The 60,948-nt window shown below is 48.2% G+C and overlaps 1 protein-coding gene and 1 long non-coding RNA gene across 6 annotated transcripts; one reads left to right on the forward strand and one right to left on the reverse strand.

The window, feature by feature from the left end:
* Positions 1-22,950: 22,950 nt before the first annotated feature.
* Positions 22,951-46,380, forward strand: CRYBG2 (crystallin beta-gamma domain containing 2). Of its 5 annotated transcripts, none has more exons than XM_051988144.1 (20): positions 22,951-24,582; positions 24,736-25,548; positions 26,619-26,666; positions 27,060-27,175; positions 27,407-27,536; positions 29,612-29,751; positions 29,929-30,055; positions 30,404-30,439; positions 31,081-31,217; positions 31,506-31,632; positions 31,827-31,966; positions 32,988-33,114; positions 33,642-33,674; positions 39,054-39,166; positions 39,598-39,727; positions 43,524-43,663; positions 44,102-44,225; positions 44,507-44,665; positions 45,939-46,098; positions 46,184-46,380. In XM_051988144.1, the coding sequence occupies exons 1-20, from the start codon at positions 22,999-23,001 to the stop codon at positions 46,270-46,272; spliced, it is 4,473 nt and encodes a 1,490-aa protein (XP_051844104.1). In that variant the 5' UTR covers positions 22,951-22,998; the 3' UTR covers positions 46,273-46,380. The 5 variants fall into 5 exon arrangements, with proteins under 5 accessions (XP_051844104.1, XP_051844103.1, XP_051844100.1 ...); XM_051988143.1 differs by having other exon boundaries at positions 22,952-24,582; positions 24,685-25,548; XM_051988140.1 differs by having other exon boundaries at positions 22,953-25,548.
* Positions 46,381-47,937: 1,557 nt separating this feature from the next.
* On the reverse strand, positions 47,938-59,135 carry LOC127555653 (uncharacterized). The gene is made up of 2 exons (XR_007952252.1): positions 57,679-59,135; positions 47,938-48,300 (listed from the first exon to the last, which is right to left on the reverse strand). It is a non-coding gene; the product is annotated as an uncharacterized LOC127555653 (long non-coding RNA).
* Positions 59,136-60,948: the final 1,813 nt, after the last annotated feature.

Genomic DNA, 60,948 nt, shown 5'->3' on the forward strand with positions numbered 1-60,948 from the left:
AATCAGGCGCCAGCATTTGTGGAGGGAGCAAATTTCCAACACAGAAATCCCTTCCTTTTTTCCTCCTGCCTGCTGAGTGTCCATAGGTTTCTCCCCACTCTTCCCCAGGAGGGCGGACCTTCTCTAGACCTCTGCCTTAGAGAACCAGGGTAGGTCTGTTTATGTGTGTTGATGACTTTGTGAAGGAAAACTAGATAGGACAGGGGATAGAGCCCCCAGCCTGCGGTCAGGAAGTTGAGTCCAAATGTGTCCTTAGAGACTTATTAACTGTGTAACCCTGGGCAGGTCACTTCACCTGTTTGCCTCAGTTTCCTCATCTGTAAAATGAACTGGAGAGGGAATGGCAAACTACTCTAGAATCTCTGCCAAGAAAACCTCAAATGAAGTCACGAAAAAGAATGACATTACTGAAATGACTCAAAACCAACAAACAACAATGTGCCTTTGTGAACATGTTTGGGCACAATTACATGCATGTTGGTATCTCTATGCAAATGTGTATACTGTGGGTTTTCTGGATTTCTGAAATTTGGGTTTGGGTACCCCAGACTCTGCTTCCCCTTGATGCCCTAAGTTGCTTCAAAAATAACTTTTTTGGAATCAATTAACTAATGAATCAAAACGTATTTATTAAGTGCCTGCTGTTTGCCAAGTACTACATTAGGCACTGACGTCTTTAAAACAAGAATAATAACATTCACTACCTACTTCATAGGGTTATTAGGAGGAATAGACTTTGTAAAACTTAAAAGCTAGAGAAACCATAAGAATAAAAGCATTATGATATTTGTGCAGTAGTTTATGGCTTGTGCACATTATTTCATTTGATCTATGGAGGGGGGACTTACTATTCATCATCTCCCGACACTCTAAACCCCTACCCCACCACATCTTTCACTGTAAGTGGGTGGGCTATTCTGCTTAAGGCCACCAGGAATCACCTGGAGAGGAGTCATGGGCCAGAGCTAAGAACATAGGTCTGAGGAGGAGGAAGAGGAGGGCTAGATTGGAGAGCAAGAATGAAGGGTTCAAGGGCAGTAAAGTACCTCAAGTAATATTTATTTTTTCCCTGTAGAATGTAAGTTCTGGTTATATTTTCCCCATCTCTGCCTCCACATAGGAGACTTTGGGAATATTCTATGATTATTTTCCATTGTATATTGTGTATCAAAAAGACTGCTTATTTGGGAATTAGGTATGCATACCAAAGATACCAACTCTTTTTTCTTGGAAATGATTTAGACAATAAATAATGTAAACCTCTAAAGCCAGTGGCTCTCCTCACCCATAGTCACATGTATCTGTGAATAATAATAATAATAATAAACAAACATTAGCCAGCATTTATGGATTTCTTTAAGATTTCCAAAGTGATTTACAAACATCATCTCATTTCATCCACACAATAACCTTTAGAGGTAGCCATCACTATTTCCAGTGATGAGAAACAGGAGCTTCTTTCTGTTCTTTACCTCTGAGTTTGTTTTACCCTGCTTCCAGGTGAAGGAGCAGTAGAGACAGCTGGGAGCCTGGAAGCCTTAAAAGGTCAGAAATCCTTCTCTTAGAAGCAGAGGTTGGGGAAATCCCAGCAACCTGAAGAGTTGGGAGAAGGATCCCTGAGTTTATAATGGCTATATTTGGGTTTCATCTGCTAATTTGAAAAGTATATGCCAGAGCAGGCTCTCCACAGAACCTCATATAGATCATTTGATCTCCCATCTTTGGTCCTTTCTATGCCTGGAAATCCCTCCCTGACTCTACCTTTGGATTCCCAGGTTTCTTTCAAGATTCAGCTAAGGTTTTTACATGAGGCTTTTCTTGGATCCCCCCAGGCCCATTACATTCCCCCAGTTACTTTATATCTGCCTTGTATGTGTTTTCTATTACCAATATATGTGCAAAAAAAAGTAGCAGTCCTTTTTGTAGTGGCAAGGAACTGGAACTGAGTGGATGCTCATCAGTTGGTGAATGACTGAATAAGTTCTAATATGTGAAGGTAATGGAATATTATTGTTCTGTAAGAAATGACAAGCTGACTGATTTCAGAAAAACCTGGAAAGACTTATGTGAATTGTTGCTAAGTGAAATGAGTAGAACCAAGAGAACATTGTGAGCAGTAACAATATTATGTGATGATCAACTGTGATTGACTTTTCAGCAATGAGATGATTCAAGACAATTCCGATAGACTTGTGATAGAAAGAGCCATTCATATCCAGAGAGAACTATGGAGACTGAATGTGGATCAAAGCATAGTATCTTTACCTTGTAGTTGGTTTTTTTCCCTTTTGATCTGATTTTTTTTCACAGCATGATGAAGACAGATTATGTTTAGAAGAACTGCACATATTTAATGTGCAATGTTTGCTGTCTAGGGAAGGAGGAGTAATGGAGAAAATTTAGAACACAAGGTTTTACAAAGGTGAATGCTGAAAAGTATATTTGCATGTATTTGGAAAAATAAAAAGCTATTACTAAAAATAAAACAAAATAATATACATGTAAGTTGTCCCACCCCCCATGTATGTTCCTTGAGAGCAGAAATGATTTTCTATTTTGTCTTCTTATTTCCTGTCCAGAGTACAATGTGAATAATAAGTATTTAATAAAGACTTGATGATGAAGGAATACCTGTTTAAATGAATCCCTACTTTCCAGAAGAGGAAACAGATTCAGATATTAAGTAACTTTCTTAAGACTGGTTACATCTTCTGTAGGAGGTGATTTGAGGAATCATAGTACAATTACCCTATAACCTCCTCTAGGGCTGGGAATATCTTTTGCCTTTCTTTGTGCCTGATGAGTACATCCCTAATAAATGCTCCTCGACTATGAAAAGAATGGGAGATTGATCAGTTATCAACAAGCATTTATTAAGCACTTACTATGTGCCAGACACTGTGCTAAGCTCAGAGGATACAAAAAAAGAACAAAAACTGCGCCTGCCCTCAAGGAGCTTATAGTCTAAGGGAGATATGAAAATGAGGTATATACAAGATATATGTTGAGTAGATGGGAGCTAATTCCTGCCGCTGGAGTAATCGGAAAAATTCCAAGGTAAAATACGAGCTGCCCAACTGGCAGGGAAGACCCGGAAAGCTTCCCAGGAGATGGGGGAGGGGAGAAAGGGGGCAGAGGAATCTCCCCCTCACCCCGCCCTCCCCTCAGCCAGAAGCACAGAAACCAAAGTATCTACAGCCGTGTGGCCTTTGAGCTAGTTTCGCTACAAACTCTCTTAAGTTTCCGTTTCCTTATCTTTAAATGGAACGGTTGGATAAGGGTTCGAAAGTCCCTTCCAACCCTGGATCGATGATTTCCAAGGCGCGAGTTGTTTTATTTATGTGTTTCCAGATGCTAGCGCCACCCCGGGAGCGAGGCCCACTTTGGGGGATTGAACTGAAGGTCAGCTTCAAAGACAAGTTTGAAGGGAATAGAAGGCCAGGCGTGGGAGAGGTCCAGACCCCTTCCAGTTCTAAGATTGAGATTCTCACCTCTGCCCTCTGACCTGTCTCACTGCTGCAGCTCACTAACCTACCTCCAACCTCTCCCCTATCTCCACCTCCGACCCTTGTCCCCTGTTCTGGCTCTTGATCCTTCCCTTCCCCCGGAGGCCCAAAGCAGAATCTCCCACCGACCTCCGCGCAATGGGTGGGGGACTAAGGGGACTGAGAAACGGAAAGAACAGCTCCAAAGCCCGGGGAGCCCAGGGCCTGAGGAGCGCTCGGGGAGAGGCGTAGCGGTCCCTTGCACTGCCCTCAGAGCCTCAATAAGCGGCTGACAGAGTGATTCCGCCACTACGTCCCCCCCGCCCCCCACCTTCGGCCTTCGGTTCTTCCACGCCAGGCTCCTGTTTGCTCAGTGGGCGGGGGAAAGTGGATGAGAGGTGTTTTCTCAGTAAACACGGCGGGAATCCGGGTAGCACACGCATCCTCACCCGCGGCTCACTGTCTTGGAAGCTCAGCTTGAGAAGAAAGGAAGGCGCGTCCAAGGAAAACTCGTCCTCGACGGCCCTTGCCCGGCCATGACCGATCGGCCCCGGCCGCGGCCGCGGCTCCGGAATCTGGGGTCCCGGCTGGCCCGCTTCCTGAGGGGTCTGGGGGACCGGAAGGACAGGAGGGGCAAAGAGCCATCTCTGCCGGGAGAGCCTAGAGTCCGGGACAGGTGAGGGGGTGGAGACTTGGCACTGGGAAGTCACACGCCTCGTGCGTGACAGTTGGTCTCTGGAAGAAGGGGTCTCATAGTCTGGGATGGCTCAGCGCTGGGGTTCAAGGGTGGTGGCTTCTGGTGGCTGCACACAGAGTATTAGCGTCAGAGGAAACAATATCAGATATAGATCCAGATCATTAATTAGGTTTTGGAGTTTTAGAGCTGCCGTGGACCTTAAAATAGTAGGATACAGAATCCTAAAGCTGAAAGGAAACAGACTAATTCCTGGACTTTTGTAGTATTTAGGGCAGGAGAGGACTTTAAAGGTCAGAGAAATACAGCCACGAGAGGCCATGTGAGATAGGAGATAATGGTCCTGGAATCGTGATCATCTAGGCTTATGTCATACCTCACACACACTAGTTACGGGATGTAGCATTGAAGTGAGAGCACCCAGCTGGATTCCAACCCCTCCTGCATGGGATGCTTATTAGCATTTGGGCAAATCACATTTCCCAACCTCTGTTTCCTTATCTGCAAAAACTGTCAGATGAAGTAACTTCTTGGGTACCCTCTGTCTCTAGATTTATGATCCTCTCTCTGACCCAAGAGAAGCCATCAATCTCTCAGAGACCCCAAACATTTCTCAAAGATTCAGGGATTCTCAAAGTGGGATCTGGGGACCTGGAAGTTGAAACTAATAAATAATAATACTTAATAATAAAACATTTAAATTTCTACTATTGTAAACCTCAATAGACATAACTCACAAAAAGAAAAGCTCTTTGAGGAATTCTGAATAATTTTTAAGCGAGTAAAATCAAAAGGTTTAAGAATTGTTGCACTAAGAATAAAAATTGGAGACCAGTCACTGCTCTGCATGGGCCAAGGAATTTTTTTAAATAGATCTTTCCTACGTAGATAAAAATCCCAACTCTAGGCCAAAAAGGGAAAAGAAATCCAATTTCTTCATTTTATATATGGGAAAACTGAGGTTCAAAGAGGGAAAAGAGAAATGCTAAAGAATACAAGGAAAGTTAGTTGCATAATTGATATTAAAATACATTCATTATTCATTTCAAGGAAAACTAGAGAATTTGACAAGAGGCTGAGAAAAGGCAAGCGAATTGCCTATAGCCATAGGACAATCAAAATTTTAAAAGCTCCCAAAACAATAAATAACATATAGCCCCTAAAGGTTTTCAAAGCACCATATATGTATTACCTCAGTTGCTCTTCACAACAGTCCTGAGAGGTAAGTGCTATTATTACCCTCACTTTACAGATGAGGCAGAAAAGATCTCTGGATCTGGAATCAGAAGTCCTGAATTCATATTCTACTCTGTGACCTAGGTCTGTTTCCTCATCTGTAGAATGAGGAGTTGAAGTAAAGATCCTTTCCAGCTGTAAATATATGAATCTACTTCCAATCTATTATCCTTGTACAATTTTTGAATTCCTAAACTTTAACCCTTTTAGCACTCCTGCCCCAGGCTTGTGGGTGTGGTGGGAACCAGCTGGGTTGGAACTCTAGAGGTTCTAGTAATGCTTTTGCCTCTAATTCATTGTTTGATCCTGGGTAAGGCAGTGGAAATTCATTTCAATTCATTTACTCAAACATTTGTTAATTACCCATGTTAGGTGGGAAAAGAAAAAAAAAAGTCCCTGTTCTTTTAAGGAGTGTTAAATTCTATTGGGGGTGAGGGGAGGACACACCCTGAACACAAATAAATAAATAAATAAATAAATAAATAAATAAATAAATGGGTGACCCGTAAAATCCTTTCCAGATCTAAATCTATGATCTAATAGACCTCAGTTTCCCCAGCTGTAACATGAAGGAGGTTGTTCTCCGAAGCCTCTTCCAGCTCGAACAGGCTGTGAGTGCATGAGCGTACATCATACCTAACCTCCTTATAACCTGAATTCTTCATCCTCAAAGCTCCCCGACTTGATGAAAAGCCCTGTACATGAGCATGGGGTTGTAGAGTGTGCTTAGTCTTTGAATGTTTGTACTCGGTAACAGCTGCAATTTGTTTAGATCTTATCTGGGGCCCCGGCTGTCATCAGGCAGCCTCCTGGCCAGCTGTGTGTGCTCTAGGTCTGAGGCTGGGGGAGGGGGTAGCGGAGAGAAAGGGAAAGCTGGGGGCCTGGGACCGCTAATCAAGATGTCCCGTTTGCTGAGGGAGGAAGGACCGGACAGGGGCTGACCTGGGACCTTCAGGGAGAGAATGTCAGCTCGGAAGGTCCCCTGGATTATGGAATATTAGTGCAGGGAGGGAGCTTAGAACACAGAATGTTAAACGGTCTAATGTTCTGTGGAAGGTTGGCAGAAGGGCCGGGGTGATGGACACTGCCCGACATCTGGAGATTCCCCCCTTTCCCCTCCCCAGGGCTCCTGGGGCATCTCCCTGGAAGCCAGATAAATACCAGTCAGACCTTTAACCCCACTGAGAGAAGCCACACCCCGCCCCGATTGGCAGAATCTGTGGGCCGCACCCCTCTCCATCTCCCTCTGCCTCCTGCCCCAATCTGGGAGCTCAGTCGCCTACCCCGGCCTACCTGAGAGAAGGCGGGGCAGGGAGGAGTGAGTCAGGAGGAAGAGAGTTGGATGACGGGCTCTGCATGTGGGTGCCTGTCCATGGGACCGGACCGTGTTCGCATGAGGCCGTGGGAATGCAGGGCCCTGGGCATCTTAGAGTTCCTTCCCCATGCCAGGGTGCCAGGGCTTGGGCAAGGCAGAAAGCCAGGAGGAATCGGGCTTCCTAGGGGTAGAGGGTGGGATCCTGGCTCTGGTTCTCTCTGTTCTTGCGTCTGCCTCCCCTGTATCCATTTGTGTCTGTCTCTGTTCCCTCTCTGTATCTCAGCTTCCAAATCTGCACAATGAAGACAAAGTAGAGGAGCTATCAGGCTCCTCCTGGCTCTGACGTACCACGTTCCCATGCTATCTCCAGCTCTGCCATTCTGTGTTCTAAGGACCCTCCCAGTGCTAACATGCTGTGTTTTAAGGTCCCTTCTAGCTCCGACTTTCCACGTTTTTAGTTCCTTCCCAGTTTTGCCATTCTGCGTGCTAAGTTCTCTCCCAACTAGGACATTCTTTATTCCAAGGTGATTTCCAGTAATTGGTAATTCTCTCATTTTTCTGTTTCTGTTCCAGTTCCTAGCCAGCTTTCAGTTCAGTGGATCTTTAAGGGATTGAATGGAGACAGTGTGTGTACGTGTGTGTGTGTACATGTGTGTGTGTGTGTGTGTGTGTGTGTGTGTAGGGGATAAACAGAATAGAAGCAGAATCATTTCTTTTATGATTCCAATGGACTTAAGAGGCGTCCTATATTATAGCTGGCTTTCCTTGCCCACTCTTGGATAGGAGTAATACTTAAGTTCCAAGGCAAGGTCCCTTAATCTTTTGTATCATAGACCCCTTTCATAAACTGATGGAACCTATGGATTCCTCAGAATAAGGTTTTAAATGCATAAAATAAAATAATTAAGATTATAAAGAAAGTCAATTATATTGAAATACAGTTATCAGAATTTTTTTTAAGTTCATCAACCCCGGGTTAAGAACCCTTGCTTTAAAGGAATGGAATGAAGGGGCCAGAGCTGTAACTAGCATGGTGGGGGGCGCAAGGAGGGGAGACAGGATTTTGCCCTTTTTTTACACAAAAGAACATATTTTTGTTCTTTGAAATGATTGTTGTGCTTCTTCCCTCTGATAACCAATTTCCAATGGATAGAAGTAGTCTTGAATCATTTCCCTGGGATCTCTGGCCATGGCATCCCTCTTTTGGACCTTGTCTTCCTCCCCCATTCCTCAAGTGGGCAAGAGTAGGGCTAGACCCAAATGTCTGTTTTCTTTTTTTCCTTTCTTTTTTTTTTTCCTGAGGCAATTGGTTAAGTGACTTGCCCAGAATCACACAGCCAGGAAGTGTTCTGAGTCTAAGGTCACATTTGCACTCAGGTCCTCCTGACTTCAGGGTTGGTGCTCTATCCACTGCACCAATGAGCTGTCCCTGTCTGACTGGTTTCCATGCTGCCCCTGACTCCCCCCACCTTTGTCCCACCATTTGGTTTGCCCCAGGTGAAATTATTCTTATAGGGAAAAGTCTAACCTTGAGGGATCTGGACAAAGGGGCAAGAGACACTGTTCACCCTTGTATTCTCTGGTACTCTCTCCTAGGCCCTGGGGAGGTCAGAGCTGTCCAGACCTGGTTCAGAGCAGCAACATCAATCACGACAACAAGGTAATGATCATGATAGCAGTTGTTATTTTAAATAATAATCTCAATAAGAATAACACCTAATAGGACTATTTACTGTGTCCTTTTGTGTCAGTGACTTCCTACTGGTGCCCCATAGCACCAGAGATTATCTCTAAGTTCCTATTTCCACAGAACATTGCTTGTTCCAAAATGTTTTCTTTATCACAAAGTAGATAATGAAAGTTCCATTACCCCCATTTTTTCAGAGAAAAAACTAGAAAGGGGAAGTTCCTCCTCAAAAGAACACATCATTTCATCTTTTTTGGAGGCTTGTGAGGTGGGAGGCTTACAGAAATGGGACTCTGGCACCAAAGAGGGCCCAAGCGAGGTTCCCATGGGAGCCATGGAGAAAAGGAAGGGAGACTTGAATCTAAGGCCCAGGATGCTCCCCCATTGCCATCTGGGTCAAACCTAACCAATCAATCAACGAGCCGTGCTTATTGCTGGAGACAGAGGTACCAAAAATAAAATAATCCCTACCCTCAAGGAGCTCACATTGGACCAGAATCATCCTCCCTCAGAGCCTAAATTCTGCCCTTTCTTTAGAATTATTGCTGCCTACTCAGCACAGTCAGCACTGACCCTCCCACCTGAACATACACACATATACACGTGCACATCCCCAGTTCCTACAGACGTCACCAGTCCTGGATACTTTGCCCAGAAAAGGACAGAGCGCTTTATGATCCTTTCTGTGGCTTCATCCAGTCTGGGGTTCCCCAAAATGGGGCACAGCTGTTTTAAGTACCCCGCACTGGCCTGACCCCTCAGGCTCTCCCCTCCCGTCCTGACAGGGCTCCTGCCAGCTCTGACCCTGACTTCCTGGGTGACCTTTGGCAAGCAGGTAATTTCTCAGGATTCCACTTCCCAGCGGGGCCTCCTCCCTGCCATGCTGCCTGGAAAGGGCTGTCTTAAGGACCGAGCCTGCCTGGCACGTCAGTTGGCACTTCCTACCCCCTAACAACAACAACACCAAACAGCAGTCAGTGGCTGTGGGCGGGGGCAGCTGGGAAGAGGGGCAGAGTCCGGGCCCTGCCTATGGGGAAGGTGGGGCTATACCCATGGAGGACGGGGCCAAGTCTGTCAGGACCCAGTCACTGCCTATGCCTCCAGTGCCGGCCCCTTAGTCCAGGGGAGACCAGGGTTGTGCCCGAGGGTCCCCCCTCGCTTGGGGAGCTCTCGAGCCCAGGACCTGCGCCAGTCAGGAGGCAGGGAAGCGTATGAGCTCTTGAAGAATTGAGAACACCCTCTCATTTTGTGCGGCTGTGGGCGGGGGTGGGAAATGAAGGCTCAGAAAGTGAAATGGTTGACCCTGTGTCACACAGCCAAATGAGTGGGAGCTCTCAGCTTGATCTAGGTGTTCTGACTCCGAGTTAAGTGTCCCTTCTGTTCCACTAGATCTGAGGACAATGACAGGGTGGTGGGAGGGAGGTTTTGAGGGAAATGCGTCTACACAGCCTCTTGACCCCTGTACATCCCTGGAGAGGGAGGCAGTCCGGCTGGCCTTGACCATGGCTCCTAGCTCTGCCTTCCAGGACCGAGCCCAGCCTTGACTCCTCGCTCTGCCCTCTGGGATTGAGCAGGAATAAGTGTAATTCTTTTCTAAAAGACTCCTTCATATACTCAAGGCAGCGATCGTGTTCTCCCTTAAAGCTGCTCTTATTCGGGCTAGCCATTCTCAGGAACTTCTACCAAGTCTCAATGGCCCGGATTCAAGGTCCCTCCCCATCTTGGGCACCCTTCTCGGGATGAGGTTGAGCTTATCACTGACCTTCCTAAATACCTCCCAGAACTCTGTCTGTTCTGAGCTGAGCGGGAAGGACAAGGAGTCGGGTCCGAAGGGGCCGTGAGGTATGATGGCCTGTGATTACTGTGTCCCCAGGCAGGCGTCCGGAGCAGCTCGGAATGGGACCTGCAGAACTGGGACCTGGGCCGCTGGCCCCGGAAAAGAAGCCTGGGGACATCCACTCCTTCCTTAGGGCGACTGCAGAGACCAGCTGTGGGCAGTGCCTCTGACCTCGCCGGCTGCACTCCTGCCCAACTTAAGGCCTTAGGGTTCGCGGGAACCCCAGGATCTCCGTCCCTGCTACAGTCCCAGGAGGAGGAGGCCGCTGGTCTCAGACAAACCTTGACCTGCCATGAGGTGGATGGGCAGAACAGGGGGCCCTTTGATGCGGCCCCTTTGGGTTCTAGAGGTGCTGTTCTTCAGGAGGCAGCCCCTATCTCAGGCCTCCGTGCCCAGGGGGACACCCCTGACAGCTCCAACACCCCACAGCCCCGAGATTCGGTGGGGACTCAGCCTGCCCTCACCCTTCCAGTGCCCTTTCTCACTCCTCAGCAAGCAAACAGGGACAGCTCTCACGGTTGCTCGACAGAGCACTCTGTTGTTGGGGAGCCAGAGCCAGCCCTCGATGGCCCCCTGTCAGCCGGGACCACCCGCTACCATATCACCGTCACCCTGCAGGGGGAGAGAGGGGTGACTACCGGGGAGGGTGGAAGGGAGCCAGAGCGTGTAGCGCCAGTGCCGTGGGAGCTGAAACCGGCCCAACCAGCTCCTTGCCCAGGCAGCCCTGAGGAATTCCGGGGCTGCCGGGCGAGGGTGCAGGCCCCTCCCCAGGAGCCACGCCCCATCACGGGGTGCCCCGACTCCCGGCCCTGGGAACCCCAGTTGAAACAGGACCGGTGCCCAGGGAGAGCAGGCGAGCCTGCTGGGAGCTGGACCACAGAGGCCCCTGGATCTTTGGACCCAAGGTGAGTGGTGTAGGGCTCCGTTGACAAGAGACATATTGACCCCATTCTGTGAGCCTACCTTCTCCTTCCAACTAGGAATTCATTCATTCCTCTCCTCCGGCTCTGAGCTCTGTCCTTCTCCACCCTCATCCCAATCCCCAGCCTGGGAATTGACTGTATTCTCTCCCTTCTCCGTCCTGTCAGTCCCTCTATGCAGTTTCCTTTCAGGTGACTAGAGGCCAGCCCCGGTCTTGCTCTCCCCTCTGTGTGACTGACCAGGGCAATGCCCAGAGTCACAAGGGAGTCACCCCATCCCCACCCTCTGAAGGGATCAGGAGCCCAAATCCTGGCCTGGGAACCTGCTTCTGGTCTTACTTCCACTGCCAAGGTGCTGAGTCTCCTGAGGCAAATTGTTCAGCCTTTCTGGGCCTGAAGCTGTCAAGTGCATCTGGGGCTGGGTTGGTAAGGAGGCGGCAGGATGATGCTCTGGAGTCCTGGGAGTGGTGAGCCGTAGGGGCCAGGGGGCTCGTCATCTCAACAAAAATTATGGCAGCACTAAAATTAACCACTGATGTTGTGGGTTACTGGAGGGAGACAGCGGCCCGAGGGCTCCTGGCCTGAAGGAGGTGGGCAGCTCTGGAAGTAGAAAAAGAGAGGGGAGATTTGTAGTTTCCTTTGGCTAAGGAGAAGCCATCCTAGGACTTAACAGTGAGATCAAAAATTAAATAGCTTCAAATATCCATTCTCATGAATCTGTGGACTCAGAGGTTTCCCATAATGCCTACTTGTCTTCCTGGGGGATCTCGGGACCATGATCATAGGAATGCTGGGAGGAACCTCCATTTCCATCTAATTCAACCCCCTCATTTTATGGAAAGGAAATTGGTACCAGAGAGGTGAAGTGATTTATCCACACTGGGAGTAAATGCCAGAATCTCCTCCCCCTATTATATCAACTTGCCTTCTGAAGAGAAAGTCCTTTCTAAATTTCCCTGGTTCTTGTAGCTATAGAGCTTTCAGGTCATCTCAGAAAATGGATGAATAAAAATAGAATTAATCATTTGCTAGGTAACAACCACTAGGAATACCAGTGTAAAAGTGAGACAGTCCCTGTTCTCAAGGAACTTATATTCTTTTTTGTTGTTGTTGTTCTAATATATTTTAAAATAGTAGCTTTTTATTTTCAAAATACATGCAAAGATGTTTTAACATTGTCTTGCAAAACCTTGTGTTCCACATCTTTCTCCTTCCCTTCTCCTTACCCCCTCCCTAGACAGAAGTAATTCAATATAGGTTAAACATGTACAATTCTTCTCAACATATTTTTACATTTATATTCTAACAGGAGGAAAGATCGTGTATATAAGGGAATGGTGGCTGAAGGAAGGGTATTTTGATCTGAGAGGCAGCATAGTCTAGTGCAGGGGTCCACTATTGGGCCAGATGCAGCGGCTGAGGACATTTATCCCCCTCACCCAGGGCTATGAAGTTTCTTTATTTAAAGGTCCACAAAACAAAGTTTTTGTTTTTACTATAGTCCGGCCCTCCAACAGACAGTGAACTGGCCCCCTATTTAAAAAGTTTGAGGACCCCGGTCTAGGGATTAGTATCCTGTTCGTGGAATCAGGAGAGCTGACTGTAAATCCTCCCTTAGATGTTTACTAGCTGTGGAACCATGGAAATGTCACTGTACTCTAAATTTTTGTTCCTTCATCTGTAAAATGGGTTTTAATAATAGCTGGAGCATCTACTTTGCAGGGATTGGGGGAAGTTCAAATAAAAAATCATGAAATAATAGAAATCACATAATAACAGAAATAGCAGTTTTTGTTATTATCTTGTCCATCCTTCATCCCCTGCTAGGAAGCTTTTGAACGCTTCCTCTCCCTTATTTTCGTGTTTTCCCCTTGACCCTAGAGAAGAGTATGTGAGACTCTAGGGGATTCTGAGAAGTTCTGGGCCTGAATCCTGGCCTTGATTCTTCCTACCTTTGCCCCCACTTCACATTGCAGAGCCTCAGTTTGCTTAGGATCTTTGATCCTCAGTGCTAGGTGATACTGAACTGGTACTCTTGCCTTTCATTCCTGAGTATGAGGACAGTGGGTGTGTTTATTGTTATGAAAGGCACAGAGATTATTTAATCATTATATTCATAGTAACTAAGCATTCTTATCTTTATGGCACCTTAAGGTTTAAAAGGCCTTTCACATCTCATTTTGCAGATGGGGAAACTGAGGCTAAGAGAACTATTATATTAATGTCCTATTAAGGGAAAGATAAACAACTAAATGCTGGACTGGTAACTAGAAGGTCTGGATTAGAAATCAAATTCTGCAAATAATTTCACGTATGATTTTAGAAAGGCTTCTTTAACACTTTCCATCTCGGAACCTCAGTTTCTCCAGTCGGGATAACAAGGACATAGATGAAACAATTTCTGCCCTCAAGATGTTTGCAATTTATTGGGGAAAACTAAATATACATTGCATGCCTACAGTATATACTTATATACTATATATGTATGTGTATATACCTTCTACACATACATATATATACAAAGCAAATACATGGTAATTTCTTGAGGAGATATTGGCAGCCGGGGGAAAGTGGGAAATAAGTAAAGGATGAATGTAGGAGCAAGAATTGGAAGCAATCTGTGAGTTTAAGAGGTGGCGATGGGGAAGGAGTACATTCCAGTTTGGGGGTGGGAGGTAGTCTGTAGAAAGGCATGGGGATGGAGCCAGAAAAATTAAGAACCGCAAGAAGGTCTGTTTTATTTGACCATAGAAGGCATGAAAAGGATTAATAGATGATAAACCTGGAAAGGAAAATTGGATTCAGATTGTGAGGGCCTTTAAATACCAAAGAGAAAAGTCTGGTCTTTGCTTTAAGAGAGAATAGGGAGCTACTGAAGGTTGGTGAGTAGGAGAGATGATATCAGAAGTGCACTTTAGGAAAATCACTTTGCCTGCTCCTTGGAAGGTGGAGTGAGAGAGAGGCAGGGAGACAGATTAGGAGGGTGTCGCAATCATCTGGATGAGAGGGAAGGATAGCCCGAACAAGAGTGGTGACTGAGGAAGCAGAGAGAAGGGGAAGGTTGTGAGAAAAGTTTTGTAGGTAGAATCAACAAGACAAAAATAAATAAGATACCTGCTGCTGCTGTTGTTGGTCCTAAGAGAACCCTGACATCACTAGGGAGATGTCTGGCTGACATCATCACTCTCTCCTCTGGTCTCTTACCCCTAGACTTCAATGGGGATAAGAAAAGTGAAGAAGAATGTAGATGACATTAAGTTTAGGAGCTGGGGTATCTAGAAAGATGGTAGTGTTCTCAACAGAAGTAGCATGAGAGGGATTTGAACACAGGCCCATTGGGCTTGGATTTGAATCTGGATCTTCCGCTTACTAACTATATAAATCACGATGGGGAGGCCCCTAAAACTTTCTTGACTCCAGTTTTTCATTTATGAAATGAAGGAATTGGGTAACTTCTAAATCAATATCTATTTATATTATATATTCATCTAGAGCATGTATGAATACATTATATTTGTATGTTACTCTATTTATATTACATAGTAATATAGAGTATATATGAATACATTATATTTGTATGTTATTCTAGTTATATTACATAGTAATATAGAGTATATATGAATATATTATATTTATATATTAATCTTATTTCTATTATATATTAATATGTAGTATGTGCATACATTATATTTATGTGTTATCTATTTATATTACATATTAATATATAGTATATATGAACACATATTTATATTTATTTATATTACATATCAACATAGTGTATATATATAACTAGTATATATAAAATATATGTATGTATTAATGATCATATATTAATATTTAGTATATTATATAATATATTTCTTATTTTATCATTTCAAAGACCTTGTGAGGTAGGTAGAGCAGAGGCAATTACCTTCTTTGTACACATGGGGAAGATGAGATCCAAGAAGCAGCTTGTCTAAGGCCATACATCATGTTATTGGTAGACTTTGGACTACAACTCCAATGCTTTTTTTCCTCTCTGAATCTCCATTTCCCAGCCTGCAAAATGAACCAGTTCGTTTGATGGTCTCTAAACCTTTTTCTAGTTCTAATACTCTGTATTTCAAGGTTCTTCCCAGCGATGAGAGTCTATATTCTGAGGCCCTTTCTAGATCTTCACATCTGATGTTTTAAGATCTTTTCTTGTTCTGATGTTCTACGAATCAACTTTCTCTTGACTTACAGGTTAGCGGCAGATGTGGAGAAAACTCTGATTGTAGATAGATACAATGGGCAATCAACGAGATGATAATGTCCTTGTGTCCTAAGGCGTTCAATTCTAGTCCCTCCCAGCTCTGACATTCTACAGATTTTTTTTAAAGAATGCTTTTGATTCCCAGAGAAATCTGGCTCTTTCTCTCCTTCTCCTTCCTTTCCCCATGGCCATCCTGACCCAGGTCCACACAGCAGATGGTGACTGGGGGACTCGGGATGACCTTGATGAGACCTTGGGTAAGGCTGCTCTCAGATCCTCTGGGACTCAGCTTTGGACAGGGAGAGAGAAGGGTCAGGGAGAAGGGAGGGGAGGTTAATAGGGAAGGAGCTGGGGTGAGGCTGTAGGTGGCCCCCACCCAGTCCTCTCCCTATCTATTTTTGGCCTCAGGTGCATAATGATAGACTCTAAGGAGTCCCAGCTAGAACCTGAGGAGATGAGCTGCTGCCCCTCCCCCCCCACCTTTGTGCCCCCACTTGGACAACTACCTTGAGAAAGCTCTTGAGCGGAAAGCACCAGAAAAAGGAGAGCTGCGTTTTGTGGGGAGGGGGTGACCAGGACAGGTAGTTTCGGTTGGATCCATGGTGGTGGATGGGTGTGTGAGTGCGGGTGTGCATGGAGACTGGTTTGGCCCAGTTTTGGGGGTGACTCACAGGTGAGTTGAGGGTTTTGTTTGACTTGTTGGATTAGGCATCTCTTCCCCCTCCCCCTCCGCTTCCCAGTTCCACAGGCCATGTTTTGAAGGTACAGGTTATCTTGTCCATCCTTCCCCCTCTCCCAAACACATACCACTCTAGACGGAGCCAGACAGTCCCTGAGGAGCTAACCTATGGTGAAGGTAAGATGGGCGAGAGTCCAAATTATTTTCGAATCTCTTGCTCAGGAAAGAGACTTGGACAATTGGGAAGTATTTGCTCTCTGTCTCTCTGTCTCTGTCTGTCTATCTATCTCTCTCTGTGTGTCTAACCCTATCTTTCTGTCTATCTCTTGTTTCTTTCCCTCTCTCTGTCCTTCTCTCTGTCTCTGTCTCTCTCCTTGTCTGTCTTTGTTTCTCTTTCCTTTTCTCTGTCTCCCTCGTCTGTGTCTCTCTCGGTCTCTCTCCTTGTCTGTCTCTTGTCTCTTTCCTTTTCTCTGTCTCCCTCTGTCTCTGTCTCTCTCCTTGTCTGTCTCTTGTCTCTTTCCCTTTCTCTTTCCTTCTCTCTGTCTCTGTCTCTCTCCTTGTCTGTCTTTGTTTCTCTTTCCTTTTCTCTGTCTCCCTCGTCTGTGTCTCTCTTGGTCTCTCTCCTTGTCTGTCTCTTGTCTCTTTCCTTTTCTCTGTCTCCCTCTGTCTCTGTCTCTCTCCTTGTCTGTCTCTGTTTCTCTTTCCTTCTCTCTGTCTCTGTCTCTCTCCTTGTCTGTCTCTTGTCTCTTTTCCTCTCTCTCTCTTTCTCTCTCTTGTCTGTCTCTTGTCTCTTTTCCTCTCTCTTTCCTTCTCTCTGTCTCTATCTGTCTCTGTCTCTCTCCTTGTCTGTCCCCCTCTCTCTTTCCTTTTCTCTGTCTCTCTCCTTGTCTGTCTCTTATCTCTTTTCCTCTCTCTTTCTTTCTCTCTGTCTCTGTCTCTCTCCTTGTCTGTCTCTTATCTCTTTTCCTCTCTCTTTCTTTCTCTCTGTCTCTGTCTCTCTCTTGTCTGTCTCTTATCTCTTTTCCTCTCTCTTTCTTTCTCTCTGTCTCTGTCTCTCTCCTTGTCTGTCTTTTATCTCTTTTCCTCTCTCTTTCTTTCTCTCTGTCTCTCTCCTTGTCTGTCTCTGTTTCTCTTTCCTTTTCTCTGTCTCTCTCTCTCCTTGTCTGTCTCTTGTCTCTTTCCCTCTCTCTCTCTGTCTCTCTCCTTGTCTGTCTCTTGTCTCTTTCCCTCTCTCTTTCCTTCTGTCTTTCTGCTTGTCTGTCTCTGTTTCTCTTTCCTTCTCTTTGTCTCTCTCCTTGTCTGTCTCTTGTCTCTTTTCCTCTCTCTTTCCTTCTCTCTGTCTCTGTCTCTCTCCTTGTCTGTCTCTGTTTCTCTTTCCTTTTCTCTGTCTCTGTGTGTGTGTGCGTGTCTGATGGTGTGATGTGTGTGTCTACTGATGGGAGAAAATTCAACCCAGGAAAAGGACTGATGCGGGTTGTCAGCCATTAACTGTTTTCTTTTTCTGACTGACCTATGGGTTTTCTGAGGTCATGGCAGCCTTCTTTCTCTTTGCTTGTATTAGGTCTTCTCCTGGATTGAGTGATCTACTGTTAGTGCATGAAAGGGGAGAAGTGAAGGCTGTTTAGGTAGGGGACGGGGTCAGTAAAAGTAAGGGGAGACTTGGTGAGGGAAAGGAACTCAGGAATGAGAAGCTCATTGAGGGGATGGAATTCAGTGAGGGAAGTAGCGCTCATGGGGGATGGAGTCCCAATGAATTAGTTCAGTGGGTCTGGATTAAAGACCAGTGGGAAGATGGGATTCAATGAGGAGATGGAGACTCAGTGAGGAGCACAGAGGACTCAGTAAAGAGGATGCAAATTGTTCTTGGGGATCAAGAAGACTCAGCTGTATCCCATGCTCAGAGATTTCTGGGCCAGACCCTGATGGTCAGCCTTTTCTCTCCACCCACTTCTTTGAAGGCCAGCTTATTGCCAAATAGAGGCGTCAGGCTTGGGGCTGGGCCCATATCCCCTTTTTATTCCCCCCACCCCCAATCCTGGCATCTAGTCTGACAAGTCCTGAGGCTGAGACTGGCTTTTCACAGCTTCTTCTCTGCTTTAGCCCCTTTCATCTCAGCCCCTCATAAAATACTGACTCACGTCTGGGGACCGTCAAAGTAGGGCCAAAGTCCCAAGGCCCCCAGCCAGCTCTTTAGGGAGTGGGTGGAATACTGAGATCCTGGGGACCAGGAGCAGGATATCCCTGGGATGGATCTGAGAGACTTGCTGGGAAGATTGCTTCAGGGATGATTGAATGAATGAGTGAAAGGCAGGCAGAGATCCAAAGAACTAGAAACTTGTCTGACTTGGATTAGGGACATGAACAAGATGTTCTCTCAGAATCCTTAGGAACTGGGGTCCCCAGATCACCTTTCTTACCTTCTCAATGGGTGGAGTTGGGGGTGGGAGGTGGGAGAGAATTTGGAATTGAAAATAATTTTTTAATTAGAAAAAAGAGAATAGAGTTCCTTAGAGAAGGGAAATGGATGGAATTACTTTCTAGGGACAGGTCTATTCTGTGTTAAGCAAACCTGATATATGGAAACCCAGTTTAGAGAAGATATAACCTGGAGTAGTAGATGGAGGATAGGCGGGGGAGTCAGGAAGAATGAACTGACTCTCCTGTGACATACTGGCCTGGTGATGCCCCATGAGTCACTTTTCCTAGAAGATTAGAGGTTATGGTACAATTGCTGATTTGCATTAATTTACAAATTAGTTTTCTTAAGGAAACCTGGAGTTTCCTCAATGCATGGACAATCAATAATGAAATTAGGAAGGGAAGTTTTTAATTCACTCCAGTGTCCTTTACACATTAATATCCACGGGTCTTGCTTTTATTGTTTTTGTTGTTCACTTATTTCACTCTGATCCCATTTGAAGTTTTCTTGGCAAAGATATTGGAATGGTTTGCTGATTCTTTCTGCAGTTCTTTTTACATTTGAGGAAACTGAGGCAAACAGGGTTAAGTAATTTGCCTAGGGTCACAGAGCCAGTAAATGTCTGAGGCTGAATTTGAACTCAGTTCTTCCTGACTCTAGGCCCAGAACTCTATCCAGGGTCTATCTACCTGCCTGCCCTTGCTTTGATTGAAGCTAGCTTTAATATTTGCAAAGCATTCTATAAATATTATCTTGCTTTACTCTCATAATAATGATGGGAGGTAGAGGCTATTATTATACCTATTTTACAGGCAGGTTAAGTGACTTGTCCAGGGCCATACAGCTGGTAAGTACCTGAGTCACTTTGAGATCAGGTCTCCTTGACTTTAGCTCTAGCACTCTATGCATTTTATTTTCTAGCTATCTACATTATAGGGAGGCAATGTTGTAGGGGGGGGGGCAGAGAATATTGGTTCAAAATCAAAGGCCCCAGGTTCAAATCCCATGTATACTATGTACTTCCTATGAGTTTACCTCCCTAGTATAGTTTCCTCATCTATAAAATAAAGGAGTCAGACAAAATGTTGTCTGTTGTCCTTTCTAGCTGTAGATTGATTTAATTATGTTTCTGAGTCATTTTTGGGATGGAAAATGTCATCTGAATCCAGAGAGAAAACTATGAAAATTGAATGGATACAGTATTTTCACCTTTTTGTTGTTATTTTCTTGCTTTCTTTTTCTTGTGTCTTTTCCCTTTTGATCTGGTTTTTCTTGCACAACATGACAAATATAGAAATAAGTTTAAAAAGTTTAAAAAAAGAAAAAAGTTTAAAAGTTTAGTCCATATCAAACTGATTGTTGTCTTGGGGAGGGAGAGGTAAGGAAGGGACAAAAATTTGGAACACAAAGTCTTACAAAAATATGTTGAAAACTATCTTTACATGTATTTGGGAAAATAAAATACTATTAAAATTTTAAAAGACAGAGAGGGAGAGAGAAACTGAGTCATTGTGTTCTGGCCAAACTCTCAAAGTCAGAATGGTATTAACAATAATAATTCACATTTATCAAACTCCTTCTCACTTAGTCCAGACGACGTACCCAAACAGGAGGTTAAAAACTGGTTTTTTATCCCCATTTTCCAGACAAGGAAAGTGTAGCTCTAAAACATTAATTGATTTTCTCAGGATTGCCCAGCAAATCAACAGCACAGTTTATTAGTGGGTTAAGAATGATTTTTTCCTACTGTGTGAGAGGCCAAAGACAGGCCCTCAAGGGGCTCGTAATCTATTTAGAGAAGGGGTTCTTAAATTGAATTTCTTGAGTTTATTTATGATTTTGGTTTATCAAAACCAATAGAATTAGTTTCCTTAACCCTAAAGATTTCATTTTATTCATTTAAAAACCTTATTTTGATAAGGGATCATCAGATATTGCCTAAGGGAGGCAGGATCCAAAAAAGGTTAAGTACCCCTGATTTAGAGAGATCACAAGCATTATGTTCTTAATTTTATAGATGAGGAAAGAGGAATCAAATCACACAAATATTTACATAGCATTTGAGTGAGGGTTTTTGAAGTGCCTTCATATACTTTGTACCATTTGAACTCAGGTCCATCTGACTCCAGGGCTGGTTCTCGGTCCATGAGGCCATCTAGTTGCTCCTATTATTGCCATGCTATAATTCAGAGACTGGGATTTGAAGGTTTAGTGATCGGTTCACATAGGCCATAAACGTCAGAGCTGGGATCTGGACTCAGTTCTCCCGGTTCCCTGCGTAATACTTTCTACTACGTCAACACAGATATAACATGGTAACAGTGTGTCAGGAGGGAGTCTCCTTAAGGAGGTAGCATGTATGTCTATAAGTGGGAATCTACATGCGTCTACTACCTTATAATTCCTTTTCTTTTTGTTAACCCTGGCTAGGATTTCCTCCCTTTCAGCCCTGGAGGCCTCAGACACTTACTAGCTATGTGACAGTGGGCAAATCACTTAATCTTTATGTGCCTCAGTTTCTTCAGCTGTCAAATGGGGATCATTAAAGCATGATCTTGTAGGGTTATTGCAGAGATCAAATGAGAAAATATAGAGAATTTACAGTTAATATTTGAGATAATATTTGTAGAATATACTTAGCAGAGTGCTTAGCATACAGTAGATACTTGGTAAATGCTTATTTCTTTCCTCCCGTCCCTCCTTCTCCTTCCACCTGGCTTTGGCTCCCTCACATCTCAGCTCTGTATCTTTATACCCAAACACCCTAGTACCAATCTCACATCTCCTTTTGCACTGGGCAAGCTGGCCTTCTAATTTTATCAACTCCTCCAAGATCCTCCCACCCATATGAATTCTATTTCTCTCTTTCAAGGTCATGCTCAAAGTTTATCACCCTCAGGAAGCTTTTTCTTTCTTCTTTCCTGCCTTTTTCTTTTATAATAATAGCTTTTTACTTTTTTAACCAAAGCATTTTATTTTTAAAACATATGCATAGGTAATCAACATTCACCCCCCTAAAACCTTGTGTTCCAAAAATTTTTTCCTCTTTCCCCCCCATTCCCTCCCCTAGAAGGCAAGTAATCCAATATATGTTAAACATGTGCAACTCTTGTCTACGTTATTTCCACAATTATCTTGCTGCACAAGAAAAATCAAAGCAAAAAGAAAAAAATAAAAAAGAAAATAAAAAATAAAAAAGAAATACATAACTTGTTAGTTTTCAAAATATATGCAAAGATAGTTTTCAATATTTATCCTTGCAAAATCTTGTATTCCAGACTTTTCTCTGTCCCTCCCCATCTTCCTCCTCCCTAGACAGCAAGCAATATGATGTATATTAAACATGTACAGTTCTAATCTAATCTAAACATTTTCAAATTAAGGGCACTTTATGAACATCATTCTCACTTTCCCGTATTCTTCCACTACAAAATACTATTTTTTAGTCAAATACAGTTAAGAAAAACAAATGAGCCAGTGACCGTGTCTGACCGTATAAGCCCCATCCCCTTCCTATAATGCCCTGCCCCTCTCTAGAGGAGAAGAAGTTGTGGGTTCTTATCAGTTCCTTGAAGTCAAGATAAGATTGGGCATTGCCTTAGATCTGAGTCCTGGATTTTGCTGTTTGATGTTATTTACATTATAACAATATTGTGACCACGGGATTATATTGCTCTCTTTTTCTGCTTTCTTTACCTCAGTAGCTGTTCAGCTCCTCTGAATTACTCCTGTTTGCTGTTTTTTTTTTTTTTTTTTTTTTTGTTTTTTTTGATGTACAACCCATTTCATTCTTAAACCAGTTTGTTTAACCAGTTCCCAATCAATGGGCACCCATTCTTTTGAGCACTCAATCTTTTGCTATCATGAAAATATAACTATATAAAAAATAGCTATTTTGGTAGATAAACAGTCAGACAGACCACAAACAGATATAGATAGAGAGAAAGATGGACAGATAAGTAGGTAGACAAATGAATGATAGCTACTTAGCCAGACAGAGAGATAAATATATAGTCATAAATGGAGAGATGGATGGGTAGAAACACTAACACAGAGAAAAAAAGATAGACACACAGATTGGTTTATTTGGATCTATCAATATACATGTATATATACTATATACTATGCACAGGCGGTCAGAGCTGGGAGGGCCCTTAGAACCCAGGAGGTCAGAGCTGGGAGGGCCCTTAGAACCCAGGAGGTCAGAGCTGGGAGAGCCCTTAGAACCCAGGAGGTCAGAGCTGGAAGAGGCTTAGAGACAGGGAGTGGACACGATTACTTTTCTAGAAGGGCCAGTCTAAAGAGTCAGTGTTCGCCGTGTCAGTCGTCCTCCTCCTCCTCACCATTGCTCCCGTTTGGGCAGGGACAGGCTGAGTGTCGGGAGGGCTGCAGGGGTCCCTGACTGACCGCCGCCTCTGTCCTTCGCAGGGCTCTGGGCCTGCTGAGCAGTGAGGAGCCTGTGCCACAGGGCACGGTGCCGGGCCCGGGCATGGAGGAGGCAGGCCCCCAGCCGGGGCAGCCGGAGTCGCGCGTGGTGAGCACCACCCTGACCTGGCGGCATCGGCCCCCCGCCCAGGAGGAGGTTCGGCACCGCTTCCACAAGGTCTCCCTGGTCTCACGCGGAGCGGGAGCCGCTTCCCAGGAGGAGTCCTACGCCTATTCCTACCAGCGAGAGGAGGTCAATGGCGTCACCACGTGTGAGGAAGAGACTGTGAACTCCCAGGGGGCCAAGGTCAGGGCCAGGGAGCGGCAGGAGCCCCCTGAGGACCTGGCTCCCGGTGACAAAAAGAAATTTGTCAGCCATGAGCCCATCTTCTCCAAGATGTACACGCCGCTCCCGAAGGAGAAGCGGCAGCAGGGGAAACTGAGGGAGGCCGGGGGCCAAGGCCACGGCGGCGCCCCCGTTCCTCAGGCCGAAATGTCAAGGCTCAGCGTCCCTGCCGGGCCCCGGGAGGCCAGCCCTCACCCTGGCCTGGGCGCCTCCAGCGGGGTGGTCCGGGGCTCCGAGGAGCGGCGGGTGACTCGCACTGTGCGCACCACCACGGTGGTGGGGGGGCGTGTGGAGAGGCGGACCAGCAGCAGCAGCTCGCTAGTGATCGGGCCCACTGGGCCCGAGGGGCTGCCGCGGGGCCGCCACGTGGCCCGAACTGTCCGGGCTGTTGTGGTGGGCCCCCGTCCTGAAGGCTCGCCCTCGCCCAGTCGGAGCCAGGCCCTGGAAATCCTCACCAGCCTAGTGCCCTCTGAGCCCCTTCCCCCAAAAGCCAAGACCCTGAGGCAGAGTCGGCTTCCCCAGGCCGTCTCCAGGTTCCAAGGGCCTTCCTCAAGCCAGGTGGGAGTGCCGGAGACTCAGGAACAGCCGCCAGAATTTGGGAAGGCTACCCAAGAAGAAAGTCCCCTCAGAGCTACCGGTGTCCTTGCGGAGGCCTGTTTGCCCAAAGAGAGGGAAGTACCGAGTACCAGACTGTCTGAGTCTGCAATCAGCCCAACTCCTCTTGGGTTTCCTTCTCAGGGCCCCCCTGCCAGGACTTTAGTCCCCTCCTCCCCTGGGCCCCAGCACCCGAGCACTCTCCCTGTACCAGAGCTGCTCCCGCTGTGTCCTGGCCCCAGCGCCGAGCGCTCCCTGGAGTCTAGAATATCCCCGACCCCATCGCAGAGGAAAAGTGAGGTTGTCCTGAGCCCTGGAGCTCCCCAGGACTCATCCTCCAAGAGGACCGAGGTAGTCATGAGTTCTGAAATGCTTCTTGTACCATTCCCCAAAAGGGACAAAGCTGTCCCAGAACTTAGACCTTCTCTTACCCCATCACCCCAAAGGAATGAAATTGACCTGGGTTCTGGAGAACATTCTGCCCCATCTTCCACAAAAACGGAGCTTGTTCTAGACTCTGGAACCCCTCCCCTCCCATCACCCCCAAAGACTGAACTTGTCTTGGGCCCTGGAACGCCTCTTGTTTCATCCCTGATGAAGACTGAGGTTGTCTCAGTTGCCAGAACTCATCTCATTCCATCTCCAACAAAGACTGAGGCTGTCCCGGGCCCTGGAACCCCTCTCGTCCCACCCCCAGCAAAGACTGAGGCTGTCCCGGGCCCTGTTACCCTTCCTATCCCACCCCCAGCAAAGACTGGGGCTGTCCCGGGCCCTGGAACCCCTCCCGTCCCACCCCCAGCAAAGACTGAGGCTGTCCCGGGCCCTGGAACCCCTCTCGTCCCACCCCCAACAAAGACTGAGGCTGTCCCGGGCCCTGGAACCCCTCTCGTCCCACCCCCAGCAAAGACTGAAGTCACGGCGGGGCCCCAAGACTCTCCTGCCCGATTTCCCTTGGAGGCTGGGGCTTCCCTCCCGCTTGGGCCCTCACAGGCCCCTGCCAAGGATGCAGCCAACCTGGATTCTGTAGAAGAAGAAGAAGTAACTCTGGCCGCTGACCTGGAGCTCTTCTTGGACACTCTGCGGAACATGGAGGCCCCCGAGATCCTGCGCACCCACAGGCTGCCCCGGGCACCCCGCTCCTCCTACCTGGCCATGTACGCCACGCTGCCTGCCATCGATGAGGACCAGGCTTCAAGTTGGGCTCCAGGACCTGGGCCCGAGCTCAGGGTGGAGCCGGAGCCGGAGCCGGAGCCGGAGCTGGATGAGGAGCCCGAGAATCCCTATCTCAGTGACGATGAGAAGCTTCAGCGGCGCCAGGAGAAGGCCAGCCCCGGGCCCGGATTGCTCTGGGACACCCGACCCTCCCGGCAGACCCCGAAAGCCCGCTCCCCGCTGGACATGATGAAGCTGCACATGGCTGATGTTCAGGCAGGGGAGCTGGGCCCGCGGCGGGGGGCCGCTGGGACTCCTCCCTCCCGCCTGGAGGGCAGCCTCCTGTTTGGAGGAGGGGAAGTGGCGCTCCCCGGCACTCTGGGGGCCAAACTATCTTCCCTGAGACCCCTCGTGTCCCCGGTCCTGGAGAAGGGTCCTGGACGCATACCCCTGCTGTCCAGCCAAGGAAAGCCACAGGTGCAGGCTGAAATCACGGGCTCCATTCCACCTCCCGAAGGCAGGGTAAGAGAATTCAATAATGGCAATAATAATAATAGAATTAACAAAATAATAATTATTATTCAATAATACTACAGGGCACTGACAGCACTTTAAAATCTTATGTTATTATAATCATTATAACCAAATTTTGTTCTGTTATACGCAAATAGTTCTCATTTGATCCTTACAACACCACCTGTGAAATAGGTGCTATTATTATGACCATTTTACAGCTAAGCAAACAAAGGCAGCGATTAAGTGATTTTCTAGGATCAGACAAACAGAAAGTGTTTGAGTCTGGATTTGAACTCAGATCCTCCCGAGCCAGGTGCAGCCCTCTCTCCACTGCATCTCCCAGCTGCCTCATTTTTATTTTTAGAGGTACTGCATTGGGCCATGGAACAGAGGCCGGAAAGGAGAAAGAGAAGTCCTTTCAGTGTGTCAAGCAGGGTGGGAGAGATCTCATGGAAGAGAATGGGAAGTGCGTTGGGTTAGGAGTCCAAAGGCTTCCCTTGAATTCCTGGCTCTGGAGAACGTCTTGTTCCATCCTGTGTGACCTTGGTCCAGGTGGCCTTTTTTCCCTCACTCTGATCAAAGAAAAGATTGATTGAAATCCAGAGTTGGTAACCTTTTTCTGCACTGGCGTCCTTTGCAAGCCTGTGGCCCCTTCTCAGAATAATGTTTTTGAATGCACAAAATAATAATTAAGTCCATGACAAAGGCCAGTCATATTGACATACAGTTATCAGAGTAACACATTCATAGACTCCACATTAAACTCCCCCCTCCACTGAATGATTTCTAAGATCGCTGTCAGTTCTACATCTCATGATCCCATTTGACTGGGTTTGAATCCGGGGCCTATCTCAGTTTTTTTTCTCTGTAAAATGGGTATACTAATATTTCTACCATCTCTCACAAAGGGCTTGCTTAACTTTTTAGTTCCATAGAAATTGTATTGTGCAGTAATAATGATCTGCTGAGTGCTGGGGGGTTTCATCAGGTCTGAGGATAGTCAGGGGTCAGAGGGGCCGGCCTGAGAGTGATCTTTCAGAACATCCCTTTTTTGTGTTCTTTCCTTACCTGGCTAGAGTTGGGAAGAGAAACCACAAGGAAAACTAAACAGCAGACCAGGAAAGGTATGGAGGGTGCAGGGGGTGTGGGGGGGAGGCCCGGGGGGCAGGGATGGGGCTGTCATCCTCGGTCGCCTGGTCCACAGTGGACCATTTATAAATGCTTATTGATGGATAGATTAGAGTTGAGGAGAACAGACTAGTGCAGCTGGAGAGGGGAGGGGATCGGCCTGGCCAGAGGGCCTGGGGTCAAGCTTGGGGGGAGCTTGGGGCCGAAAGGTTAAAGGTCTGAGCATAATTGAAGGTAGAGGAGAATCAATGGTCGGTGATCCGGGGAATAGGGCAGAAGGGCCAGCGGGCTGGAACGGGCTGGGGCAGAGGGAGGGCGAGGCGGGGGTGCCAGAGGGAGAGACGGTGACCCCTCTGGGAGGGATCTGACCTTCCCTCTCTCATCCCCAGATCATCCTCTTCTCGGAGCCCGACTGCCAGGGCCAAGCCCGGGAGGTCTGGGATGATGTCACTGATGCCACAGGCTGGCTACCCCCTCCAGCTTCCCTGCGGGTGCTCCGTGGAGGGTGAGTGAGTGCAGGGGCCGAGTGCCCAGGCAGGGCTCTGCAGAGGGGGCGTCGGGATGGGGGTGGGATACGGCCGTTGTCCGCCTCTGCACCAGCAGAAACCAAGCGCTGAGCCCGCCACAACTGGACCGGCCAGCCCTAGGACCGGGGGTCTGTGGGGCTCTGGGTCAGGCTTTGGGGAAGGCCCCTCTCCCCCAAGGGCCCCTTCCCAGGTATCCACTGTGCCCTCAGGTGGCTGCTGTATGAGAAGCCTGGATTCCAGGGCCAGAAGCTGGTCCTCCCCGAGGGGAACACAGAGCTCCGGATGTCAGGCCCAGCAGGGGCTCCTGTGACTGTGGGCTCCCTCAGGAGGATTGTCCGGGTGAGTGAAGGAGCTTAATGGGGGTGAGGGCCAGGAGTTGTTCCCCACCATCATCCCCTTCTCCTCAGAGCCTGAGAGATGGGGAGCGTTGTCTCAGGATGCCCTAGAGAGCCAGAGACAAAATCTCCGCTTACGGGGAGCCCCAAGTCAGGGAGGGGCTGAGGGCCTGGAGACAGATCTGCGTTGTTCTAGGCTGGGCCGGCCCGAGAGAAACCGGGGAAGTCTGGGGCAGGAGGAAGAAGCAGGAACAGACCGACTGATTTAGGGGCTTCCACACTATAACCCAAGTGTGTCCTCCCGCCTCCGGCTGAGATGAAAGACAAAGGGAGGGGGCAGGGCAGGCCAGTTACTCATTCATTGATTATTTGTGATAAACTTTGGAGGGCGGTGTGGCAAAGTGGGAAGTGGTCCAGGCTTTGGTGCTGTCTCTGGAACTAGCCATGGGACCTTGCCTCCTCTGTAAGTGGGGATAGGACCTCACAGAGCTGTTGGGTTCCCCTCAATTTTCATTGACTCCAAATTGATCTCAGTAGTAGTGGAGAGAGACATGAAGAAGGCTGTAGCCCCTCAAAGAGCTTAATCTAGTTGGTACAGGAAGGCAAGCTCCAGGAAGGGAAGATCCTATTCAGGTAGGAGGATCTAGGAAAGGTATCACTTGGGTGGGAACTTGGAGGAGGGGATGGTGCTCCAGGTATAAGGACTGTGGCAAGCAAAGGCTAAGGGGTGGGAAATGAAGGATATGTTTGGTAAATAGGGAATAGTCCAGTTGTGTAAATAAGGTGGAGGGACTAGAGCCAAATTTTGGATGCCATCAAGTAATCTGTGATTTGCTCCTCACAAGCCTGATTCTCTGACCTTTCTACTTTGCAGGTTGTTTCTCCCACTAGAATGTAAGCTTCTTGAGAGCAGGGACTATTTCATTTTTGTCTTTCTATCCTCCTGGCACACAGCAGCACTTAAATGATTTTTTTCTAACACTTAATTTTAATTGTATTTTTTCTCAATTTTCTCAATTTTCTCAATTTTCTCAATTATTTTTTCTCAATTTTTACAATTTCTGAACAAAAAAAGTTAATATTGATTTTTAAAATTTTGAATTCTAAAGTCTCTCTCTCTCTCCCTCCCTTCCCTCCTCCTTGAGAAGGTAAGCAGCTTGCTATAGAACCTACACAAGGCATTTAAATGGTAGTGTAATTCTAGGATGGAAAGAACATCGATTTTTCTAGATAGAAGATGACAAAGGGTCTTATCACTTCCTTGCTGTGTGACCTTATTCTAGTCACTTGCCCATTCTGAGTCTAATTTTCCTCTCACCTGTAAAATGGAACAGTGTGGTATAGTAGAGTGAGTGCTGAATTTGGAATTAGGTGACCTGACTCTGAGGTAACACTCATCCTACCACTTCTCTCTCCGTAAACCTCGTTATCTTTTCTATAAAATGGACATGATATCTTCCCTGTCTGTCCTGGAGAAAATATGAGGATCAAAAGCGATAATCAGTCAGTCAGTCAACATTTGTTAAGTGCCTTCTGTGTCACACTCTGCTAGGGACTGGGGAATATAAAAGGAGGCCCTCAAAGAGCTTACACTCTAACGGGGGCGGGAGGAACCAAACACAAAGAAATTTATGCAAAGCAAGCAATATATCGGATAAATAGGAAATAATTAACAAGAGAAGGAGCTAGAGTTAAGACGGTTTGGGGAAGGCTTCCTGTAGAAGGGGGAATTTTAGTTGGGAATTAAAGGAAGCCAGGGAGGTCAGTGGTCAGAGCAGAGGAGAGAGCACGTCTCAAGCATGGGGGACAGCCGGGAAAAGTATGCAATAATAATAATAATTGTTGTTATTATTATTATTATTATAGGCAGCCCTATTGGGGCTGCCCAAAGCCAGTGGATGAGGGACTAGCCCCCTTCATCAGCCTGAGGAGCTGGCAGGGTTGAGTAATTGAACTTTTCAGAAGTCATTGTATGCGTCCCTTTGCCTCTGGACGAGTGGCCCCAGCCCCAGAGTCCAGGGAGGCCCAGCGACTCTCCCTAGAGGCTGAGCATCTTGTCTGTCCTTCCTCCTATCCCAGAATTATGTCATCCCCGAGATCAGCCTGTTCTCAAAGGAAGGCAACGAGGGTGTCCAGGTGAAGCTGACGGAAGCCTTGGAAGATGCCCAGGGGCAGGGACAGCCCTTACTTGCCTCATCTGTCACTGTCACTGCGGGATGGTAAGACAGGGATGACTTCATTCTCTTCCCGTCCCCTGCCCGGAGAAGAGCTCAGGGGACAGAACAATGTTGACTTCTCTCAGCCCCAGTATCTCCCACCAGGGCTCCCATATCCTCCTTCAGCCCCAGCCCCTGTTTCTGTGGGACCACGTCAAGGACACTCTTGCTTCTCCCCAGGTGGCTGCTCTACTCCAAGCCCTACTACGCCGGGGTTCCCTGCGTCCTGGAGCCTGGCATCTACCCTTCCTGGGAAGCCTGGGGGGCTTCTGACCCTCACATCAGCTCCCTGAAGCCTTTGAGACTGGTGAGCCCCAGAGCCAGGAGAGCAGTAACCCATGAGCCTCGGCTCCGTCATTGTCTATCAAGGAGCCCGGGTCTGAAGAGACCCCCAGCTTGGCCATCAGGCCCAGAGGGATGGAGAGGGGAGAGAGGAGAAGGGAAGGGAGTACTGTCCAAAGGACAGAGGAGGAGCTGAAATGGTCATTTTTGACTGTGGGAATATTCACTTTGGATGAAGGAATGGTCAAAGGGAAAGAGGTGAAAGGTCAAAAGAAACTGTCCCTGGGGTCAGCCCCAAAGCGACGGCCCTTCCTGTCCTTCCCTTGGCCTTTCCTCTGTTCTCTGTCCCCACTTTACTTTGTCACCTCTGCAGGGTTGTCCCACCGTGGAGAAGCCGGGGGAGCCCAAGGTAAGGCCCGAAGCTTTCCACCCCTGCTCCCTCCTGGGACCTGTTCTGGGATGGGGATGTGATTCTGAGGGGAAGGAGGGAGCCCTGAGGAAAGCTGGCTTTGGAGAGAAGAGCTTCCCTGAGGTTTGGAAGGGAGGGGGGTCTAGGGTAAAAGGGCCTGGTATTGTGGGTAAGGGTTTCCCCTGAGCCCTCTGGGATGCCCTGGGAAGCAGCTCCTAGTGACATACTCAACTCAGGCTTCAGCGGAGAGAATGGACGTTCCCAACAGGTGATGGGGGCTTCCTGAGGGGATCCGTACTCAGTGATCCCAGGGCATTCAGCGAGAAGGGAGGGGACTCATTGAGGGCCACGATAATAAGGGGGGGGAGCTTAGTGAGGGCTAGGGCCCACACAGGTGGGGTCTCATGAAGAGATATCCCAGGGCAAGAGGAGCTCAGTGAGGGGATGAGAAGGTCTAGTAAAGGAATGGGGAAACCATCCAAGGACTTAGGGATTGCTGAGGGAAACAAGGGTTCGGAAAGGCAGGTGATCACTCTGTATCAGAGAGTCTGGCCCTGAAGAGGCGGCTGGAGGGGGCAACTGCAAGATCACAGTTGGGGTCAAGACTTCCCGTACCCCTGGCATTCCCTCCCCCTTTCCAGGCCCTGGTGTACGAGGCCGCGGACTTCCAGGGCCACTGCTGGGAAGTGAGCCGAGACATCTATGACCTGAGGAGGCCGGAGGATGGGCAGAGCCCCAGCTTGGCCACTGTGGGCTCCCTGCGTGTCCTTGGGGGCTGGTAAGGGGCGGGGCTCATGGGCTGGGGACCCATTCTCTTCACTCAACGCCATGGGTTGGTTGTTGACCTCTGGCACCCCTGCTAGGCTTTCTTCACCCCCTCCTCCCCACTTGGTCCCCCCACGCTCCTAACTCAGGAAGTTGTCTCCCCCAGCCCCGAATGGTGCCCCCTGTCCTCTGAGTCCAGAGCCTGCGCACCACAGAGCCCCGGCGGCCCTCCCTCTGACAACGGGAGCGGCGGAGGCTGTGGGGAGCTGAAGGGGTCTGTCTGTCTGTCTGTCTGACGTAGCTGGGTAGGCTATGAGAAAGAAGGCTTCCGGGGACACCAGTACCTGCTGGAGGAAGGCGAGTACCCAGACTGGTCCCACTGGGGCGGCTATGACGAATCCCTGACCTCGCTGAGGGTCATACGCACGGTAAGGGAGCATCTCCAGAGCCGGTTTGGTCCATCCTCCTGCCTCCCCTCCCCTCAGAGGGGGTTCTTGCCCCGCCTCCGGCTCAGTGTAGCCCCCTTCCCCGTCACCTAACTGGGCGTCTCCCCGGAGGCCAGAGTAAGAGCCAGAGCGGCGGGGACGGGAGCGGGACGGGCTGACTGTCTGCTTGTACCCAGGACTTTTCGGACCCGTCTGTGATGCTGTTTGAGGCCGCAGACTTTGAGGGACAGAGTGTGGGGCTGAGCGAAGCACTGCCGGACGTGCAGCTGGCTGGCCACGGACTCACCACACAGGCCATCCACGTGCTGAGTGGCGTGTGAGTGCCGGGGGAAGGGGCAAAGGAGGTCCCAAGGGGACGCCAGGGGAGGGTGGGACCCCAAGGGCACAGACCGGCAGCATCAGGCCGAGGGGGTATGATGGAAAAGGACCCTAAAGTGGGGCGTGGGTGAGATAGAGACAGAGACAGATAGAGATGGAGACAGAGAGAGAGACACACACACAGAGACACAGAGAGAGAGAGACAGAGAGAGACAGAAACAGAGACAGAGAGAGAGACAGAGACAGATGGAGACAGACAGAGAAAGAGAGAGACAGAGAGAAAGAGAGAGACAGAGACAGAGACACACACACAGAGAGACACACAAAGACACAGAGATGGGGGCACAGAGAGAGAGACAGAGGGAAGAGAGAGAAACACAAAAACAGAAGCACAAAGACAAAGGTAGAGACAGAAGAGAGGAAGGAAGGAGGGAGACTGAGAAGGAGAGGGAGAGGGAGAAGAGGGAGCGGGAAAAGGAAAGAAGAGACAGATAGAATAAGAAAAAAAGATAGGGAATCCCAGGGTGTATGTGAGAGAAGGCCAGAAAGACAGAAAGAGAAGGTAAGAGCAGGGCAGAGACACACTGAGAGAAGGGGAAGGCCCCCAGGGTGTGTGGTAGGGGGGCACGTTGTGATGCCAGGAGACCAGGTTCGAAGCCCTGGCTTTGGCACATCCTAGCTATTTACCTTGAATAAATTTTTGGCCCTCCCCGAGCCTCAGTTTCCCTGTCAGAGAAGGGGACTGAGAGAACATTGCTGTTGACAAGCCTTTCGTTGCTTGGAAAGCGGAGCTCTTGCTCCTTTTCCCGTCTCCATGGATGGGGCCCCGCTTCCTGGTAGCTCCAACGTGGCTGCTCAGGAGCTCTTGTCCAGGCTTCTTGCCTATCCCGGCGTCCCATGTCTGTGCCGTGTGACCCTCCCTGGTATCACGCCCTGCTCAGTCCCAGGGCCCGAGACTTTCAGCCCCCTTTCTTCTGCCTCCCGGCTCTCCCCGCTCACGGCCTCTTTTCCGCCCACAGGTGGGTGGCCTATGAGCAGGTGGGCTTCTCTGGGGAGCAGTACATACTCGAGAAGGGCGTGTACCGAAACTGCGATGACTGGGGGGCCGGCAACAGCACCATCACCTCCCTGCAGCCGATTTTGCAGGTCAGTGAGGTCTCTAGCGCGGACGGGGCAGGATCAAGATTGTGGGAAGGGCCTTTAAGGGATATTGAGGTTGGGCCAGGCAGGCCTGAAGGCTTGGGGGTCTCCAGGCAGAAGGGCCAGGGCTCTGAGGACCGTGGGCCGGGGCGGAGGCTCAGTCTCAGAGCTGGATATGGAGAGGGTGTGAGGGGTGGGAGGGGGTGTTTCGGGGGTGGGACGATGAGTTAGGGGCCATGGAAGGGCCCTCTTCCTGGAGATCTGGGCCCAAATGAGGAGGCAAAGGAGCCTCCCTTAGCTTCAACAAACCCATGTTTTCAAGGCCAATGGAGCCAGAGGGGGGCCGTGACACGGGGAGGGCCAGAGCTTCTCTTGAAGGGATGAGATTGGAACAGAGCCAAAAGCAGGAAGGGCCCAGGAGGGGCATCTGGGGACGCTTCCTGTGGGGCTTGGGGGGCCAGCTGCTGGTCGTGCCGGAACTCTGAGGAAGCCTGGTGGCCCTAGGGTCCTCCTGATCCTCTTTTCTCTTCCAGGTCGGGGAGCAGAACCTACACTTTGTCTCTAAGGTAAGGAAGGGGTCCTCGCTGGAGGGAGGGAGGGGCCGGATGAGCTTCTCTTCTCCCCTGCTCCCGGCAGTCACTGACTCTGGGTTGGACAGGGCCTCCGGGCCCACCTGTCCTAACTGTCCCCAGCAGGAAACTCCAGTTCCCTCCCCTCATCCACTTCCCTTCGCCTCCAGTGCTGGGTGTGCCCCGGCTCTGATTCAGATGTCTGCTCTGCTTAGGGTGACCTCATCCGCTCCCAGGGGAGCCCTTATCGGTTCTGAGCCACTGCCACTGGTCGCTTCCACCTGGGGCTTCACAGGAGGCTCAGACTCAGTGTGTCCCCAACAGAACTCTTCTCTAGACTGTCCTTCCCCCAGACCTCCTCACTGTGTTCTAAATCACCATCAGCCTTCCATCACCTACCATCCTGGAATCAGTCACCCTCAGCCCTTCCCTCTCCTTAACTTCACATTTTTCCCTCCTTCCCTCCTTCCTTTCTTCCTTCCTTCTTTCCTTCCTCCCTTCCTCCTTCCCTCCCTCCCTCCCTTCTTCCTTCCTTTTTCTTCCCTTCTCTCCCTCCCTCCCTCCCTTCCTCCCTCTTTCCCCCTCTCCTTCCTTTCTTCCTTTTTTCCTCCCTCCCTCCTCCCTCCCTCCCTCCCTCCCTCCCTCCTTTCCTTCCTTCCTTCCTTCCTTCCTTCCTTCCTTCCTTCCTTCCTTCCTTCCTTCCTTCCTTCCTTCCTTCTTTCCTTCCTTCCTTCCTTCCTTCCTTCCTTAGCTTTGAACTCAGACCCTCTTGACTCCAGGGCTGGTGCTCTCTGCAATGCACTCACTTCAACTCTTATTATTTTGAGCTCCATGACATCTCTCACACTCTTTCCTTCTCTTCACTCACCAGACTACTACCCCGATTCAAAGCCTCCTTCACCTCTTTTCTTGATTATTACAATAACCCCCTAGGTGATCTCCTGCCTCTAGTCTCTTCCCTATTCAGTCCCACTTCTGAAGCTGCTGAAATGATTTTTCCAAGTTATAGGTTTGACCACATCACTGCCTTACTCAATAAACTTCAGTGTCTTCTTCCTATGACTTCTAGGACCGAAAGCAAACCCTTTGGAGTGGAATTCAAGGTTCTGTATAATCCATCTTCTCTTCTAGGCTTTTCATGTTTATCCCAGCTTACTCTGCCTAGGGAAGCTGGCCTTTCACTGTCCCCATAACTACCCATCTCCCCCTTCTGTGTCTTGGCCCAGTCGGCGCTCCATTGCGCTCCCTTCTCGCCATCATCCCTTAGAGTCCCTCCTCTCCTTCAGAGCTCAGGTCGCAGGTCATCTCTACGTGAGCTCTCCTTATCCTCCCAGCCCTAGCGCTCCTTGTTTTCTTACATTTAGCACGTGGTTCTATGCACACACTGTCTGATGTAACAGAATGTAAGGTCCTCAGAGAGGGGCGGGTTCAAAAAAGGTTGTTTTTCATCCTGAACTTAAGAGACACCAATAAAGGAACCTTTGTATATACATAGAAGAGCAGGAAAAGAGGAGCGTATATAATATTACAGGTCCTATTATGTACTGCTTGCTTTAAGAAGTGGAGATTGAGCGGATGCCCATCAGCTGGGACCTGGCTGGATAAGTGATGGCGTGTGAGTGTCATGGGATATTACTGTTCTGTAAGAAACAACGAGCAGGCTGATTTCAGAAAAGCCTGCGACGACTTGCGTGAACTGCTGCTGAGTGAAGTGAGCAGAAGCAGGAGAAGGTTGTGCACACAATAACAAGATCCTGCGATGATCAGCTGGATGCATGTGGCTCTTTTAACCATGACGTGATTCAGGGCAATTTCAATAGACTCGTGATGGAGAGAGCCATCCGCCTCCAGTGAAAGAATGATGGAGACCGAAGATGGATCAAAGTGTAGTCTGCTCTCCTTATTGGCAATGGCGATTGCGCAGCGTGACGGATATGGAGATAGGCAGAAGAAAAAGTTAGTACTTGCTTTTCTTAGGGAGAGTAGTGTAGCGGGCCGGAACCCTGGAGAAGTGTGCTTGAAACCAGGTGTTAACTCATGGAACTGGTGAGATGATGGTTCTCCAGTTCACACATATACTTAACATGATGCCGTAATGGTTTCCTTCCTTCCTTCCTTCCTTCCTTCCTTCCTTCCTTCCTTCCTTCCTTCCTTCCTTCCTTCCTTCCTTCCTTCCTTCCTTCCTTCCTTCCTTCCTTCCTTCCTTCCTTCCTTCCTTCCTTCCTTCCTTCCTTCCTTCCTTCCTTCCTTCCTTCCTTCCTTCCTTCCTTCCTTCCTTCCTTCCTTCCTTCCTTCCTTCCTTCCTTCCTTCCTTCCTTCCTTCCTTCCTTCCTTCCTTCCTTCCTTCCTTCCTTCCTTCCTTCCTTCCTTCCTTCCTTCCTTCCTTCCTTCCTTCCTTCCTTCCTTCCTTCCTTAGCTTTGAACTCAGACCCTCTTGACTCCAGGGCTGGTGCTCTCTGCAATGCACTCACTTCAACTCTTATTATTTTGAGCTCCATGACATCTCTCACACTCTTTCCTTCTCTTCACTCACCAGACTACTACCCCGATTCAAAGCCTCCTTCACCTCTTTTCTTGATTATTACAATAACCCCCTAGGTGATCTCCTGCCTCTAGTCTCTTCCCTATTCAGTCCCACTTCTGAAGCTGCTGAAATGATTTTTCCAAGTTATAGGTTTGACCACATCACTGCCTTACTCAATAAACTTCAGTGTCTTCTTCCTATGACTTCTAGGACCGAAAGCAAACCCTTTGGAGTGGAATTCAAGGTTCTGTATAATCCATCTTCTCTTCTAGGCTTTTCATGTTTATCCCAGCTTACTCTGCCTAGGGAAGCTGGCCTTTCACTGTCCCCATAACTACCCATCTCCCCCTTCTGTGTCTTGGCCCAGTCGGCGCTCCATTGCGCTCCCTTCTCGCCATCATCCCTTAGAGTCCCTCCTCTCCTTCAGAGCTCAGGTCGCAGGTCATCTCTACGTGAGCTCTCCTTATCCTCCCAGCCCTAGCGCTCCTTGTTTTCTTACATTTAGCACGTGGTTCTATGCACACACTGTCTGATGTAACAGAATGTAAGGTCCTCAGAGAGGGGCGGGTTCAAAAAAGGTTGTTTTTCATCCTGAACTTAAGAGACACCAATAAAGGAACCTTTGTATATACATAGAAGAGCAGGAAAAGAGGAGCGTATATAATATTACAGGTCCTATTATGTACTGCTTGCTTTAAGAAGTGGAGATTGAGCGGATGCCCATCAGCTGGGACCTGGCTGGATAAGTGATGGCGTGTGAGTGTCATGGGATATTACTGTTCTGTAAGAAACAACGAGCAGGCTGATTTCAGAAAAGCCTGCGACGACTTGCGTGAACTGCTGCTGAGTGAAGTGAGCAGAAGCAGGAGAAGGTTGTGCACACAATAACAAGATCCTGCGATGATCAGCTGGATGCATGTGGCTCTTTTAACCATGACGTGATTCAGGGCAATTTCAATAGACTCGTGATGGAGAGAGCCATCCGCCTCCAGTGAAAGAATGATGGAGACCGAAGATGGATCAAAGTGTAGTCTGCTCTCCTTATTGGCAATGGCGATTGCGCAGCGTGACGGATATGGAGATAGGCAGAAGAAAAAGTTAGTACTTGCTTTTCTTAGGGAGAGTAGTGTAGCGGGCCGGAACCCTGGAGAAGTGTGCTTGAAACCAGGTGTTAACTCATGGAACTGGTGAGATGATGGTTCTCCAGTTCACACATATACTTAACATGATGCCGTAATGGTTCTCCAGTTCACATATGTACTTAGCATGGGGCCGTAATGGTTCTCCAATTCACATATGTACTTAGCATGGGGCCGTAACGGTTCTCCGGTTCACACATATACTTAGCATGATGCCGTAACAGTTCTCCGGTTCACGCATATACTTAGCATGGGGCCATAACGGTTCTCCAGTTCACACATATACTTAGCACGGGGCCGTAACGGTTCTCCTGTTCACATATGTACTTAGCATGGGGCCGTAACGGTTCTCCAGTTCACATATGTACTTAGCATGGGGCCGTAATGGTTCTCCAGTTCACATATGTACTTAGCATGGGGCCGTAATGGTTCTCCAGTCCCCACATATTCAGTGTGCTGTAATGATGTAATTACAATGAGGTGTATAAGGGCTAAGAAGGACTGGAAGAGAGACTTTGCATCTTGGACCAGCCTCCTGGTGGCTCTCCTGCCTTCATCACTTCTCCACCTAAAGACCAAGGCCCCTCCGAAGACCTCTGGAAAGCTAGCCCGGACACTGTAGTTTTGTTTTTGTCTTTGCCTCTTTAGGGCTTGGCAAATAGTGGTGCAATAATGTTAGCTGATGGATTGGCCATTGGGGAGCCTGAGGCTCCACTTCGGGGCAGCTCTGATTGCTCTGAAGTTTTTCCTTGCCTTGAGCCCAGATTTGCCTCTTTGCTGTTTCTCCATCGTGACAATCCATTTCCAGACTTGGAGCGTTCACCCTGCCTGTCCCCCATGCCTGAAACTCTGGCACTGCTCATTACCGGACTTACTGGCTTTCTCTAAGCCTTCGCTGCCTTCGGCGAGCAGGGATCTCATCAGCTGATCATCACCAGTCTCGCGGCTGCTATTTACCTTTTCTTGGTTCTGCTCCCTTCACTCAGCATCAGTTCACGTGCGGCTTTCCAGGCTTTTCTGAAATCGGCCTGCTTGTCGTTTCTTACAGAGCAATAGTATCCCATCGTATCCCTTTCTGGGGGGACAGCTAGAGGGTGCATACACCCCGGAGCCAGGAGCTCCCGCATCCAAATCCACCTCAGACATTTAACATTTCCCAGCTGTGGAACCTACACAAGTCGCTTAACCCCGGCTGTCTTGCCAAAAAAAAAAAAAAAAGAAGCAGCCTTTCTGAGCTCCTCCTGATTCTGATGCCTTCCCCGTGAGACCTGAGACCACCCTCAGTTTACTCCCTCTGTATGCTCTTTCCTCAGCTGTTTGATGTTCTCTCTCATGAGAGGGCAGGGACTTTTGCCTTTCTGTGTTTTTCTCGATGCTCAGTACGATGGCTGGCATTTAGTAGGGAATAAATTTTGGCTGGCGTGTCGTAGGTAATTACTAAATTTTAGCTGATTGACCGTATCTCCTTCCTGCTGCTCTTAGCGCTGGCCTTTAGGGACTGTTCTCCCACCATTTTTCCCTGCCCTCCTCCTTCACTGTCTCCTGGCCTGGGTTCGAATCCCAGCTGTGTCACTAACTGCCCCACGACCCTGCAGAAGTCACATCTTCTCCCAGGTCTCTTTGTCTGTCGGTGAGGAGCTCCTGTGTCCTTGGGTCTAATGTTCCGTGTTCTACAGGCCCTGCCCGGCCCTCACAGTTATTCTCCTGTTCCAGATTCAGCTCTTCTCCGGACCTGACTTCCTTGGGGACCACATCTCGTTTGAGGATGACCAAGCCTCCTTACCTTCCTCCTTCCAGCCCCAGTCCTGTCGGGTTTACGGCGGCAGGTGACAGGGAACCCCGGGAGCGGGGAGCCTCCCTCTCAGGCGGGGGCCCCGAAGGGCTGGTTTTGCGGGATGGGGGAGGAGGCTTCCCAGAGTTTGCCTCAGGACAAGGGCAGCAGAGGCAGAGAAGGAGAGGAGCGACCTCCCGGAGAAGGAGGCTCCGGTGCTCTTCCCTCCCTGCTTTCCCCGGAGCCTGAGGCCCACACACGGGTCAGGCCATTCTTTCCTGAGTCAGACTTCACTACCTGCTATGAAGGGTAGACCTGCCTCTCTCTGAGACTGAGGGTAGGAGAGTGGAGGCTGCTGGACTCAGGCTTAGGACTGAAGGGAGCCCTTCTCGGGCCTGAGCTGGGACCCTGCAGCCTCAGGGGAAGGACCTCTGGGGGCCCCAGAGCCTAAGATGGCCAGGCTGAGCCGCCTCCTCACTCCAACAGCTGGATCCTGTTTGAGGAGCCGGGATTTGAGGGGGAACAGCATGTGCTCTCAGAGGGAGAGTTCCCAACCCTTACAGCCATGGGCTGCCTGGCCTCCAGTGTCCTGCGCTCCCTGCGAAAGGTCCCCCTGGTGAGTATCCCCTCCCCTCCCAACGTTCTCCAGTTCACATATGTACTTAGCATGGGGCCGTAATGGTTCTCCAGTTCACATATGTACTTAGCATGGGGCCGTAATGGTTCTTCGGTTCACACATATACTTAGCATGGGGCCGTAATGGTTCTTCGGTTCTCGCATATACTTAGCATGGGGCCATAATGGTTCTCCGGTTCACGTATATACTAGCATGGGGCCGTAATGGTTCTCCGGTTCACATATATACTTAGCATGGGGCCGTAATGGTTCTCCGGTTCATGCATATACTTAGCATGGGGCCGTAACGGTTCTCTGGTTCACGCATATACGTAGCATGGGGCCGTAACGGTTCTCCGGTTCATGCATATACTTAGTATGGGGCCGTAATGGTTCTCCAGTTCACATATGTACTTAGCATGGGGCCGTAATGGTTCTCCAGTCCCCACATATTCAGTGTGCTGTAATGATGTAATTACAATGAGGTGTATAAGGGCTAAGAAGGACTGGAAGAGAGACTTTGCATCTTGGACCAGCCTCCTGGTGGCTCTCCTGCCTTCATCACTTCTCCACCTAAAGACCAAGGCCCCTCCGAAGACCTCTGGAAAGCTAGCCCGGACACTGTAGTTTTGTTTTTGTCTTTGCCTCTTTAGGGCTTGGCAAATAGTGGTGCAATAATGTTAGCTGATGGATTGGCCATTGGGGAGCCTGAGGCTCCACTTCGGGGCAGCTCTGATTGCTCTGAAGTTTTTCCTTGCCTTGAGCCCAGATTTGCCTCTTTGCTGTTTCTCCATCGTGACAATCCATTTCCAGACTTGGAGCGTTCACCCTGCCTGTCCCCCATGCCTGAAACTCTGGCACTGCTCATTACCGGACTTACTGGCTTTCTCTAAGCCTTCGCTGCCTTCGGCGAGCAGGGATCTCATCAGCTGATCATCACCAGTCTCGCGGCTGCTATTTACCTTTTCTTGGTTCTGCTCCCTTCACTCAGCATCAGTTCACGTGCGGCTTTCCAGGCTTTTCTGAAATCGGCCTGCTTGTCGTTTCTTACAGAGCAATAGTATCCCATCGTATCCCTTTCTGGGGGGACAGCTAGAGGGTGCATACACCCCGGAGCCAGGAGCTCCCGCATCCAAATCCACCTCAGACATTTAACATTTCCCAGCTGTGGAACCTACACAAGTCGCTTAACCCCGGCTGTCTTGCCAAAAAAAAAAAAAAAGAAGCAGCCTTTCTGAGCTCCTCCTGATTCTGATGCCTTCCCCGTGAGACCTGAGACCACCCTCAGTTTACTCCCTCTGTATGCTCTTTCCTCAGCTGTTTGATGTTCTCTCTCATGAGAGGGCAGGGACTTTTGCCTTTCTGTGTTTTTCTCGATGCTCAGTACGATGGCTGGCATTTAGTAGGGAATAAATTTTGGCTGGCGTGTCGTAGGTAATTACTAAATTTTAGCTGATTGACCGTATCTCCTTCCTGCTGCTCTTAGCGCTGGCCTTTAGGGACTGTTCTCCCACCATTTTTCCCTGCCCTCCTCCTTCACTGTCTCCTGGCCTGGGTTCGAATCCCAGCTGTGTCACTAACTGCCCCACGACCCTGCAGAAGTCACATCTTCTCCCAGGTCTCTTTGTCTGTCGGTGAGGAGCTCCTGTGTCCTTGGGTCTAATGTTCCGTGTTCTACAGGCCCTGCCCGGCCCTCACAGTTATTCTCCTGTTCCAGATTCAGCTCTTCTCCGGACCTGACTTCCTTGGGGACCACATCTCGTTTGAGGATGACCAAGCCTCCTTACCTTCCTCCTTCCAGCCCCAGTCCTGTCGGGTTTACGGCGGCAGGTGACAGGGAACCCCGGGAGCGGGGAGCCTCCCTCTCAGGCGGGGGCCCCGAAGGGCTGGTTTTGCGGGATGGGGGAGGAGGCTTCCCAGAGTTTGCCTCAGGACAAGGGCAGCAGAGGCAGAGAAGGAGAGGAGCGACCTCCCGGAGAAGGAGGCTCCGGTGCTCTTCCCTCCCTGCTTTCCCGGAGCCTGAGGCCCACACACGGGTCAGGCCATTCTTTCCTGAGTCAGACTTCACTACCTGCTATGAAGGGTAGACCTGCCTCTCTCTGAGACTGAGGGTAGGAGAGTGGAGGCTGCTGGACTCAGGCTTAGGACTGAAGGGAGCCCTTCTCGGGCCTGAGCTGGGACCCTGCAGCCTCAGGGGAAGGACCTCTGGGGGCCCCAGAGCCTAAGATGGCCAGGCTGAGCCGCCTCCTCACTCCAACAGCTGGATCCTGTTTGAGGAGCCGGGATTTGAGGGGGAACAGCATGTGCTCTCAGAGGGAGAGTTCCCAACCCTTACAGCCATGGGCTGCCTGGCCTCCAGTGTCCTGCGCTCCCTGCGAAAGGTCCCCCTGGTGAGTATCCCCTCCCCTCCCAACGTCCCCACTGCCCTCAGCAAAATGATGTCATAGATCACGCAGAGCTGGGAGTCACAAAGCCTGATCCAGTCCCCTGGAGCCAGTTCTTCTTTCTATAGGCCCTAGTTTACCCACCTATAAAAAGAGGAGGTTGGATTAATTGAGACGTAAGTTCCATTTCAATTTCAACATTCTGGGTTCTAAGGGCCCTCCCGGCTCTGACCTCCTGGGTTCTAAGGGCCCTCCCGGCTCTGACATCCTGGGTTCTAAGGGCCCTCCCGGCTCTGACCTCCTGGGTTCTAAGGGCCCTCCCGGCTCTGACCTCCTGGGTTCTAAGGGCCCTCCCAGCTCTGACCTCCTGTGTTCTAAGGGCCCTCCCGGCTCTGACCTCCTGGGTTCTAAGGGCCCTCCTGGCTCTGACCTCCTGGGTTCTAAGGGCCCTCCCGGCTCTGACATCCTGGGTTCTAAGGGCCCTCCCGGCTCTGACATCCTGGGTTCTAAGGGCCCTCCCGGCTCTGACATTCTACATTCTACGACTCCAGTTTTGAAGGGAGACTACTAGGAGCAGTCTCATTCCTCACCCCCAAATTCAGGGAACCCTGCTTAGAGGAGATGGAGCTAGACCCTAGACTTGGGCCAAAGTTAAGGGTGACTGAAGGAAGCCTTGTAACAGTTTGGGACTAGAGACGGGGTTTCTACTGTGAGTAAAAGGCGCTGCCTGGGCCTGGGGTCAGAAGACCTTCGTTCTTGGTTTTGACCAATGACATTCCGGGCGACTATGGGCAAGTCGTCTGACCACTCTGGGACCCAGCTATCTCTTCTGTAAATACATAACCTCAACAGGAAGGCACTCTGTAAATAATTACCCAGTTTTGACAAAGCCTTTCTCTCCTAATCACCCTATGAAGTGCGTGGTATAATGAAGATGGAGCTGATGAAGATGATAGCTAGATGATAGATCTAGTGCTGTAGGGTTTGGAACGTAGGCAGAGTGGCTCAGTGGATAGTTCTCTAGAGCTGGAGGCATGAGTTCAAATCTAGCCTCAGACGTTTATTACCTGTGTGACCCTGGGCAAGAACTTTCATCTCTATCTGCCCTCAGTTTCCTCATCTGTAAAATGAGATAATAATGATTTCCTCCCAGGGTTGTTGTGAAGATCAAATGAGATGCTATTTGTAAGCACTCAGGACTGTTTCTGGGACATTGCAAGCCCTTAAAAAATGTTTTCTCCTTCCCTTCTTTATGCACACAACAACTTTGGAAGATAGATGCTATTATTATCCCCATTTTACAGATAAGGAAACTGAAGCACACAGTCACGTAACTACTGTCTGGACTCAAATTTAAATTTTACCCAGAAACACATGACTAGAGTCTTATTCTGTGCTTCCCCTTTCGCCAGCATTTTTCAGAGCCATCTATCTTCCTCTATGGGCTGGAGTGCTTCGAGGGAAAAGAGATTGAGCTCAATGGGGAAGTCCGGAGCCTTCAAGCAGAAGGCTTCAACAACCATGTCCTGTCCATCCGGATCAAGGGGGGCGTGTGAGTCAAGGGAGCTTGTTGGGGTGGGAAGGACATAGGGAAGCAGAGGACAAGAAGGGGAAAATGCGTTTGTTGTGGGATGAGCAGGAGGCCCTAGGAGAGAGGCTGAGGGAAGACAGGACCCTGGGGAATGGGGGCTTCCCAAACTTGGAACATCCAAAATATTCTCCTCTGTAGAAGTTAAAAACCGCAGTAGCTAGAGCTCACCTTCCCCGAAACATAGTAGGCACTGATTAAGGACCTACTGTGTACCAGATACTGAGCCCAGGGGGTATAAAAAGACACAACCCAGACTGATCCCCGTCCTCAAGACTAGGGGAACCATATCTGAGGCGGGTGCTTCCATTGCGGTGACAAAGCTCTGACCTCCATCCTGCCATTTCCTTCTTCCCCGTGTGCTTCTGCCTCGGTCTCCCCACTTTGGGCGCCGGTTCCCAGCTGGGTGCTGTGTGAGCACAGCGATTTCCGAGGTCGCCAGTGGCTGGTGGGAAGCACTGAGATCACCAACTGGCTGACCTACAGCGGGACGCAGAGGATTGGCTCTCTCTACCCAATCAAGCAGGTTCGCCACAGGCGGGGGTCGCTGGGTCTGGCTGTCTGAGGGCGCTTGCTGTGTCTGGGGGGCTCTCTCGTGGCCGCGTCTCTCTTTGCCCCCGCCCCAAATGAGTCTGGACATGGGCCCCCTCTGGGGGACAGGCTCACAAAGGTGGGGTGGGAGATGGGCCTGGGTCCCGCTGGAGAAGGGAGGCTGGGGCTGGGGCCGGCTCCGGGAAGGAGAAAGAGGAGGCCGGAGGGCCCAGGAGATGCAGGTCTTCCTTCTCACCCTCTCCCCACTTCTCTTAGCGCCGAGTTTATTTCTACCTTTGGAACAATGGCCTGGGCAGGTGGCTGGCGGTGCCCGAGGACGTGGAAGACATGAAAGCTGGCAGGGTGGTGGTCTCGGAGGCCCGGGCTGGGGGCAGCTGTGTCTGGTACTATGAAGATGGACTGCTGAAGAACCAGGTGTGTGCGGCGGGGGCAGGAGGGTGGCAAGGAAGGCCGCTGCCCGGGGCCCCAGGAAGTGCCCAAACCCAAGGGAGCTCAGTCAGAGCCAGGCCAGAACCCCCTCTCGTGGGCTTGCCCGAGTGTCTCATTACCCAGGGAAGGGACCGAGGGGCTGGTGTATCGATGGGTGATAAACTTAGACCAGTGACTCCCCCATCTGGGACTCAGGCCTCCTGTATAATGAGGGTGCTCGAGTAAATCATCTCTAAGGTCCTCCCAGCTCTGACATCCCGGGTCCTAAGGGCCCTCCCGGCTCTGACATCCCGGGTTCTAAGGGCCTTCCCGGCTCTGACATCCCGGGTTCTAAGGGCCCTCCCGGCTCTGACTTCCTGGGTTCTAAGGGCCCTCCCAGCTCTGATATCCTGTGTTCATCCATTCATTTGGCAAACATTTCTCACACATCTGTTCTGCAGAACACTGTGCAGCGTAGGAACTGGGGCCAGTATGAAGATCAGATAAGACATGGTTCCTGTTTGGGAAATCAAGCAATCTAGAAGCATTCATCGAGTGGCCACTATTTGCTAGTGACCGTACTGACACTAAGGAGGGTGGTGGTACAAATCTAAAAACGAAGCAGCCCCTTCCTCCCAGAGCCGACATTCTGTGGAGAGAGAGGTTGCTCTTTGCCACAAGCAATCAATGAATCAATAAGCATTTATGAAGTGCTTACTGTGTACCAGAGACCAGTATACAAAAGAAGGGAAAATAGTCTGTCCCTCCAGCGGTTTGCCTCCTTTTTGGGGAGATGACTGGAAATAAGTAGGCACACACACACTCCATGTGGAAGAAATGGAAGGCAGCCTTAGCGTGTAGGCTGAGGAGCAGGGATAGTTGGGGGGCAGCAGGGAGGAAGGGACCCAAGGTAAAAGACGCCCCTTGCAGAGATGACACAAGCCAAACTCTTCATTTTATGGTGGAGGATCCTGGGCCCGGAGGCAGGAACTGGCTCACCCACACAGGCGGTTTTTGCTGTAAGGGCTTCTTTCTGTGTTCTAAGGGCTAACAGCCTTTTTTTGCCCTGAAGAAGTGCCTCCAGGTGCTAACGTTCTGGACCTGGGTTTCCTTCAGCCCGGACATCATGCTCCTTGGTGGGATTAGCTGCGAGCTGGCTCTGAGCAGGCTGGGAGGGTGGGGGCCTCCTGCAGTTAGGGATGTCGCCGGGCCGTGCACCAGGGGCTGGCTCAGCACTCGGAGCCTCGGATAAAGGTGTAACTGTTTCTTGGGGGTCCAGGTGGCCCCAACGATGAGCCTGCAGGTGATCGGGCAGCCCAGCCCTGGGTCCAAGGTGGTGCTTTGGGCCGAGAGCCGCCAGCCCAGACAGACCTGGAGCATTGACCCCTCTGGGCACATCTGCAGTGAGATGTTCGAGGACAAGATCCTGGATGTGAAGGGTGAGCAGGGAGCCAGGGAGGGGCCACGCTCTGGAGCTCGCGGGCCATCAAGCCCTCCCTGAACGACCTTCCTGTCTCCCTCCAGGTGGCCGGGGCTATGATCGGGACCATGCTGTGCTGTGGGACAGGACTGAGCACAGACCTTCTCAGATCTGGGATGTCCAAGTGCTCTGAGCTCCTTCATCCCAGAGGACTGGGGGAGGGGGGTGGGAACGGGGCTCTGAACTGGGCCAGATGTTTGTACAGATATTGTCTTTGTAACATAAGATGTTTTATAATGTCTCTCTGGCTCTTTGTGTGGTTGAGTCCCTGTAACTAGAATTTAGAGTTCTTTTCAGGTCAAGTTCCTCATTTTGTAGAATTCTTCATTTTCTCCCTCCGCTCTGTCCCATTCCTGCCCCCCCCCCCCCCCATCTTTTGGGTGGGGGGAAACTCTTAGGAAAAAGGTCACTCCTTTTAGCCACCAGAGGGCACACACAGGGGACAGGGAAAAGCAGGGAAGGAGAAAAGGAAGGAAAAAGGACAGAAAGAAAGGGAAAGAGGGAGAGAAAGGGGAAGAAAGAAGAAAAGAGAAAGGATAGGTGATGAGAAAAGATGGGCAGAAAGAAGCAAAGAGAAGAAGGGGAAAGAGGGAAAAGGGAAGAGGGGGAAAGGAAAAGAGAGGAGAAAAAGAAGAAATAAGGAAAGAGAAAAAGGGGGAAAAAGGAAATGAGAAGGGTTAAAAGAGGGAGGAAAGAAAAGGAAGAAGCGCAGCAAGAAGGGGAACAGGAGAGCTTGGTTTCTACTCTTCTCAGAGGAAAAGGCTGCCTCAGCCCTGTGTGGGTGTGGGTTGAGGGGTGGGTCAGGAGATAACTGACCCAAAGCTTTCTTTCCATCCTTCTCTTCTTGGTGTCAAGGGGCCCTCCACCACATACCAATTCTCCCCTCCCCCTTGTACCAGAGGAGAAACTTCAGGATGTGGGGGGGTCCTGGGGGACCTAGGACGGTGACTGCCTCCCTCTCTAGGGAGCCCAAACCTTTGCCCTGAGTGATAAAGCCAGGAAACCACCTGGGTGGAGAGAGGAACAGAGTCTGTTTAGGGAAACTAGAGTCCAGCCAGCATGGGACAAAAGAGAAGTAAGCCCAGAGGCTAAACAGACAGTCAGTATATTAGGGGGGGGCGGTGTTGGGGTAAGGCAAGGGTTAGGGAGAGAAGAGAGAACCAGGCCAGAGGGTAGCCAAAGCAGGCGGGGAGGCAGGCCCTTATTCCCCAAAGGCTTAGCCTGTGAAGAACCCGATCATCTCCTCTTCCTCATTTCCCCACCCTTCTCGGGGGTGACCAAATGGGAGGAGGTGGAAGAGGCAGGGCGGCCAGGATATCTCCCAGGCTCGCTCTCTGTGGGGATGGCTGTTTGGCAAGGTTCCGGGCTGAGTTAGGGCTCTGGTGGGGAGGAAGATCCTGGTCTTGGGGTCAGAAAACCAGGAGCTCCAAGTTCTTGACTCTGCCCCTAATTCACTATCTGACCTTGGCCAGCTTCTAAAGGCTTCAAGGAAATGAGAACACGACTAGAAAATCTCTCAAGTCCCTCCAATTCTAGCATTTTGGGTCGGGGGTGGTGGGGGGGGCTGCAGCTGACCTAGGAGTCTCTGCGGCTGCCTTGCCTGCTTCTCCCCCGATCTGGAGAGTTTGGGGAAAGGGACGGGCTAAGACAGAGTGAGCCCACAAAACTGGGTGGGGGGCGGGGAGGGAAAGCGGTCTCTCTGGAAATGCTATCAGAAGGCCCCCGGAGGTGGGGAAGAGTGGGCCTAAAAGGGGTCCCTGCAATGGGGGCAGGGGCGTGTCAGGAAGGTCTCACACTCTCAGGCTTTAATGGCTTTATTGAGTCAAGCAGGTCGGTGCTTTGCTCTCTCATCACTATAACCCTTGGAGTGTGGAGCGAAATCAATCCCTGACCCTGGCTGACAGGTGCTATCCTGAGCATGGGAGCTCCTCAGGAGGCCATGGGATGTTCAGCTGAGGAGGGCTGCAGGTGCTGGGAGGGTGGGCCCAGAAGAGGGAGCTCTCAGGGGCCAGGGCTGCAGTCTCGGTCCCAGGCCTCAGTGTAGCTGAAGGAGGTAAGTGAGGACTCCGGTGAGGAGGAGGATGCTCCAGGTAAAGGGTCCATGGAACAGCTGAGGTGACTGGCCCGTCGTTGCTGGGGTTGTTGGTGTCATGGTGGAGGCCTGCAGAGGATGGACAAGGTTATGTAGTGGGGAGATCCAGAGCCCGAGCCCACATGCAGCTCCCCAGGACAAGAGGACATCACTATTAGCTGGACCAGAGTCCGACTTGTGGGAGGTTCCATCCATTCCCCCCCATCCAAGCCCTCTTTGGGAAGAGGGAGAAAGACTTCATCCTCAGATCTTCCATTTTGCTTAAATAATGAAAAAAGATCCGAGGGGAAATCCCTTTGGGTTCTTTTAGGAGCAAACACATTTGGGAAAACCCAAAGTAGAAAAAATTTGGTGCTGGAGGCCCTGGGTCTGAAACCTGCCTCTCTGCCTACATAACTATGGAAAGTCACTTCTCTAAGTCTTACATTTTTATCTGTAAAATAAGAATGTTGAACTAAATGATTTCTAAGGTCCCTCACAGCTCTAGATTATAAGGAAGTTTGGGAAAGAGGTAAGAGCAGAAAGACACTTGGGGTAGAATTCAAATCAATTTAACAATTGTTAAAGAATCTATTGTGTGTGAGGTTCTGAAAATGTAAGATTAAAAAAAGTCTTCATCAAGAACTTTACATTCTACTTGGGGTATGCCATATACATTTAGAGGTGATTGGAAGTAATTGGAGAAGAGAGAAAACATTTATCAGTGGATGGGGGGAGAGAGACAGAGACAGAGACAAAGAGACAAGAGAGAGACAGACAGACAGACAGAGACAGACACAGAGACAAAAGAGACGGGGGGGGGGGGGGGGGAGGGAGAGAGAGAGACAGACACAGAGACAGACAGAGACAGAGAGAGACAAAAGAAAGACAGGGGAGGGAGGGAGAGAGAAAGAAAGAGAGGAGAAGGAAGAGGAGGAGGAGGAGGAGAAGGAAAGAGACATACAGAGAGAGCATTCACAATTGGTAGATTCAGGGAAAACGTCAGGAAAGTGATACCTGAATGACTGTAAGTTTGCTTTCCATCACCATTACCTACTTAGCACAGTGTCTTAAACATGGAAGTTTTAATATAAATGCTTATTTAATATATTAAGTATTTATATAATATAAATCAATATAAATAAGTAGTTATTGAAAGAAGGTAAAGATTCTGAGAGGCAGAAGGGAACAGAGAGCAAGTTTTCAATGAGTGCCTCCTGTGAACCAGGCATTGAGCTAAGCACTGTACAGATAGGATCTCATTTGACCTTATGTTATGCCACAGTTTTCTTTAACTGTCCTGACTCAGTTTCCTTGTACAAGTTTCCCTTGTCTCAGTCTCCCTAATTACTCCCCTAAGCTGTAAATCTCCCTCTGGTCCATGAAGGCTGAGGACCAATTAGTCTAAGGATATAAATTGTTAGCCCAAGTAAGATAAACAAGAGAGTAGACTTCCTGATTATCTTCTGTCCTTGAGAAATTTACAACATCCCTTAAAGTATTCCAAGATATTTCACTGACATCTTTATCATAGCCTTTTCCAGCTGGGCTTTTCCGCTCTTTTTCCCTCTTCTTTGTCTCTAAAAGGTATATAAAGGTTAGAGATTCCTCCATTCATTGCTGGAGAATGGCGGCTGGCTGTGGATGCTGGACGCTGGATTCTTTGAGATGATAGTCTCCTCCAGACCTGGGACCAACATGAATTCCTTGGTCCCAGTATATCTTTATCTCTGTCTGGCTGGACAATTTGAGACGAGAGTCCTGTCCAGTCAATCTTACTCTCCCATTAATAAAATATTAAAAACTCTCTAATCTCTCTCCTGCCTCAGTTTCTCTGGCATTACATTTTGGAGGTTCCCCGAGATAATAGAAACTGAGAACTGGATTAGAGATTGGAGACCTCTCCGTCTCCACCTAGGCCTGGGCTCAGAACCTGGGTCTGTTCCTTGGGAAAAGATCAGCACTCTGGATAGAAAAGTAAGCAGTTCTTCAGCCTCAGTCTGGCCTACAGTGGACAACGGAATCGATTCGGCATTTGGGAGAGTAAGTCTGTCTGGGTACCTTTTGGGGTACCATCTGGTTCTGGTTCTGGTTCTGGTTCTGGTCTGGTCTGTTGCTAGCAACCTGTAGTCTCAGAATAAATACCGACGGGTTTAAAAATTCTGAGACGGGTATTTTCTGGGACGCTGGGAAATATCCTCTGGGTATATGTTATGTGTTATATGTTTGTTTAATGTTGTAACTGTGTAGTCTGTGTGATGTGTGTTCTATGTTCTGTGTGATTTGTCTGTTTTATTGGTTGGAAAAATTTTTAAGAACAACGTTGCAACTGTGCTTACTAAAATGGAGCTCCATGTTTGTCTGTGTGTGTCTGTGTTAAAAGGTAGCAAGCTTGTAAGAGATAAGGTTTCAGCCTCTGTGTTGCAGGTTTAGAGAATATCAAGAAGTTTGAAAAATCTTTCTCTCTCTCTCTGTCTCTGGCTGACTGCAGCAGCCTGTGAGACAAAGGGAGAAAGGGGAGAGAAAGAAAGGAAAAAAAAAAAAAAAAAAAAAAGGAAATGAAAAAATAGATTGAAAGGGATTTGGAATTTCGGAAAGTTAAAATACAGCCCCTAGTCTGTTTTTGCTGATTTAAAAGCTTTGTTAAGTTTTAAGAACAATGATTAAGAAATTTGGGGATTAGTTGTTTGAAAATTTGCTTGTGATTTTAAAAAAACTTTTAACCTGTTGTACTAATTTTGTAAGTACATGGATTTTAGCTATTTTAAACGGACAGAAAAGGTTTTTCCCCTTGAAACAAAGCCTACTAGAGTAAAGAGCAATAAAATTCAAGCTTACCCTGGCCTGGGCAATAAAAGCTCTGGAGATAAGATGCTAATAGCTGTTAGTAGGAATGTGGTAAAAGAAAAATGAAAAAAAAAAAAACTTTTAAAAACAGCTGTATTAATTTGATTCAGTTTGTTACCTTCTGAAATATATTGAGTTATTTGTTAACATAAGTTATACTTTAAAACCAGCTATGCTGGACATATGTGGGTTTTTGGAGGTTTGGACTATTCACTATAGTATGAATCTTACAGGTTTTTGAAGGAAAAAGGAAAGAGGAATGCAGGTGATTTAGGAAAGACTGATTAGTAGGGGCAATTAGAGGTTTGCATGATTTAAGGAAGGTGAAAGACTTGGGAGTAGGTAAAGACGTGGGGGAGGGAGCCATCCACCTCTACTGTCTTATGCTACTTTACAGTAGCATCAGGAGCATCTGATAGGAAAGTTCTTTAAGGAGATTGTTTAAGTATGTAGCCGGGCAGAAAGAGAAAGTTGGAAATGGGTAGATTTGGGAAGAAACCTGATGTTGGGAAACTGATGGGATAAATCTTGAAAAGGATCCCCATGTAGAAAATCGAGTGGGGAACCTGAGGGAAGTTTTTTCCAGGGGGCAGGAGTGGGGGAAGGGTGGCCATGTGGAATCCTCTCCTCCCCTCACCCCTCTTAAGTATGTTCCTGCCGTTTTTTTTCTTATCTGATTACGGCCAGTGCAGCAAACTTTGATTTTTTTAAGGACATACTTTTAAGTTAATTGATTGAATATTTGTTTTTTTGATAGATAAAAGTTTTCTTGGTTAAGAGATATGGTCATAAATGTGATCCATATGTTGGTACAAATATTGCTATGTTAAAAAAAAAAATAAAAAAAACCCTTGAATTCTTTTATGTGGAATTGGGTTTTTTGTATAAGTTTAAATTGATTGTATTTGGTCATCCTGAGGTTATTTAAAGGGCCTCTGAACATAATAGTTTTTTCTTTGTCCTTTTGAAGATGTTTCTGTTATGGACAATATGCAATTTGGGATATTTTTCTATGTATTGGGTATTTTAAAAGCCAAATGATTTGTATGTATAATGTTCATTTATGTAACATCTACCTAGATATGATAATTGTTCTAAGTTGTGAACTTACTGAGACAAAATTTCTTTCTGTTATTACTACAAGGTTATGATAAATAATTGTTTAGGAGTTATCAGAAATTCGATTAATGATATCTGTTATTGGAGGTAAAAGTTTTTTGGGCTTAGAGTTAATTAGTTAATGCTATTTGGGAGTTTTAAAGCTCCACCCTCTGACAGTTACTGGGACAATTGATTGATAAGCTGTTAAAACTCAACTGCTTATGTTATGTTATAGTTATGTTCTTGCACTTTTCCTTTTGTAACTGATCTCTCTGATCAGAGCAATGGTCAGTACAACTGTTAATGCAATTCAATTATGTTATGACTTGTTATTTTCAGTCTGGTCATATGTAATCATTGTATCCTAAATGCTTGGGCAACTGAGTATTTCGCCTGGTCATCTGTCTGTTACTGGATATTTGTGTTTTGTTTCTTTAAGGTTTCTACATGATAAGAGGACAATTAACAGGGGTCTGTGAGACCTCACTGATGTTACAACTTGGGACTGCACCCGTTTGCGTGGCCTGTAAAGCAAACTCATCTCTTCACATAGGAAACTGCTGGCCAATTTATTTTGGCCTCCTCATATTTTGCAGCAGTCTGGTGAACCGAATCTTTCTGTCTGAGACTGATCTAATCTTTCTTTGTTAGATCTGTGTTTTTGTTCTAGATTTTGGTCAAATTACAGATATTGGCTTGCTTCTGGAGCCTGGATCAGCTTTGATCAGCTTTGATTGTCAGCATGAAGCACCCATTCTGCAAGGAATAAGCCTCCTATCACTTCACAGCCTGAAACAGCAGTTTTTTTTGGATGAGAACCATGGACTAGACCCTGTATCTACTGTACTTTGGACTGATATGAGGGACTTTGGGAATGGTTGATGAATGACTGTTAAACCTTGCCTGGACCATCTATTACTGTGTGCTTAAGATTTGGGATGGGATTTGTTAACACTGTGTAACTGTTGCTGTTATGTTTGAGGGATTTTTAGGAAATGCTACTGTACTAGTCTGTTATGTATAGGGATTTTGATTTGCTCTTGGAATTTATATGGGGAATGGTCATTTGATAATTCCTTTCCATGAGAAGAAAAAAAAGGGGGGGGGGAGGAAGAGATAGAACATTGGGGAAACTGGTATATTTTTTTCAAAATACCTGAAAGAATGGGAACCCCTAGTTCCTATTCACTTTGTTTTAGGCACTTCTGCCCCACCCCCTATCTCACTAGTTCAGATTGAATTTGGATGCTTTAGTTTTAGAATCCCTTATTTTGTTAAAAGTGCCCTGGCAGACTCAGTTTTGGGGATTATTTTTTTTTTTAGAAAAGTTTTAGAAATCAGACACCTGTCCTGGGACTGGCAATCTCTCTGATCTATTTTTCCATTCCTGTAACCCCAGTTCATTAAGTATTTCAGCATTTCAAAGGACCTTGAAGTTTGGCATGAGGCACCTAAAAAGTTTGGAGTTTGCCTGCCTTGATGGTCTAACTGTGCATAATCTGCTCAGAAATCTGTATTCTAATAGCAGCCCTGCCTGTTTCTCTGGGTGGGTACGGGTGGAGCTACTAAGCCTCATCCTTCTCCCCTGGAGAGATCTGCTCCTCTGAATGGGCTTGAGCCCTTGGTCCTGCTGATCTGTAAGCAGAGACAGTTAAGTGCACAAATGACCACAGATCTAACTGTCCATCTCAAGCTGGATTCTCTGGCTGAGATGGTGCTCCAGAACTGTAGAGGACCTGACATGCTTGCAACAAGGGAGCCTTTGTACAGCTGTTAACTCTGGGGTTATCAGGGAGAGACTTGCTCTTGCCATATGAGTCCTTACATTTTTCTAGTTTTATTTTTGGCTCATTTGCTTTACATAAGGTGGGTCAAAGACCTCCTGGGTATCTAGAGGAAGGTGCTAAGATTCAAAGGTTTGAATATTTAGGAAAGAGAGTGTGGAATGTTATGCCACAGTTTTCTTTAACTGTCCTGACTCAGTTTCCTTGTACAAGTTTCCCTTGTCTCAGTCTCCCTAATTACTCCCCTAAGCTGTAAATCTCCCTCTGGTCCATGAAGGCTGAGGACCAATTAGTCTAAGGATATAAATTGTTAGCCCAAGTAAGATAAACAAGAGAGTAGACTTCCTGATTATCTTCTGTCCTTGAGAAATTTACAACATCCCTTAAAGTATTCCAAGATATTTCACTGACATCTTTATCATAGCCTTTTCCAGCTGGGCTTTTCCCGCTCTTTTTCCCTCTTCTTTGTCTCTAAAAGGTATATAAAGGTTAGAGATTCCTCCATTCATTGCTGGAGAATGGCGGCTGGCTGTGGATGCTGGACGCTGGATTCTTTGAGATGATAGTCTCCTCCAGACCTGGGACCAACATGAATTCCTTGGTCCCAGTATATCTTTATCTCTGTCTGGCTGGACAATTTGAGACGAGAGTCCTGTCCAGTCAATCTTACTCTCCCATTAATAAAATATTAAAAACTCTCTAATCTCTCTCCTGCCTCAGTTTCTCTGGCATTACACTTACATGAATGCCTTCTAGGTAGGGGCTGTTATTAGCTCCATTTTACAGTTGGGAAAACCGAGTCAAACAGGTTCAGTGACTTTCCCAGAATCACCCGGCTCCGTTTCTGAAGGTTTGAACTCAGGTCTTCCTGACTCCAGGCTTAGTGAGAAGGACCCATTGCAGAAATAGGGCACAAGGGGAAGGCCCGGGGCGATTGTTCGGCTACAAGGCAAGTTTCCGAGACAAGTCTGAAGAGGTCACTGGGGGCCACCCTGGAGAGGGTCCTGCCTGCTAACCCGAGTCATTTGCACTCTATCCCAGGAGAAACCGCCCTGGGCAGCAGAATGAGTAGACATCGGAGAGAGCAGAAGAGCTACAAGGGGTCAGAGTGCACAAAAGAGCATGTTGAGAAATGCCTTAATTAATTAATACAGATGGGGAAGCTGAAGCCAAGGAAGGGGAAGTGGCTGGGATAAAGTCACATAAACCAAGGCAGGACTCCGGGGGACTCTGGAGGAGAGGAGGGAGAAGGCGTTCTCCGTTGCACTCTCTCCCCTTCCCCCACATAGGGAATGGGGGACCATTCCCCGGGCGTTCCCTACCTCCCCTACAAGGAGCATCCCGGCCAGTGGAAGGGCAAGGGAAGAGAGCAGGGCTGGGAGCCCGGAAAGCTGGGTGGGCCCCTTTTTCTGATAACTGCAGGTGGCATTTCCCTTTTCTGAGCCTCAGCTTCCTCATCTGTAAAACGGAGCCACTGAACCAGAAGGTTCCTACAAGCGCCGGCAGTCTCAGTTTCTGGTCTACTGAGAGAAAAGCCAGCTGGGGCAGGGCTGAGTTATGGTTCTCTGACTTCCTAAAGCATATTTTCCTACCGCCGTGGGTAACCAGGAAGTCTGATGCAAATGAGGCCTTTATACCTGTGGCAGCTGGGTGGGGACCCTTGGGGAAGGGGAGTATTGAGGAGGAAGTAGTTGTAAGTGACCAGGAATCTATCCATCAAGTCCTGCTCCCTCCCCTACTCCACAACCCAGATAATCCTCCTTCTCTCCCCAAGAATCGTGATACAATCCCATGAGGTTTCAACTGTTGGGCCACCCAATTTAACCTTACAGGAAGGGGGGGAGAGAGATGGAGTATGCAGGAAAGTATGGCGTAGTGCAGGGGTCCTCACACCACGGCCACGGGCCAGGTGCGGCAGCTGAGGACGTTTATCCCCCTCACCCAGGGCTATGAAGTTTCTTTATTTAAAGGCCCACAAAACAAAGTTTTTGTTTTTACTATAGTCCGGCCCTCCAGCAGTCTGAGGGACAGTGAACTGGCCCCCTATTTAAAAAGTTTAAGGACCCCTGATAGAGGATGGGCTCTGGGGTCAGGAAATGTCATATTCCCAAGTTCAAATCCAGTCTCAGACAATTATAACTTTGTGACCCTGGACAAGTCATTTAACCCTGTCTGCCTCAGTTTCCACATCTGTCAAATGAGCTGGAGAAGGAAACGGCAAACGACTCCAGCATCTTTGCCAAGGAAATGGAGTCACAAAGAATTAAACGTGACTGAAAAATGAATCAATAACCCCTTTATGTCATAGAAATCAGGTATAAAGTAAACCAATCCAAGAACCCTTTGGCCAACTGTGAGGGCTCTAGCCTGGTTCCAAAGGGGGAGAAGAATCCCCCTTTTGGTTCAATCTATCCTAAGAAGTTTTGTTTGGTTTTCAGAGGCAGGGGAAAAGACTGAGTCTCCCTTCTCAACTAGTGTGGAACTGAGGCTGCTCCTCAGGGATATTCAGTCTGGACATTTTAACCCTCTCCTGGGCTGCCCACCTCCACTTCATTGAACTGTCTTTGGCCCTCTTGCAGATCAAAACTCCCAAATTCCAGAGATCCACCATTCTTAGCCTTCCCCCTGCCCCAGCAAGGATGATGGACATGGACCAGCACAATGGCCTGAATCTGGGATGCACCATTCCCTACTGGACTCCCAGGGGTCTGGGGATAGATTTCAGGGGTTTATGAACTAAGCCAAAGAGGGAAAAATCACAACAGCCTTATTTCCACACACTGCTAGTTGAAATTAAACATTTCCTACAATCATTTAACAGTCTTATTCTGAGAAGGGACTCATCAGCCCCACCAAACTGCCAAAAAGGTCCACGATACCAAAAAAGTTAAGACCGCCTGATCAGAACAAAAGATGACATCCTTTGGTGTTGGAAGGGATGTTAAGACTACAGAACAGAATGGCTGGCAGGGACTTTTAGATCATCAGAGTGGCAAACATCTAGCTTCGTGCTTATATTTTATAATGGGGACCTAGAAGGGAAAACAGTTCACCCCACGTCTGAGCTAGCACTGGGACTAGCAACCCAGGTGGGGTCTTTCTCAATACAGGGGATCACAGATGGAGTAACAGGAAGAGAGTCTGCTCCCAACCTTTCAGGCAGGCCAGCCTGGCAGAGGGGAAGGGTTAGGGATTAGAATGATGATTTAATTGGCCCTGGGAACTCCCCAATGAAGAAATTGCCTCTACCAATGCAGGCTGTCAGCTTCTCCATAACTGAAAGTCATAGACTCTTGTTTGAGAAGTTAAGTCACAGACCCAGGTCAATGACATGCAATCAACAGGAAGGAAACCCAAAGGCAAAGGGTTTATCTGGTGGTCTCTTCCCATTGTGGGGAGTTTCTTTAGAGCTGTCTCTGAGGAATATTTCATCCAGAATCTGTCTTCTAAATCTCATAGGGTAATTAGCTCAACTCTTGGCATTAAAATCAGTTCCCCCCTTTGGATCCTCAGTAGGGGCAGAGGATAGTTTATATGCCCTGGGCTCCCATCTAATGGTCTGATTTCATCCCACTGTGGAGCAATGGGGTACTGGGGTAATGGGGGGGAGGCTTTTCAGATGCCAGGCAGTAGGAAGGATTTGGGGGTTAGTCCCCTTTCTCTGGAAAAATTCCACTGCAGCTAGAAATCAGAGTTGTTGAGCATCTTGATATGATAGAACAAGGGATGCGCTTACCTCGATCTGAATCATGGCCCCAAGGCAAAGGAGGAGGAGGAGGAAGAAAGCCTTCATCTTGGAGTCTTTGTGCACAGCTGCTGTTCCTCCAGGCTGGACCTGCCAGAAGCTTTTGCCTCAGAAGAGAGATAGTGGTAGATATAGCTGAGGGAGGGGCATGAGCACATGGGAGGGACCATCACTGACTCCTGGGGGGAGAGCAGCTGATCATCATCATAACCATGTCTGTCGTCTCTAAGGTTTGCAAAGCTTTTTATCGATGTGGTCTTATCGCAATCTTGGTTTCAGAAATGAGAAAAGCAGGGCCCAAGAGGTGGGGATTTGGTCAGGCTCACACAGCTGGGAAGAATGGGAGACAGGATTCCAGTGATCTTGGCTCCAAATTCAGCACTTTGCCCAAAAAGCCAGGGGACTTCGGGATACAGAATGGAGCCCAAAGGGTATCATTAGAACTTTGGAAAACACCCTGTTGGAACTGAAAGAGACCTTAAAATATAGAATGCTAGATCTAGAAAAGGCTCTATTTTCTGACTTTTCAGAGGAAGCCAGAGTTGGAGGGTGCTTAGAAACTAGTCTGTCAGAGCTGGGAAGGCCCTTAGAACGTGGGATGTCAGAGCTAAAAGGAATTTGATAGAACCCTTTCATTTTTCACATGAGAAACCTGGGACCCAGGAGAAGCAATGCCTTGGCCAAAGTCATATAACTATTCACTTGGAGTTACAGAATCCTAGAAGGTCAGGGCTGAAATGGCCTTCTGAGACCATTTGTCCAAGCATTTCAAATTACAGAGGGAGCAAGTAAAGTCTAGAAAAGGGTAGCACATTGACTAAGATTACAAGCAAGTTGGTTCAAGAACCTGAATATTTTTGGTTTCTGGCCCAGACATCATCCACTAACAGATTTTTGGCGAAAAAGGGAGAATGCTGTTCTCCACTTGATAAATGGTCAAAGGATATGAACAGACAATTGTCAGATGAAGAAACTGAAGCTATTTGTAGCCACATGAAAAGGTGCTCCAATAACTCTTGATCAGAGAAATGCAAATTAAGACAACTTGAGACACCACTCCACACCTGTCAGATTAGCTAAAATGACAGGAAAAGACAATGATGATTGTTGGAGGGGATGCGGGAAAACTGGGACACTGATACATTGTTGGTGGAATTGTGAACACATCCAGCCATTCTGGAGAGCAATTTGGAACTATGCCCAACGGGCTACAAAACTGTGCATACCCTTTGATCCAGCAGTGTTTCTACTGGGCTTATATCCCAAAGAGATACTAAAGAAGGGAAAGGGACTTGTATGTACAAGAATGTTTGTGGCAGCCCTGTTTGTGGTGGCTAGAAGCTGGAAACTGAGTGGATGCCCATCAATTGGAGAATGGCTGGGTAAATTATGGAATATGAAAAGGGAGAATGATGGCCTGACAAATGACTAATGCATACTAGATGCTGGTTGACTCGACTGCCAGGTAACTCGAGTTCCAGTTTCATTTCTGCCATTAAATGTTTTCATTTTCTGTGCTCTGAGGACCTTTTCAGCCTTAATATGGTCTGAGATCCTATCCAGTTCTAATGTTCTATGTTCTAAGGGCCCTCCCAATGCTGACATTCTGTGTTCTAAGCTCCTTCCTAGTCTATTTTAACATCTCTCTAGGACTGACCGTCTGTGTTTTAAAGTTCTTACCCATTCTGAGGGTCTCTGTCCTGAGACCGTTTCTAGCTCTAATATTCCATTTTCTAGGTTCTCTCCTGATCCCAACACTGTTTTAAAGTTCCCTTCTAGCATTCTGTGCTCACTGCAGGTTGATACTCTGTAGTTTAGTGAAAGGAATGGCCCACAATGAAAGAAACTCAGTGGAATTGCCACCCTGGGTTCAGAGTAGGAAGGGTCTCTGCAGGTACATAGACATGGAGTTGATTTATATTCCTCACTTCTTCCAAAGGGCCCTAAACACCATCTCATATAGTTTCTGTGCATTTGCTTCCTAAAGTGAAAGGACCTTTGATCAGTTCCATATCCCCTTTAGGCCCTCAGGCTTCCTTTTGATACTATCATTTGCATGTGCTTTGTATAACAAATCTAAAAACAGAAACAGAATCTCTCCACCTCCACTCCTTTGGGTTGACCTGGGAAAAGAGCTGAGTTTTGGGGGCCTATGTGCTTCTTCTGTGACCTCACTCTGGAGTAAGAAGAACTGAGACTAAGGGGGGGGGGAGAAAGCAGGAACAGGAAGTGGGGGTGGAGGAACCTGGGGCTAAGGGGGCTGCCAGCTATTTGGGGAAGAAGCAACTTGGGCAGAATTAGCTGAAAAACTTCATAACCTCCTTCCTCCTCCCCTAGTCAACTGAGACTCCTAAGCCTTTCCCATCCACTCCATACTTCAAGACTGAACCCAACACTTCCTTTCTAGTGTAAAAATGGGTCCATCTCTGAGTGATTATCATCTGTAAGCTCTTAAGTATGGCCCTATTTCCTTTCCTTTGATTCAGATCTAGAATTGAGAAGTTAGTGTTCAAAGTCAATTCCAGTATTTACTAAAGATATGATTTTGTGCAATCACTTAACTTTGGTGAAACTTTAGTTTTCTAGCTCATTAGGTCACTGGGTTATGATAATATGAGCTAACAATGATGATGATAGCTAGCATTTATATAATGCTTTCAGTAAAATATATTAGGTGCCTCCTATGGGCCAATAACCATGCTAAGTACTGAGAATACAATAAGAGGCAAAATACAAGTTCAAGAAATAGACAATCTAAGGTTTGCAAGCTGCTTTACGTAGGTCATCTCATTTCATCTTGAACCCTCTATCTATCTATCTATCTATATTTTTGGTATGCAGCGTTCTCCTTCGAGCTTAGCCATGCATCTTTAGCCATATTAGTGCACTCGGTCTAGGGAGGACAATTGATTTCTTCTCCCTTTGATGTTCAGGGGGCAACCTGGAGGGCTTTGATATCTGCTGCTGTCACTCATTAGCTGCCATCCAGCGTACTTCTCACTCCCAATATCAATTGATATCAACTAGTTTTTACCAAAGGATATTTAGTGAGGACATAAAGCAAAGAGAAAAATCCCAAAGCTCTGGGGAGAGTGGGCTCAAACGTTGAGGAAGGCAACTGGGCCCTTTAAGTATCCCTTCACAGAGTCCCACCAAGTTCCTTTTTAGACAGGTCACTCTCAAAAGAACGTTTTGGCTGCCGCTGGTTAAAGCCCCGCTGGGATAGGTCAAGCAGGCGGCTCCTCAAGGCTGGTTCTTCAC

Source organism: Antechinus flavipes, chromosome 3 (assembly GCF_016432865.1).
Source record: "Antechinus flavipes isolate AdamAnt ecotype Samford, QLD, Australia chromosome 3, AdamAnt_v2, whole genome shotgun sequence".
NCBI classification, from domain to species: Eukaryota; Metazoa; Chordata; class Mammalia; order Dasyuromorphia; family Dasyuridae; genus Antechinus; species Antechinus flavipes.

Excerpts from the sequence above, each read along its gene's own strand:
- CRYBG2 (XM_051988140.1), top strand. The coding sequence starts at position 22,999 with ATGGAGGAGGCAGGCCCCCAGCCGGGGCAGCCGGAGTCGCGCGTGGTG. Across the intron at positions 29,752-29,928 it reads GTCACTGTCACTGCGGGATG|GTGGCTGCTCTACTCCAAGC; the intron begins GTAAGACAGGGA and ends GCTTCTCCCCAG. Across the intron at positions 30,056-30,403 it reads CCCTGAAGCCTTTGAGACTG|GGTTGTCCCACCGTGGAGAA; the intron begins GTGAGCCCCAGA and ends TCACCTCTGCAG.